Raw genomic sequence first — 60,948 nt, 5'->3', positions numbered from 1 at the left:
CTTTCAAAAATTCTGGGTACGCCACTATGTAGGGAATACAAAAGTTAAGGAATTTAAATGCTTTGAATAAAGAATGGAAAATGTGTAGCATCTAGTAACATCCAAATGTTGGTGCACAGTGCAAAATTCATGGCTGCAACTGAATGCAGCTGAGAATTGAGCATCCTGCAATGCATATATATGCTGGTGTGCTTCCAAATTGCATTGACTTGTGTCTACAAATAGATTACATTGGCTTGTTGTAAACAGCCTGTATACAATGTAAACTGCACTGTTTGAAGGGGAAAGTTAATTTTTTTCAATAATGTTAATTCGTATCCAGCTGAAAACAATACTATTTACAAGAAAAAATTATCTTCCAAGCATTTCCTGTTGGAAAAAAGGGCAAATGTAAGCAATAAACATGTGGTAATCATGAGACAATAGTAGTATGTTTTTCAGTCATCACTATAATTCTATATATTGTATTTGACCTGAAGTTCAGGACAATTCTATTTTATTTCTACAATACCCACCGTTGAGCTCTCTCAGCCATCTTGTTTACCTGTAGATGCACATTATTACCTGGAAAACATACGTGTGAATCGAATTTAGCAGAAGTATATGCTTATACTGAATGTAATGCCAAATGCTACTTCTCAAGTGCTGAATGCTCTGTGCATCCTTTACAAGCATAAGCCTCCAGTAATCGCCCATTTTCCTCAGCAGATCTCAAGACCTCTACAAATTGTCTGCAATTTTTATCACTGTGATAAGATGTGTAAATAAATATATCACTGGCATACATAGTACGAGCCATGCAAGTTAGAAAAAAGGAGGGGTTCACAATCGATAAATTATCTGACCTGTTGTATGTAAATAGTTTGAATGATAAAGATGATGCTGGAAATAAGCACATCAGCTTCCTTCCACAACCTCTCTATTTTGCACATATCCATCTTATGTTTTTACAAACATCAGTTTGTGACATATCGGTTAACTGCAAAACATTCCAGATAGTGAAAAGTGATTTATTTATGTGCTCAGAAGCCTGGATCTTAAAATGTAAAGTACACAACAAATTGTGCTTTTTTAATTTGGCTGTTAGTATGGGACTATCCTTTTTTCCAAACATTTACCTTAAAGGTATCACAGAAATATACTTTCCACATGTTATATGTAATACAGTTGTGTTAACATAATACTTTATTGAGCATTAGTAATAAATATTTGAACCTAGGATGTCAAACTTACATTCACCACTGTTCTTTCATTTTGGGTTTTCTTCTCTTAAACCTTTAAATAGAAGCACAAAATTTAACTTAAAACACTGTAATTATTTGTTCATGTACCACAAATATTCTATTCCATTCTTTATCCTATATTCCCTCAAAAGTTATCCTGTGTCACATTCACTGTCAGATCATAATCCACAGATTAGCAGGTGTAAAATATTTTTATATTCTGTTATATATTTAAAGTGAATTGTGCATCTCAAAAAGCATGGCCAAATTAAAATAAGATGGTATCCATTTATGCAAACACATAGTGAAGGTCATTTTCAATGAAAAACTTAACATGAATAGTCTGGCAAGTGGAGAAAACAAGATATAATTTCCCCCTCCCAACCAAGTGAAGATGGGAATCCAACAGCCGACCCATGCATCAGAAACTGACAAAATTATCATGCCAAAGGGCCCATGTTGGGGCGATTTGTGATGTAGTACTTGTGTAGCAGAGGCACTTAAATTGATGCCAGGTAAAACATACACATGACAAATTTTGATATGGATGTGGGGTCAAAGGTATTTGAATGTGCAACTTGCCTTACTCCAAGCAAAGAAAAAAAAAAAGCTGCCTAGCAAATGGACAGTGCAAGGACATTTTGCAAAGTACTGGCAAATGATGGACATGTTTTTTTTGTTTTTATTAAATATAACAATAGAGTATATTAGAAAGCAATTTTCCTCTTCATATTTTACACCCCCTGTGATTTACAGGCCAATTGAAGCAAACCTCGAATACAAATAATGGCAAATAACCAAAAACTTTTCATCCCATAACATTACATTAAACTTGAATAAAATCAGTCCTATACCCAACCGAGTATTTTGATATTCATGATAATACACTTCTCAGTATGAAATTTTTGGTTTGATATGTAGCAATTGTGTGAATGTGCACTGAATCATCTCAATCGATTGATCGAGTTGGTAATTTAAGTCCACTTTATGCACAATAAGACTAATTGGGACAACCTAGTTTAAAGTGGGATTTGAAACACTATGTGCCTCCTCCGGGTATCGAACCCGTGAATCGTCTCAAGAACCATACAACCTGGACATGTGAAGAATTGAGAGTTAAATTTACTGATTTACATGCTATATAACTCGGTTACCATTTCAATTCAGTGTTAAAATTCTTGGAAAACCAAAATGTCCATGTGTTCCAAATACTTTTAAGACTAATTTGTTTATCCTTGACAAATTACTACACAAGTTGTATCTGCGTTACTCAGATAATTTTGTGTGAACGTACCATTAAAGTGTCAAAATGCCTTCACAGAAAAGTAACATTCTTGTCAGAAGATAATGGTGAGCAGCAAGACAGATTCTGAAGTGCATGCTTTGTCATCATACTCATACATTTACACAGTGTGATTGAAGAGTTGCACAACATGACATGTTCGGTAGAAGGTAATGGTAACAAATCACATGGTTGGTTAAGCATATACATTGTCAAAAAATTAAGTCACAATATTCAAGATGATGGTTACAGCATGTGTTATAAATGACATGCTGATCTACTGCAAAGTTTCACATTGGGATATGTTTGTCCACATTCTCACATAACAGTAAGTAGCAAAGTATGTTCAACAACAAATACATGCTTGCTACAGCCTACTAAAAACTGTGTTATTGATGATCATATACTGTATAATGAATGAATCAATCAAGCAGTGCTACCACCTGTTGAGGACAATATAAGATTGCTATACTGTATAAGATAGACATTTGTAAATTGGGTTGCATGACTTTTCAGTCAGAATGTATTTATAAAGAAAATGCAGCCAGTTCTGAATATGTTTGATCCTCCTCCTGCTATCTTTTGACATGTATCAAAATGGAGAAAGCAAAAACAAAAATGTTCTGAAAAAGAGTGTACATTTCATTTCTTTGCACTAGTATTCAGATCCAGGTAAGTAGCATATGGCTCAAGCATGATACTTTTTTGTTTGTTTTACTTCTTCATTTTTGCAGTTGTCTTTTTAAAGCAGCAACATATGAATTTAGTCATTCAATACAATAAAAGCAACAACGTTATTCACTTGTGTGTACCAAACAGCATCCCCCTCCCCCCTTCTCTCTAACCAACTGCATTTATCTTTTAAGCTACCACACAGCTCTGGCTGATAAGAATTCTAAACATTCTATACTCTATTCAACTTTGAGGCTAATATTTGTACTTCAATTTTGTAAAATGATGTTATATCATGCAGCTTAAACATGAACATGTGGAAAAAGAAACAAATTCATTTCTTTAATATGTAATATAAAAATTGCAACTAGAAATGGTGTAAATAGCTACTACAAACTTAAATTATACGTACTAGAAAACATTAAAGCTTTGGAAAATTTAAGAAGCAACACAACATAGAATGAAACCACAGGTTGCCATGTATGATTTTTTGCCTTCATTCTTTCCATGGAAAAATATTGGCTCATTAATTATAAACTTAAATATGTTATGCTGTCTCGTGTTTTTGTAAATTTTATTTCAATCTACAATACCAAGTCAGGTACATTGATGTCATTAATAACTAAACAATGTGGGGAAAAACTTGGCCCAGCATTCATTTTGTAAATGTGGCAAAAGAGTTTCAAAAGATAGATTTATAATATATGAATGTTTCAATTATTATCTGTGTCCTCAATTTCAAATTAAGCATACTTTAGCTTTAGTTTTATTTTGTATTTGTATGATATTTTCTGAATACCAATAATAAATTTTACGTCAAATCTTTTACTTCTAAGAGAGGAATTCTCAAAATAAGACATCGCGTGCAAAAATGTATTCCCCTACCACTGCAACAACCAGTGGTTAAATTTGCTTTTAATAATAAAAAAAAAAAAAAACTTTTGAGCAGAACATATTTTGAACAAATTTATACTGGAACTATATCAAAAGAGTTCTCCTAGTATTAAAAAAAATTCCAATAATGTGCAAGTAACTTTGTAAAATAAAAACAAATGAACTGAAAAATCGTTTGTCAATATTTCTTTAGTTACTTCATACTTATTTTATTGGCTCTTGCATCATTTGGCAAGAAACTGATTAATAATTGTTGCTAACGGGCGATACAATGTTGTATTTTCATGCAACTGCAAAAATATGAACATGAAAACTAAATATTGTAACAATATAAGGCGCAAAATGGTTACATTACCCTTTGTTGACATTACAAACATCAACAATTAAAGCATTATGAACCTCTGGGTTTGCACAATTGTAAAGCATGATTCACTATCTGTGGCAACTAAGTACTTAAATAAACAAACAAGATAAAATTAAAATATACATAATTTCTCTGCACTTGACAAATAGTTAACATGTACATCATCTTGTAACAGTGCATTTAAAAGAAAAGAAATAGAAATATCTTGATACAATAGTCCAGACACTAAGTTATTACAATTGTCAACAATACTTAAAAAAAGTTACAAAATTAGAGTGGCCAACTTAAATTTATTGCTGGTTGCTACGGATTTAGTAATCTGCTACTTCATAATAATAATAATATTACATTTCCCTTATAAAACATACTCTTGTCCAATCATTCGTCAAACTACAATACAAAGCACTGGAAAGAAAAAAAATTATACTTATAATGAAAGCACAATATGTTTACTCAAAATGTCAGACTACACAAATTCTTATACAAAGCAGAAAATACTCCCGACTATTGTTTTTTCTTCTTTTAAGACCCCCTGACATCCTTTTACATGTTTTCCACAGGAGTCATCACAAAATACAAGTCTCTTTAAGGCCACTAGGATCTGCAACCACAATACATTATACTTCACACATCACCGCTCATGCAAACACTTTATTACAAAAAGGAAAAAAAAAAGTTTATCCTTGTTGCACAACAATGCTTCTGAAGGGAAGACCAATAGGAAACGGAACTCAATGCATGGCTTAAAAATATCTATGGCACACTGTATGTGGAAAACCCCAAGAGCCCATAAGAATAGAGGGAACTTCTAACCTCCAGAGTATATTAAACCTTTCATTTCATATTAGGTGTATATATGTACATATATTTTGAAGGGATTTTCAGCAGCACTTGCATTGCACTTAGTTGCTACCAATAATTGCCCTTTTGTACTTTCACAACAGTTTAATCCTTTAAGTTGTGCTAATGAACTAGTACCCTCCTGAACGGGAAATTTTAAAACACTTTTTCAGCTAGTGTCACTCTTTTTTTAATATATATATATATATAATTTTTTTTCGAATTATCAAAAATTGCTGATACAGGTGTCAATATTTTTCATACCAAATACTAACACTTGATTCTTGTCTCCTCACACATGAACATTGGATCTTCAAAATTTCACAGTCAACTATACATTTTCGATTTAAAAAGAAACTGTTCTCTAAAATTTGCACAAGGTTAAATAGGAGATTGGCATGCTTTCAGACTGAAGCAACAAGGGAGTTTACACTCAAGCAACAAATCTATAAGCAAGCATTCACCAATCATGCACGGCCAACAAAGATAACACATGCAACTTGTTGTGTCACTTCCGTTTGAAAGTTGCATTAATCAATGTGAGTTTGCTTGCGATTAATTGATTGATTTGCTTTATTTTATTTTGCTTTTTTCCAACTTTTGGCTAATTTGCGAAGATGGGGATGAGTGATGACATGATGAAATTGATGAAAAGACACTCACAAACATCTATGCCCAGGATGGGATTCGAACCCAAGACCCCTGGCATTGTAGCACAATGTGCTAACCACTCTGCCACGGGGGCTGGCGGTTTGCTTTCGAGTAATGAGTGTCGCTTGTTGCTACATTCTGAAAGCTCCCTAAAACTCATCGAAGGAGGTACAAGTGTTTGTGGTGTATGATAATGTGCACTCCAACTGACAACTTTTAAGAGACAAGGAGCTCTTCGTAAAATCCAAGAGCAATCAGGAATAAACAGAATCCCAATCACAGGGCACCTTTGTTATACATCCCAAGTTCACATCCCCATCATTCATTCAAAGATAACTTCAAAATCCATACCACTGGTAACTTTAAAGCTCTGTGCAATGTTAGCCTCCTGAGTTTTAATCCTAATTATGTTTGCTTTATTGTAAAGTTATAATGTTAAATTTTGCAAAATTCTGAAGAACCTGCTTCAACACTGCAGAGACAAGTGTGCTCTGTTAGTTGATATTTGCAATGCAAAGGATGTAACAATGTGAACAACATAATGCTTCATGTAGTTTCAAATTCTCAATGTGTGAAAAAAAAGAACAGCTGCCATATAGGATATATTAGTAAATGGTTACTTATAAATGTACGGAAACCATCACTTCTTTATTTTGGCACCATTCTTACACATGTTAACAGTGTAAAGCAGTTACATCTCAAAGAGTTCATGCTCAGATTAGCCTACATTCAAAATTTTTACACATGCATTCCGAGTGCAGCACATAATGTATATACCAAATCTAGAGGTAATTTCCATAGATTATGCCTGAAAATATTATTTTTTTAAATTCTATGAAATGTGGAAGGGAAATTACATGTACAAGTATTTATTGAGAGGCTTCTCATAAAACATGAATTATTTTCAAGCCTCTTCATCAAGTTTTAAAGTTTTATATACAAATATTATTATTTTATTTTCCTGATTTTTTGGCTGTGGGTGAATGCAATATAAAGTTATATAGCATGTGTGATACTGTAAAATTAAGTAATTTTGTTTGATGGAAGAAGGTAAGAGAAAGGTGAAAATATTACATGTATTTTGGCGAGACTTCTACGAACTCAGACATGTGGTGCAGGGATTTATATTTTATACCCTGCTGCTTTCACAACATAGTGATGAAGGATACGTAATTGAAGTCATTTACAGTCAGAAATTCGAGAATAAACTATTTCTTGGCCATTTTCAAAATATATCTAAAGTATAATATTCACACATACATTCCCATTAATGTGGAACAGAAAAAACCACTGACATTATTCAACACATGAAATAACTTTTAACAGATGAGTTGAAACAGGCCTCATGCAGGCTCAAGTTTTGTATACACTAATATTCATTTAATAAAAATACACAACAATCGTTCCTCAAAACCAGGAAAAAAAATATTGACATGTAAATACCATTTCTTTTATGAATATGAAAAGGAACAACAAACAGAAAATAGATTTTGATGTGATGCCATATACCTACTTGCAACTAGTACAATTTCTCATTCAATAAATGTGCAGGAGAATGGCCACTTTAACCCAATCAGTAATGTGACAATTATTTTGGAGAAGCAATCAAGCAAGTATCTGTTCCACAATATACAAATAAAAAGGAAATATATGAGCACGAACTACTTAAACACAAAATGGCAAGCTAACTTATAGAAATAGTAATATTCTTACACAACACAAAACAAGAGAGAACAATAGCTGAAAAAGTATTTTCCAATGACACACCATAATTTATGCAAATTTGTTATGCATTACATGGACCTCAACTGAGGAATGTGGGATGGAAAATCAGATTCATTGGAAAGGACATACAGAGGAACACAGATACACAAAAATGTCCATACACACAAAGGGTGCTTCAATACGTAATGCATTCTAATCCCCCCCCCCCACACCCTCAGGTAATCATACTGTTGAAATCACATTGCAGGAATGCTTTCTTTAATGTACATCTTCGCTATAGTGTATGCAGACATTTAAAATTTACGACTTCGATACCCCTATGTTGTCAGTTTTTGCCACTCTGTGCACAGCCCTTCTTTTTATAAATAATTTCAGATTTTACTTGTCATAAGCACTCATGGAGGTCAGAGCTCAGATAGAAAGCATTTAATTTTGTATGGATAACTTGTCACCTTTTAATTTGAGAGATTATAAACCTTCAGAAGATCAAGGATTTCTACTGTCATTTTCTATCTATATCCAAACATCACCCGTTTCTGTTATTAATTCTTGAGTTAGTTCCATTAAATGCGTATATGCTATTATAGGTAATATACATAATTGAATGAAGGTTATCAAATGATGGAAGTTTATATAATAATCAACTGTAGTGGTTTAGTGATATGATGAGCTATATGTAAATTATGTCACTCCACAATATAAAAATCTCTTTAATAATCGGACTTCATTTTCATTTTATAATGATAAAAAAATCTTCTGTAACAAGATTTAGGAGTGAAGGCTCATAAAAAAACTGTATAAACAAAAATAATGACAGCATTTTTGCTTCGTTGCAATATTGGATTGAGATATATTACTCCGTAATGTCTGTCAAATCTATGTTCCATGAAAAAGGCATTATTGGCACTTTTGACTCGGGTAGCCAAACTCTCTGGAGTCGATTACTGCAGAGTTTTGAAGTGGAGAAAATAATATAATTTTTGCAGCCTCGTGGAGCCAAGAACAGCTTTTGTTAACAATGCCTCATAAGTAGTTCATGATTTGGTTAACTTGCCTAGCCGCTTAGCCATGCTAGGTAAATAATCTGTGAGCTATTTCAAGACTACTTACTTCACATTCACAACTTGCACTTGGTTGCACATTTTGATCACAGATCACAAGTTATTCAGCGACACTCCACCCACTAGATACATATCTGTATAGCTTGAAATAGGCACGCTGTTAACTTTCCCATCAAGGGTCCTTAACATTTTATAGCAATCTTCTCAGGAAGTCCATGCTATGAACCTGTGTTAACAGTTGTGTGATTGTTGACTTGTTGATTGTTGTGCTGACTACTGGGTGTGTTATATGGATGGTTAGAATTACAAAGCACTGTAAATACACTGTCCACTTTGCTTAACTTTTCAAAAAAAGGTATTAAATCCAAAAGTTCTGTGTCACTCATATCATCGAACCATGATGCAACAGGCACCTGTAACAACAATAAAAATTACGAATAACAATGGGCAATATAAATATCTCACATGCTGGTACACTGTACACCACACGGGGTAGTGTGGTTGCTGAAAGAGCATAGTATATAAAGTGGAAATGGAAAAGACTACTAAGTTCTTAATTGTTATCATTGGTGAATTCATCTTACTGATCCAACATATCACTAAAGTTCAAATCACAAACCCTGAGACCTTCTGTAAACAAAACCACCTGCATGCAGAAAGCATTGCAAACTCATAGAAGTAAAATAATCCACACGAAAATCCAGCTTTGTTACAGGATTCATTACGTAAGGTAAAACAATGGCCAATTTGTAGTATGGGATACGCTGCCGCAAATGACGTCTCACTTTAAACCCAATGCTCTTTCTTTTTTTACTTATTGCTTCACCTTTATGTTTAACTCCAGTAATCATTTCCTATAAATTTGGCTTCTTTCTTGCATGTGAATTGAATATATTTTACTTGCATTTTTTTAGACAAAATGATATAACATGGTAATGTATATTTCTAAGGATGATATAGATAGGAGTGTATTTGAAATTTGTTTGTAGATTTTATGTAAATTGTATCTTATGTAAATAAAATATATAATGGGCATAAACAGCCATATGCAATGCTGTAAGTCCAATAAATATATTGATGATGATGATCAAAACAAGACAAAGAAAGTTCGTAAATTTATTGCGGTTGGAAACTTTGACAAGCATCCTAATAACGATTTTTGTTCCGCTAAATATAGTGCACTTCGTAAAATAACTTGATGACATGGCAAGGCAAGATAAGTGTGAACATTTTGTAGTAATATGCATTGTAACTTTCAATGGGCTTAGAGATTTGTGTACATAATGATATTTTATAACATTGGTTATTTTCTAAAATAATCATGTGAACAGCAAGGAAGTAGTGCAACTTAGTAATATATGCCTGACTTGTCCTTAGAAAAATAACATGCAGAGTTCTACGCGTGCGGGAAGGTCTCCGTGTTCTCCAAGCTTGTTTTCAAAACACCAGCAAGGACAGCCTTTGAAAAGGGGTGAGAAACAGATTCTACTCAATATTTATGTAACGTTCTGTAAATGAAGTGGATAAGTTGGTAACCCAGTGCAGTGGTGTGTCAATGTCTGCAGTTTTAAGGGTTATGAAAGAGAGAATGACCGGGAGAGTAACAATGTGTGCGGCTGCATATTTGTCTGATGTTTTGAGAGCGGGTTCTCACATTCAGAGGCTCTTATATAAAATGAATAGGTGTGGCGAACTATGAGTGTAACAGCAGATGATTGCGGTCATGAATCAGCTGACGCGGAGTGATACATCGAATCGGTGAGACCGTTTGTTTACAGAAGGTCTCAGGGTTGGTGATTTACACTTTACATAGCCTGGAATTTAGAGAACAATTCTGTGTATATTAATAGTGAGTCAAGTGGATAGCAACTGTAACTTTGCCTTTTTTATCAAAGTTAAACTGAAGAAAATCTACAGGGTGTCCAAGAAGTCCACGTACCTCTAAATATGTATGAATATTTACAGGAATGGACAAAATAATATGAATACCTTGGTTTGCAAAGGCCTATATACGCCGTCGTGGAAAAGGAACAACACTCAGCAGAGATTTCAACCATCTAGTGGCGATGAAAGCAAACATATCAGTCTATCAGAAGCTAGTGTGAGAGTTGCATGCGAGCAGTCAGCTATCCGTCAAATGCAGGTATGTCTGACCTTTCAGACTTCAAAAGAGGCATGATCATAGGAGCCCGCCTGGCTGGAGCATCTGTGACAAAAGCAGCTACACTTGTTGGTGTAGCACGGAGCACAGTGTCAACTGTTCTGACAGCCTACAGACAACATGGAAAGACAACGTCTGCAAAGGAGAATAGTGGGCGAAAAACAAAGTTATCCAACAGGGATCGACGTGTGTTAAAGCGAATAGTGACTCGAAAGCACAAGACAACACTCTCCCAGATAACCGCAGAGATGAACAATCACCTCCAGGACCCTGTATCAACGAAAACCATTCAAAGGGAGCTGCATTCTGTGAACATTCATGGCAGAGTTGCCATCCCCAAACCGTTGGTGACTCCACGTAATGCAGTGACACGAAGGTGGTGCCAAGAGCACAAGAATTGGACACAGCAGCAATGGGAACATGTGATATGGTCAGACGAATCGTCTTTCACATTATTTCAGACCACAGGACGTGTTTATGTGTGGAAAACTCCTGCTGAATAATTTGATATTGACTGCTTAGTGCCTACCGTGAAACATGGTGGGGGGTCTGTGATGGTTTGGGGGGCTATATCTTGGAATGGTGTTGGCCCACTTGTCGTTCTGCGTGGGAGAATCAACGCAGAGAAGTACTGCACCATCCAGGGTGACCACCTCCATCCCATGGTTCAGACTTTGTTTCCCGATGCATGCCCCATCTTCCAAGATGATGACGCCCCTATTCACACTGCTAGGTGCGTTGATGCATGGTTTGATGAGCACAGTGATGAGGTAGAACATCTCATCTGGTGTCCACAGTCCCCCGATCTTAACATCATTGAGCCTTTGTGGGGTATTTTGGAGGCCAAAGTGCGTAATCGGTTTCCACCTCCAATGACACTTTCGGAACTTGAGACTGTTTTGTGCGAGGAGTGGCTACGTATTCCAGTTCACACTGTACAGGACCTTTATTTGTCTATCCCACGTAGGATACAAGCTGTCATTCAGGCAAGGGGGGGCCCAACCCCCTACTAATACACGTTTTCTGCAATTGCATTGGTGTTCATATTATTTTGTCCATTACCTGTATTATTTACATTATAACATACTTGCAAACTTTACAGGCGCAGTTGGCCCTATAGTGCATAGGAGCAGTGAACCCTTAGTAATGTACGGTATTCACTTCAAGAATGGACAATAAACAATAACTTTACCTTTTCACAAAAATTCCTACATAATAAGTAATGTTTTTGAGGGAGCAACACGACAAATTATTTTGCTGGGAAAGAAAAACCGCGAGCCAGCCGCACTGGTGTAGTTCCTCAGTTGACACCCCACAGGTGTGAAAGCACCAGGCAGCAGGCAGAAGCTCGAGGTAGGAATTGGAAAAAATACATGGAAACGGATACTGCCCACCTTTGTCTCAGGAAAATGGACATGTACAGTTCGTGCTCTCGCAGAACGTACCATCCTTGCGGCCAAAGAACTGCCTTCTTCCTTGCAGTGTTGCCCTGTGGCCTTCAAGTTTGAAGCCGATACATGACATATTCAATCTTATCTTTGCATCACTTTTGTGCCAAATATCTTACACTAACTGCAAGCTTGTGACAGAGATGGATGAGTAGCAATGAATGAAAGCTGGAATTACAGAAGATGAATTAAAATAAAGCAAAATAATTCGTGCATGCATTCAGATGTTTTCCCTTGAAGGTGGAAACACTTCAGGTACGCGAAAGTAACAGAATGGTGCAATTGGAAGCCAGGACCCTGTAAGTGACTCGATTTATTTTAGTTTTTAAGTGCTTGGATAGTCGTTAAAAAATATTAAATGATGCTTTGAGTGAAGCGAGGGGTGGACTGTTCTTAGGTAACATAATTTGATGGAGTGTTGGTGTTGCTGTCTGTGCAGGCAAGAAATGACTAGAAATGGATATATTAACTTAAGCGAACTTCCCCGTGCGTTGAAACGAAATTAGAGCTAAGGTGTGTTATTGTTTACCCACCCCAAATTTGAAAAAGGTAGTCGTGTTTAAATCAAGGTGTTTCAGGTTCAATTTCTAGTGTGCACATGTTACGTGCAATTCCTCTTTACGAACAGTAAGATGGATGGTCAATTTTTAAATTGTAGTTAGAGCTTACAACTGATATTTTATTCATTATAATTTGGGCTGTATTAAATATTTTTGGCCAGCGATTCATAACTACATCACCAACACCTTAGTAACTGTTTCTCATTCTTTTCTCATAAAACCCCAAAATTCTTTATAAACGCACAGTTATTGGCCTTTGAGCACTTACTTTATTTGTATATCCCTACTATAAAACCTTATACGTCCCACTTATTTGGTGAAGAAAATCTTATTTACAGAATGGAATATGTTTCATACAGTGGCGTGCCCAAGCGAGGGTGGGAACGGGTTGGTGATGGATAAACCTCCCCTTTGGCCTAGCTTTGCTTAAAAAGAATGTCAGAGGCAGGAAAATATGGCAAAATGAGGGCTGGCTAGTAAAAAATGTATACGTAACCCCCTCCCCTTCAAAAATCCTGGACTGTTATCATATTACTTCGGTGAACCCCCAGGATAACACTCCACGAGCCATGCCTGGAACTTTACATTACTTTACAGTTCATTGTCTGGCCTGTGAGTAGTCGTTCGTGAGCTCACTCACACGTCACTAGCAATTCACATCAGCCATGACACAACAACTGACATACAAATTCGAGCAAGTGTTCCATGTGACCTTCAGAGCAGGGATGCCAACCACGAAAACAAAATCATTACCAAACAACTAAATACCAGCCAATTTTCAACAGGATACATGTAAGTAGGAGTATGGGGACTTCTTTTACATACTGTACAAGACTGGATTAACCAAATTGAGCACTTGGAAAAAATTTTAGGGGACGGATTCAATCCCTAAACCCTGATTTAATTTCAATTTCTTCACATGCTTTATGATAATTCTAGGCAACAAGAAACAGTAGCAGTTACATATCTCCTCCTTTCCACAAATAATGATGGAAGACCTGTCTGATGTCAAACTTTGTTTAAAAGTGGTGTACTTTTGTGTTTCTTTTTGAGTCCCTTTTCCTCTTCGTTTGGATACTGGTTATGACAAGGATTAATGACAACTAGATGCAATTTATGAAAGTACATTCATAGCCACTTGCATTTTTTAGCCTTGACAATGACTATAGGTAAGAATATTTTCAGTTAAGCACATTCATTTCAAGCTATTTTCATGATTCTTTCTAGTAATATAGGTAGTTTAATCAGAAGTGCATACTTACAATTACACCTCAGTTGCTGTCATTGATCCATTACAAGATAGAAGCAGATAAAATTTACTGGTCAAATATGAAATGTAAAATAGCATTCATAAAATACTTACAGCATTGTCTGGATGGAAGATATAGGAAGCAGGAGAATTGTCAACTATTACTACTTGATGAAGGTCTCGACCCAACTTGTTTAAGTCCTTTACATAATTTCCTCGGTGGAAAACACATGACTCTCGGAACAGACGTGCTCGGAAAACATCCCACCTGTCAAGAAGATCTGCAACAGGATCTGCATACTAAAAGAAATGAAATATCCAAAATAAGCACGATTTTCTATCAACTTCTAGCATAATAAACACACTGAAACCTTTGATTCAGACAATTTACATCCAGTTTTAGAACTAATAATGGAGGAATCATTTATTTGAAGAAAATCACAGTTGGCTAATACAATGGTACCTCAATTATATAGTTTTCAGGGGCTTGATGCATTTAAAAATAATAAATTAAAAGGACGAAATGCATAAAATATCATGGGAAAATAGAATTTTGTTGTCTTGGAACCAGTACAAGTAAGTATTAGGTGAGAAAATGTAAATGGTTATATGTTGTGATGTTCCTTTTGGGTGATCGCCACTGGATTACTAAGTCACCGTAATTGCCCCATCCCCTTGTGTGGTCGAGTTATGGGACTCTCCTATACTTAATTGCTGCACTGAGCATTCTCAAGACGTGCAATTACAAAAATTACTAACTTATTACTGTTTTATAACATTTATAAAACTATATCACTTTCAACGGTCACCGCAAACTAATACCACTATCTTATGAAATCACAACACAATAAGCAGCTGCTTTTTGTTTATAACAGTGTATTTTAAAATATTACACATCACTTCTCATGACTGTTCAATCTTCAGACTTTCTGTTGTCTTGGCAACAGATTCAACAAAGGATCAGGCAGTTCTAGTTTTTCTCATCCTACCGGAAGTGGCTTCGTTTCCGATAATGCATGTTATCAACATACAGCCAAAAATTATAAATTTAACATCGACACAAACAAGGATATTAAAACAAACAAACAAACAGATTTCTGTGAAATTAACGAACAAATAAAACATATTTGTGTTACAAATAATCAAGGCGTATCACTGAAGAGAGCTAAACTCTATGGTACAACAGCACTTGGAGGTCCATGGCCTGCCAAGTTGCTTTTCCATTGGGTGACACATGGTCAGTGCATTGAGACCCATCTCCACTGTTTCCTGGCTTTCAAGATCGGAGTCTGCTACTTCCTTTAAGTACCTTCCCAATTGTCCTCATGATGCTAGGTCAAAACACAAATTTCGGGAATAAAAACCCAGAACCTCTTGCATGAAAGGTAAAAGAGCTAACCATTTGGCTACGTGGGAGCCCTTATATATAGAGCGTACTGAATGTGATATCCCAATGCAAAATGTGGATTTTAAATATAGCAAACCTCTTTGAAAGTCACATCCTTCAACAACCAATCACAAAATTTCCAACCTGACTGAAACCTAATTACCAGTATAATTATGTATGAGCAACACATATCAAATTTTGAAACAAAACTATCTGCAACATGAAAATTTTCAGTTCAGTTTGAAACCATTCTGTACTATTCCAGAAAGTATGAAATACCTGATTTTTCCATGGCTGCCACATTCTCCAGACCTCAAACCATGCTATTTTTTTTTCAGATTATTTTCTATACAGACTTTGGGAGCTCCAAATGAGTGTTGAGAATGAACTCCTCACCATGTCAGGATATCTTGTTAGTGTGGTTTCATATTTTGTGCTGAGGTTACGAATTACTACTGCAGTGTCATGTACATTGATTGCAGTACAATATTCCAACACACACTAATGGGATAGAAATACTACTTATATTCCCCTTCGTTACTCACAAGTAAAGGGTCACTTACGGTGAAACAAGTTGCCCGGTAATGCATGTATTTTTGGAGAGCACTCATCTTAACTAAGGTACAGGCGAAGTATGGGGGGCAATGGGTTGGAGGTTAAGGAGATAATGGGTCTTAAAGTTAACATGGGAGTCTATGGGAAGACCTTAAAATCCATCGTCAACTGACGCTAAAACACTAGTGTTTCACTCCAAACATAGAGTGATGAGATTTTTAGAGGAAATGAATGTCCAACTACAGAACACAACCCCATCACCCATTCATTAGCCATAGGAACTCTGACTTGTTTATCTAACAGTTTGACTTTATGTGGTAGAACAGGTCAGTGCCTCGACTCGATCGGAACCGACAAGTGCTTCAAGTGTGACAAAATCACATTTGTAAAGTGTGCTCAATGTGAGATGAGCATTTGTAGGAGCCACACACTGTTTTCTGAACTTCACATTGTTTGTATCACTCTTTGAATCTAATTACCATGTTTTCTGCTTCCAAATAACAAATTACTTTCAGATTTCATAACAAAATGTGTTATTATTTGGTTGTGTTCAGTAGTTGGACATTCATTTCCTCTAAAAATCTCATCACTCTACGTTTGGAGTGAAACACTAGTGTTTTAGCGTCAGTTGGCGATGGATTTTAGGGTCTTCCCATAGACTTCCCATGTTAACTTTGACACCCCTTATCTCCATAACCTCCCACCATTGCCCCTAATACTTCACCTGTACCTTAGATCAGATTTTGAGTGCTCTCCAAAAATATATGAATTACCAGACAACTTGTTTCACCGTAAGTGACCCTTTACTTGTCAGTCATATAGCATTATTTTAAGTACATACATTTTGAGACACCCTATGTATCCTGCTTTAAAGAAAGAATAGATACATACAAAATATTTACGTACACAAACATAGACACTGCAATGTAAGTGACTCAAAATATGTCTCAAAAGTGCTGTATTTACCAATAATCGATTTTCAATTTTGAACTATACAAAGATAAAATTTGATTATAAAAGTAAATATTCTTGCATATGTATTGGTAAAGGCAACCTTATTTAACAATTACAATTCTTCACCACAGTATGAAATGCGTACCTTTGCAAGGCTTGCAGTAAACAGGACACACTCATACAGCTCTCCCATTTTCTGAAGAAACTCATCAACATACGGCCTCTTCAAAACATACACTTGATGTAGCGTTCCATCGATTTCCACCGGGACAATGAAATCTGCATTGTTAATAGGCTGAAAATAGATAATTTAAAAGTTTCTAGAAAACAAACAAGAACTGATCGAGCTTCATGCACCAACAGAGCAACTGTTAGGTATAATACTCTACCACCAGGAACACCCCCACCCAAAAAAAAATTCAAGACGTAATTGTTTAGGAAAATATGAATGCTCCAATAAGAAAAAGTAATTTACAGTCTTGACTCTACATTTTTCTTATGAATATTGTTCCCTCTAGAAAGAGTCACAAATTATCCTCCAAGAAGTTTCGCTCATTCACTGTTTTTGGATTGACATTACGGAGTAAGAAAATGAAAATCGTTAGAAAATATGTTGATGAATAATACCTGTCAAATTTATCTCTTATTTAAAACTTGAAACATGATCTAGTTAATACTTCTATGGCTAGAAGTAGTGCAATATCTGGCTACAGCCAAATTGCATGTTTTCCGAGGTGAAGAGTACAAAATCATACAGAATGGAAGAAATATCTTCAAACACCAAACGTGTAAATAAAAACATGTTACTTCCACATGGTATGAAAAAGAACTTTTGACTACTTCGATATTATGATGATAGTCAGTGGGTGGCAACTTCATATAAACATTTGGGGGAGGGGGGGGCAAGATTGAGAACATTTTTTTAATATATAACATGTAAATAGCCTACTTCTTCAGGAATTTGGAGGGCAGAAAGTAGACGCCTATGATGATGTGATAATTGTAAATAAATGAAACTTTTTCCAATAGTTTCAAAATGCTATGAACAAGATAAGAATTGCTACGTAACTATCATGATCAAATGTGATGATTTTTTTGGTCTAAATTAATTTCCACAATACAGTATGTAAGAGTATCTGTTTTCCCAAGTGCTAAGCAAATTTCTATTGAACCATATCAAACATCTCTTTTGGCCACATGAAAATTTACTTCAGGAAGTGGTTGGTTCTGTAATGGCATCCATTTTTCAATATTCATTTTGAGCAAATTCCTTTATTTTTGCCATTTTTCAGTGATATCTTGTGTGAAAATTATCATTTTTATGCTGGGAATGTTTAATACAGAATGAAAAAAAATGTGCATTCCACGTGTGTTTTAGAACTTTCACATTGAGGCATTAATTAAATGCAAAGATTCATACGCACTTAACAATTTGGAAAACTCCTGTGAGCTAAGTAAAAAGATCATTCAGGAACCAACACTCTTTCCAGTTAAAACCTACCAATATTATAACTAGATATTCATGATCATTCATTTGAATTATGGAGAAAACAAATCTTCACTGTTGTTGGTGTTTACATACCTTCTTCAGCTATCTGTACACACAGCATCGAAAGAAGAAACAACATATTTCGTTTTGTAAAGGACATTAATAGTGGTGGCAAATAAAAGAGGGTAGTTGGCACTTGCGCAACTGTAAAAGTCAAATTTAGTATAACTTTCTTTCTGAACCTAAAATGCTAAAATTACATTTGAGTTTCTCGAGTTTTTGTTTTGAGTAATGGGGACTGGACATGCAGTTTAAAGTGGAATCCGAACCACTATGTGCCTCCACCGGTTATGCTAAAATTAAGTTTCAAATATTTTTGCTACTAGGCAGCTTTCCTCCGTGTAGCGTGAAGCCGTGACCCTCTCCTAGGGACGGTGCTGGAATTCACATTTATAAACGTCTTGTAACCTAATAACTTTCGCTGCCTTTTGCATTTGTAAATAATTTATTTCACAAGTTTCATAACTTTCGCATGAATTAAACAGTACAACCCTGCTGTTATTTGTACGTTCACCAAATGCAGTAGTAGGCTATGTGGAAAATGTCTTTTTAACTTGAAGGGATAAGATAATATATCCACTACACAAATCGAAGTACACAGTGAGCAGTTAAAAGCATGGTCAGTCAGATACAATGAAAGAAAAGGGGACCTAGATGAGAGAAAAATAGGGAGATTATGTCAAGCAAGATTGACACAGGATAGACAGAAGAAATAATACAGGAGAAAACCCTTAGCAGCAACAGATCTTTGAGGAGTCGAGACAGGCTCATTGCGAGATGAAGGGCTAAGGGGGATGAAGCCCCTTCCTGAAATCCTAGAAATGTCTAATTTAAATAGTGTATAGTGGAAATTAATTTTACTTCCTTAGCAGGATTAAACATCTTCTGCAATAAGTTGCAATATAGTGAGAAATTCATCTTCAGAGCTTCTAACCTCCCAACTTCTTTGTTTTTAAATGGCGGATTCTGATTAATGATGAGCCCCCTTCCCTTGGAAATAAAATCCTGGCTACAGCCCTGGATCAAGACCTGCCAAGTGTTTTTTTCAATAGGTGACTACATCGAGTCCCTTCGCCACCTTTTTCTAGTGTGGAGTGATTAGATAGAATTCAGATGAGAAATTTGATTAGAAGAATTTATGAAAATATTATACACGCGCGCATGTGTGTGTGAGAAAGAGATAGATAAGAGGGGAACACAAGCAGAGGATAAATAGGAAAATGTACACCCACAAAGAAATGGGAAAAGAAATTCAAAGGAAGTTAGGGAAGAAGGGGGGTAGAGGGAGAGAGAGAATGGATGTTAGTGAAATTCATCTATGCTTTGTATCTGCCCACCCTAATTTATCAATATACGGATCCTGCCCATCTGGTCAAAATTTTCTGGCACCGCCCCTGACTACCACCAAAGATATTGTGTATGATAGCCAGAAAGAGAGTTAGCAGAAACCTTCTGAAATTCTAATCTCATGTCATCCTCACTGAGTGCCTCCAATTGACAAAATGGTAAATGCTGCACTTTGTAACCGAGCTCAAAGTTCAATTTCTATTTGAGTCACAATCGCTCAGTTCATACGATACACTGTATGCTTTACTCCAATTAGTGTGTGAAGTGAACTTCCAACTCTACCATAATTTTTCATGCTCATTGTTATCATAAATAAAATAAATAGAGAAAACAAACTCTACATGTTCCCAACAAGTCAATTCAGTTACAATACTTTTGAACTTTACAACTTGGATACAGCACACTCCTCCAATCATATGGTCAAGGTCAATACTTTGTGAACTACACTCTTGGCTGCTACTATACTGCAAAGGTTTGGTCTGGCATGGCTCCTGCCAAAACCTTCTCAGTCATCTGCAGGACGTTGTTGCCACTGATTTCGGAACAAGCGAGCAAACATGGCGACAGGCCGGGCTGTGAGCGGTCATTTTCAGGTGCAAGCACAGATGTCTCCGCCACCAGAATATTCACGTCCTTGACAACGTGGCAACAAAGGACACGCGAAGGCAGCGGCGACCCCTGGTAGGCAGAGGACAAAACTCGTGCTGTCTCTAAGGCTTAGGCCAATGGTTGAAAACAATCACTTAATGCCCGGGAAAGTCAGCTAGCAGAAGGAAATCTACGGTTTGGCGTGAACTGTGCCAGGTTAAACCTTCTGCAGCAAAATATTTTAAAATAATGCAAAGGAAGCAATGCTTGAAGTGGAAAATGTTAGTTGGAAATTTAGAATGTGCTAGGTGGGAGCCCATCCATCCTCACTTCAAGCACTGAATGTTAAAAAAATTAACATTTTTTATTATTATTTTTGGTTGCTTTTCTGTATCTAGGTTAATTGTGACAATGAGGATGAATTATATGAAACTGAACAAGAGACACACACAAAGCCAGCCACACCCAGGCCAGACTGGAACCTGGAAATTTTGGTGGCAAAAAATGTGAAGTGTTGATAAACAGAGTTATACTATTATGGAAATTTATGTGACCTTTCCTACTGTCGTAATCAATTTAAGAAATACATAAATATAGAAGATACATTTGTAAAACCTTACAAAAAATCCTTATATTTCTTTCCCATCCAGCATGCTAGTTAAGAGCACTCACAACAAACCTGTGCCAAACCATAAGATCGCACTTACCTTGAATGAGCTATGCACCAAGGTTTCATCAAGATCTATAACCATGCACTTCTTGTGCATATCTTGGTGCCTCACCGAAGGAAGTAAGTATCTCGGGGCTCCTGGAGGGACTGCAGGTGAGCATCGTCCATCATTTCCGGGACAGGCTTTAGGATCCTTTGAGGCAGTTTCGCCTCGGAAACAACAGAGTAAAGATCGCAGTAGGCTGCGGCGAGGTTTCTTCCCCTGCTGACCTGTAATGTCATGCCATTTCTAATAAATATTCAAATCTCAACAATAACTAAAAATATACGTCGATAACGAACTGTTCTAATATACAACAGATTCTCAATTTTGTGCAAAATCTGAATCACCTTTTTAATAAATTATATGGTGATTATGCTCAGATAGGATTAGTCCTTGGAAAAAGACTGCACACTTAAAATTTCTAAAGATCATAGAATTGTGGAAGAAAAATACAGATTATTTATAGAATTCCTGAATATTGAAAATTATTGGCAATGTTACTGCACACCATTATTAGCTGAAAATCACAATCCACCAGTTAACCAGTTCCTGTATTTCAGGAACCACAACAAATGCAAACATGCAGAGTATGTTTTTGTCTAAAAGAACCACTTTTTTGGTTCATGTTGCACATTATCTACATTGAAAGGCACATTTCTTTGCTTAAAAAGGTGATGCGGTACATTTAGTGATTTTAAATGCATAGCACCAAATAATATCAGAAGTCCTAGATTTAAAAAAATCCTGAAAATACAATAATCCATCTTATTTATATCAATGAATGTAAATACATATCTTCATATGATGACAAGAATGTTACTTTGTATCATCGTTGCAAATCATGGCATGTAAGCTCAAAAAGTGCTATTTTTATTTTCCATGTTTTTACATATTTTAGCATTTAGCATGCTTTTTACATATTTTAATGATTTCCATATTTTCAAACATTTCCGATATATATTCCATCATGCTATTACTACATTTCCCTATTTTGAGTTAAATACCAAAGGTTCTCTGTTCGTCTTGTACACTTTATTTTAAATCTTGAGTTGTTGTTGTTTCAAATCCACTTTATGCACAGTAAGGCTAATCGGGACTGGACCTACAGTTTAAAGTGGGATCCGAACCACTTGTGCCTCCACCTGGTATCGAACCCGGGACCCCGCGATTACAAGGCAATGACGCTACCACTACGCCATGGGGGAGGTCCTTTAAATCTTGACAACAGACAATGCATCTGTTTTTGTAATGTTCTTGTCAACAATAGAAAATGCAACCTCAAGCTTTCAGGGTGAAATTCATTGCATATTTAAATATACTCTCATTACTTCATGCAATACTGTACACAGTTTCAGTCAATATAAAACTGTATTTAGGGACAACAGAAGATTCATGTTTCAGGACCTAAATTGGTGTACCATAGCACTGTGAGATATCCCGGCCTTCCACTCATTTTGACAAAACAAATTCTATAGACTTTTCTAGGTTTTCCAGGAAATAAATTTCTGACTAAATAAATAACAAAATATTAAAGTGTTAAAACTGCACTTGTTATTGAAGAGAATCAAACTTAATCAACACAGTTCAAAATAAGTGAACAAAAATAAACTATAAACACATTTTTATTTTGAATAACTCCCATGAAGATAGAACAAGAAAAAGGTGGAATCTATTTTCATAAAAAAAATTTAAAAAAAAAGATTTTCCAGAATTTTCAAGGGTTTCTTTTAGACGTATTTTTAAAATTCCCTGAATTTTCCAGGTCATTGGGAACCCTACATCCATACACACTGCAATAGCACCTTTAAAGCAATAAGCAATGTCCTTTTGAAACATATCATTAACAGAGAACACTCAAAAACAAAGCTACAAGACAGAAAATAATGCAAGGAAGCTTTACATCATGCAGAAAATCAAACACCAAGGCACGTAGCAGATAAAAACATTTAAAAAAAAGCATATAACACACTTTCTCCATGTGTCTATCACAATGAATCTAATATGAATAAGGAAAAGTGAAAAACAAATTAGGTTATTAAAAATGTAAGTTCTCTTTCATCGTTATCTGGCTAAATAAATGAAATGGTGCCACAGCCATCTAAGGGCCACAGCCTGCCAAGTGGCTTCTCATTGGGTGGGTGATGCCTGGTCAGTGGATCGAGTGCCATATCTGCTGTTACTTCTTCTTTTCAAGTAGCTCCCCAACTGTCCTCATGATGCTGGGTCAACAGCGAAATTTTGGGGGCTCCCACCGGGAATCGAACGTAGGACTGCGCAACCCAATGTCAAGATGTTAACCATTTGGCAACATGGGGCCTGTATTGTTATCATGTAACTTTAAAAAAGTATATATGGATTACTGAACTTCAATAAATAATTTTTGCAGTTCAAGAGTTTACTCAAAGTCATTACAAACTTCATTTGTCTTTCACAAACAGAGGCCTAACTTCAAGGCATTTTCAGTTCCCGCCACTTCTTCCCAGCAAATCAAATTCTACCTTTATAGTGCGGGAGGCCTTAGAAAGATCGCTTCGCGGGCTTACAGCAGACAACAATATGGGGTGTGTCTGCAAGAACCAATCAGGTCCGCGAATGAGCGAGCCCGGTTGCCACAGCTAGCTCGTGTACCCTTCTGGAAGGGTGAGTGACCTCTGCCTCTTGCTACCTCGGCCTGTTTGTTCGGCTGAGGAGCAGACGACACGAGAGTATCGGCAATACTGTGCGAGCGACGTCTGCTGTTAGCCCGCGAAGCGCTCTTTCTAAGGCCTTCTGCACTATAGTATACCTGACATTGTATCAACTAAGCTTTACACTCTTCTGCTGTAAAATAGAAAATGAATGATTATATTAATTCTTAGTGTATTGTGTGTTCCTACAGAAGAAACAATGGAAAAATTTTACATGTAGAAGGTTTCTATCAAAACTACCAGCATACTGAGGAATCGCTGTGGCCTACTGCAGCTCCACTGAACCACCATCGAGACTGGGATTTCTTGCACTAAAGGTGAAAACACTAACCATTTGCCTACATGAGAGCTCAATATCAAAACCTCATATCTACAAAACTGAATCAGTTAACCTTATGCCCAGAGTGCTTTCGAAGAAAATCAGACCCACTTCAAAATCTACACTATTAGGAACATTCTGCAAAATGAAACAGAATGAGGGTCAATGCTTGGTTGGGCCCCATGTACCCTGTGTACATAAAAGTCTAGAGATAGTGCTTGTAGAAGGCATTCCATATTTTTACTTAAATGGTCAAATATAAGAGAACTTTTTAAAAAATGGACACTCAATGCATAATTCCAACTTACCTGTTTGGGGAATTTCATTTTCAACCGGCGGTAACTGGACTAGAAAAATAAAAAATCATATTAAAATTTGCAAAAAACATGTAAACAAGTATAGGTTTTGATTCAATACACATCAGGTCTTCCTCACAGCATGATTAAAACACCATAAAAACAAGGACTGGAGGACGTAAGATGAGGATAAACAGGCAAATAATGGTACTTGTCCCTGTCTGTCCAATGTTATACTGCATGACACAGTTCCTTAGCAGATTGAAAGGAACTCCATCCAGTACAGGTATCTCCGAAACTTTAGCCAACTCAGCCATATTCATAAGGTGGATAAACATGCATCATTAACATCATCAACATTGGGGATGATCGTATTTCCCTTGAAATGTCAACTTTTTTATATACAACTACAGGTGCATTTATATCCGGATCAGGCTAACTCACAGCCTCCATCCACAACGCAGAATGATTATTTTCACAAAATCCTGTTTCCCTGCTGGTCAGTTTGGGGAGGGGAGATTCTAAAGTGGCCACTTGTTGCACAAACAAGGGGCAGCGGTAGTCAGCTGTTTGACTAAGTAAATGCAACAACAGCAGGTCACTGCTATAAAGGCACAGCCATGAGTTAGCTTGGTTTGACTCTAGTAATTTTAAAATTATTAAAGCAATGTTAACATGGAAAACAGTTTTAAAACATTACAAATAAATAAGAGTTTCAAAAAAGCCAGCTTTTTTGAATGGATGGTTTTTTCTGACAAAAAGCCGGCTTTTGGGGAAAAAAAACTGGAAATTTTAGCTCTTTTGGCTTTTTACCAATTGCAGCTAACCTATTTCACTTGAAGTTACTGTCATGAGTTTACAGGTTTGTAATGACATATTTTACAACTAGCTACAAAAAATTGGCAAGAATTTAGAATACTGGACCCTTCTGTAATTTCTATGCTACTGGTTATACTCACGAAATAATTAGTCGCGATGATTTATCTGAGGTTAACATGTTGGGGTGAGGTGTAGAAATTGTTCATTAACATGTAGAAGTTGTAAAATAAGCTTTTCTATTCTCGCAATGATTCTCCATATACAAGTATGGAAACCATATTTGTTGATATGAATAATTGACGTTCGCAATTAGTTATGCTGTCTACAGCATTACCACACTGTTGATTTCATACTTGGAGAGCATGGATCGTGTAAGAATGGCCGAAGAGAACAGTAAAAAAAGTTGTTAATGTTGTACAGATTGATTGGACCTTACGTTAGAATTATTTCGCCTAGATGGTAAGCTCTACAATCACACACAAAAATGTGTCGAGGATGACAAAGACGACGACAGTGACAATCACGATGTAGAAGAGCATGTGGAGTGTGGACTGATTTCATTACAGTAAGTTTGGAAACAATGCATCGATCGTAAAATTGCAGGATACGAAAATGGCATCTTCAATGAAGAACGTTTGCCCTTAAAGTGCTACAAAAATAAGATTTTTTATCGGTTCGTTATCACAATTAGCGTAAAACCATTCATGGATAGCCCCACTGATCATTCTTGGTAAGGTTAGCTTAGGTTAAGCAAACATAGTTAAAATTTAAGGTCGTAAAACCATGCATGGGTAGCCCCACGAACCATTCAACGTTAAGGTTAGGCAAGCATAGTTAAAATTTGAGGTCGTAGTAATGTCAGGAATATATATTTCGTTCCTTAAGTATTCGACACTCAAAATCTTGCGATAAATAATGAGCAATTGTGCATTGTCGGTTGCGATCACATAACCCTTATTTTGCAATTTCTACGCGTGACCCCCAAATTTTAACTTCAAATTCGTGATTAGGAGGCCTCAATTAGTGAGTATGCGAAATATTCCGAAAATCGGGAAGGGGTCCGGTATTGTAAATTCGCTCCAAAACTTTACATGATGTAGCAGCCAAGAGACAGATATTGGCCTATCCCAGTGGACACATATTGCATAATGGTTCAGATACAATTTTAACCTTATTTACCAAGGGGTTGAGAGGAGGGCTTGCAAACCCATCACCTCTATTTTTTAGATTTTTCAACTGTTTGAAAATAAATTACATTGTTCCCTAGGATGTTCCCAATATTTGTCTATTACCTTTGTTCATAAAAACAAAAAACGTAATGTAATTAGGAGGCAAAATGCACTTGGTGGGCATATCAGGCACGATCTTTGAATGTGTCTCATTCAAGACACTCATGCCATTGACAGTGTATAATTGGTTGGTAATGATGGTAATTATTGTAATTAATATATTTAGTAAACAACTGCACTTTTACAAACAAAAAAGGATTAAAAAAATTATAATAGATTTTGTGAGTTTTAGTGAATGATAAAATATATGACACACTCATGCAATAATTGCTCATTATTTTTTATTAATGATAGTAATTTCTGTAATTATTATAATTAATAAATAACTGCACACATAGGCATATAATTAGCAAATGAAGCAGTGATTCAATAATAAAATGGTTTCTTGAATTTTATTGATTAAAAAAAAAGTGTGGGCCTGTGAGCCGCCCCCCAGTATGTAAGTTTCTTGTAAGGCACGGGTAAACTAGGGTTAAAACTAAACGTGTAGTCCTGATGAGCACATCTGGCCATGAAATGGACTAAAACCATGCTTTTACATGTTTGTGTCCCAATTTAAATGTTGATGACATAAAATATGAAGCAAATGTTAATAACAAAATATTCAATGTTTGGGGAAAATTATAAATCTTTACTCTTCACAACATGTATGCAGAAGTATACATATTACATGAATGTGTGTATATACGTATCCTGTTTAGCGTATCTTTTAGATGGAAGTAACACATGTGCCATGTGTTGCTTCCTCAGAAGTAAATGCAACATTTCAAACTGAAGCAACATAAGCTGCAAGTGTCGCTTGTCCCTTGGAATGACATGTCACTTGCATGTTGCTCGGACTATACTGTTTTCTGTATGGCGTGCATCATGCTACTTCTGTCTGTTGTTGTTGCATGCATGGTGAATATCTTAATTATGCTGAAGGAGACTGTGTTGCATGACAACTGTGACTTCAGTCTGAAAGCTCCTTCAATGGAGCACATCATGTTGCCTCGATCTTGTTTGTGCATGCATGGTGTGGACGCTTGCTTGCAGACTGAAGGGGTCCATGTCACTTATGTGACAACCCCAACTGCCATTTGTTGCTTCGGTCTGAATGTTCTCTATAGTTTACAAGATTGTTAGCCACTTCAGTAGAGATTAAGATTTAATTTAGCCTGCAAATCACAGAGAACAAATTGCAAGTACTAATGTTGGAAAAAGGCCGGCTTTTTGAGAGAAGGTTCCTTATATAATCATGAATGAGCCTCTGGAGTGGAATAAAGTAATGCTGTTGCCTTGTAATAATAAGTGGTCTGAGGTTCTACCCTCAGTGGAGGCAGAGTGCTTAGAATCTCATTTTAAACTGTAAGTCCGGTCCAGATTTCATAAATAGATTTTTTTCCCCGCCATTTGTGGCCAGTCCAATTTACCTCTGCTTCAGTTTTAGTGCCAGTATTTTTCAACTGCTGGGATGCAAAAGGTCCATTGCACCCAGTGGTTGACGACTAATTTAAATCTAATTTTATATTTGACAGCACATCTATGCATAATTGAACTATGATTATGTCATAGTTGATATATTAATATTAATTGAGGGTGCATATTAATTTCCATGTAAACTTTAAAGATAAGAAATGTATTTACGGGTGAAATTGTTGGGATCAGGGCATTGACTTGTAAGAAATAAATTTACTGGGCTGTGCTCTCACAAAAGTTGAGATCCACTTCAACAAGCAGCCAAAATACATCACTAGTTGCTCCGTGTCCAGGTTTAGCGGCCATTCAACCAAATTATACATGATGTATTGGAAAGCCAGAATACAAATATATTTTACTGAACACAAAATTTAATGTAAAGAGATTTGATACCGGATTTTCAAAAAGTAGAGCAGTATTTTCTTTTTTGCTTCATGTACGTGTTCATATAACAAATTCAAACATTAAAAATAAAATCATACTATTAGGTTCTATTAAAAAAACATATAAAACTACTCTAGTTAGTTAATATGTTTATTCTACATAGATGTATTTAATAAGCCTTCCGAAATATGAAGATAACACTCAAAAAAGCTAGTTTTCTTGAAAACAATGTTTATGTCTAGCTACGAATTTCATGTTGTAAATTGTATTTTATATTTAGAAATGTGTGTCCATTTTACAGTAGGGAGATAAATGAAAACCATGGAACAGGAGAAATACTACCAACTACTGTATTTTAATTGATTTGACACACTTTCGTGAAAAAAGCTGAAAAAAGCCCAACTGAAAAAGCCGCGGAAAAAAACTCCATTTTTTACCTTCAAAAAGCCATTTTTTTCCGACCCCTTCCAACTCTACAAATAAACTTAAGAAAAAAATATCAGCTCGTCAAATAGGGGGTCCAGAATTTGAATTCTGAACAAATTTTCATCAGTTGATCATTCTCATTGTAACAATTTGCAAGTTAAAAAATTTTGGGATGCTGATTTTAATGTAGAAGGCATTCAAGGTCCTTGACTGGATGTACCCCCTTGAGAATTACACCCATTTTCTTAATCAACAGATTTTAATGTTTTATGCCATAAACGTGTTTCTGGGTGCAGAAACCACAAATAACAGATATATTTCATTCCAAAATATGACCCATGTACATAAAAAAACTTTCTACCTCAGAGTACTTTCTCCTTCTTTTATAGGCAAAAACTGGTTGTATACACACTCTAAAAGGAAAAATCACTCCTAACCTTACAAAAACGTTAAAAATTACTATCAGTGCCAAGCCTAACACTCATAACTTCTATTTTAGTTTCGTCAATTTTCAGTCCTTCATCTTTGATTTACTTTATTTTACAATAAATTTTAAGATAAAATAATTAATATTTATTGTATTATTTATCGATCTTCTGTATTTTGTCATTTACGTTGCTTTTCTGCCACTTTTGGCTAGATGCAATGACGTGGATGAGTGATGATTCAGTGAAATTCATGAAGGGACACACAAAAATCACCCACGCTTAGGCTGGGAATTGAACCTGGAAACTTTGGTGGCGAGCTCACAAGTAGATCATGTAATGCACTCAAGACACTGAGCAAGGATTTATTGCCTTTCGATAAGTAACAAAGGTACTCTTCTGTTCACATGAAGTGCCACATTTTATAAGGCTGAACAGCTTATGTGCCATTTTATCTGAACAGGAGTGTACATCACTTCACCATACCATGTGTCTGTGAGCTAAAAATAATCGTTCGTAAACAAAATTATCTTCCTAAACCATGCAATTTTTTTCAATTCAGGTACAGGTATTCTTCAAATTTACTTGTTCCCAGCCTGATTTATATATTTATCAGTCTCAGGTAATTTTTATGCATCCATTACAAGAAAACAAATTCATGTGTTTATTTACTATCAACCATTTTACGTCTTCTAATGTAAGTTTTCAATTGTTTACCTGTCTCATTTAAAAACGTAACCGAAGGAAATTACATGTTTTCATATTTTAGAAGTAATAAAAAAAATGTAATTTATTCTAAGTGGCCGCACAATCTAATAGCAATCTTGTGAACCTTATTTACTGTTCAAACAGTAATCCAAATCTGATGCTAGTTCCGAAGTTCCTCTATCCTTTCTTGTTCTTTTATATCATTACTTTTCATTTCCATCTTATATAAATCTCCTTTCCTTGTAAAATAATCGCCCCAATCCCTTGTTTGTCTATTTTCATCAGCCTTTAATTTTCATGAATGCAAATAAAAGCAAACCTATAGAATTGAAAGAAAAATGGTATCGACACTCAGTATTGCAGTTTTCATCACGTCATTTTTAGAATGTATAATTATGCAAGACAAAATGACAACTAAAATTACACATTCCCCTAACATACACACTTTCCAGAAGGGTTCTCCTCTCCCAAATAGACATGCAAGTAGATAGTATGTTTGGATTTTTTTGACATAATAGACAATATCATAGCTATAAAATTTCACAAGTATTACACACAGGTGTGTTTTGTGTTCACAAAACCAATATACCTATATTGTGAGCATCTGATGTTATACCAAAAACAAATACCTACATGCAATAAAAATTAAGTCAACGTCATATACCATTTGGTAAAAATAGAAAACATTGGGTTAATCCATCTCCTTATTCATCCTTATTTAGGGCAGGGTTATCAGAGAATATGCTGTGCCTGCATTCCAATATAAAATATTGGATTGTACATAATGTAGTTCTTTAATTGCCAAGCAGCTCTTTAAATATCCCCACTGTGTTTTTTCTGACTTCGCTATTTTTTGAGACATTTCTTTGGCCCTTATGTTCTCCATCTTTTAACCGCCGTTCTCGCATCCTTTAGTGCGTAGATTTAAAACCATAGAGAGCGAAGAAGGCAGGATAAAATCCTTGAAGGAAGTGATTTAAATTCAACAGTATAATATTTACTATAGACAAATTATTTTATTTATGCCTGGAATTAATAATTACATCACAGTTTGTTCTCTTCTACGTAACTAGACTCGGTTTATCGCCTACGGCTATATAGAGATCAGGCGATGTGTCGTGTTGGATGTAAACATTATTTCCATTTCGTTCTTCCGCACCAAAAAGGTTTGCAATAAAATGACATGACTAATCAATAACCTCGTCATTCACTAATACCTATCATTGAGGTGGTTCTGCTTGCATTAAACAGAATTATATTTAATACTCCAAGACATGAGAATAACTCATTCAGTTCAGTAAACCCAAAACAGGTGAAATTGTTTCAAACTTACCCTTTTCCGGTGAAAAGTTATTTAGTTGCTCGTCATCGCGTGACACTTGAGTGATGATGGACGATGCGTCCATTTAGACATTTGTTAGTAATCGCGTTGTACTCAATTTTGAAAATAATTATGTAAAACACCATAAAACCATAAAGAGTTATCAAAATGGCAGACAGCCATTTGCTTGCACTCGAACGACTTGTTGTTATACGAGTACTACGTAAGTCAAGACAAGTTGAAAAAAATAACTGCATTTTTAAATCCAAATAAAATAATGTTCTATCGTTGACAATAAACACGTATAATTAACGTACAAATTTAATATTTCTATTATTAAAATTTTAAGCTTATTGAAGGATCAATACATTCTTAAATTACAATGTCACGCATTTCTCATGCTGCTGCCAAATCTTTGGCTCGAGAAGGCGTATGGTATGCGCAATATGAGTTTTTAGACAAGTGCGTAATCTGCGTATCCCATAAATTAATACCACAGATTAATTAATACTGTCACGTAAAATACTCACCCGACAGTAGCGGAAAAAATAACAACATTTATCGAATGGCACTCCTAGAAATTATTCCTAATAATTATCAAATAAATTAACTTTCTCTCATGGTTGGAGGTGGGGCCTTCACCCTTATGTCTAAAACTAGAAATAAGTCGTGAATTTACATAATAGTAAATAGTGATCGGCCCACTTTTCTCGTCTAAAAAGGACCTCTCCATGATATTCAAATTTACACAACCCCGCCCCACCCTTCGGGCAAGTTGTAGTAAATCGAATGAAGCAGTGACTTATCCGTACTCCACTCCCCCCCCCCTCATTTTTTCATGAAAGTCCACTTTATACTCAATTAGCGCAAAATTAAACCGTGTACTCACTCTAAAAAGGTCATTAGACCACCAGATGGAAAATTCTGGAGAAACCTTTGATGGCGGCTAGAAAATATAGCAAGGAGTTGTTGTTGTAAGTTCACTTTATGTACAGATAGGCTATCGGGACTGGACCTACAGTTTAAAGTGGGATCCGAACCACTGTGCAATGTGCCTCCTCCGGGTATCGAACCCGGGACCTCTTCATTACACAGGTAACGACGGAAAAAAGCAACGAGCGATGGCTATTATTCCGCCACTGCTCCCTTTTTAAAATGCAACTGGCAAACATATGATTCAAACAGGATGCGAAATCCCTGGGGGAGGGGGGCAGGGGGAATTGCCCCAAACTTTTCCGAGGAGGAGAGTTTTTGTTCTAACAACAAACATAAACAATTAGTTTGGGAGTCGAATATATTTTACTGGAATAATATCGAAAACATTCACAAAGAACGGATAACAAATTTTTACCCCTCCCCCTTAGACAGGCAAATAAATCATTGTTCAAAGCATTAGTTGTATACAAGGTGGATTGATTTAAATCAGGCTGATTTAAATAACTTGGTACTAGTTTACTATCCTTCGGACACATTTATTTATTTTTACAGAAGAAACTGCTTACCGTAATAAGTTCCTGTAGCATTGTCGAACATCGGGAAGATGTTTTGTGTGATGTGGGAATGTTTCATAGCTGAAATTCATGTTGTTCGTTGAAAATTAATTCTCCGACGGAGAATAGCGTTTGGCGCGTACACCTTCGTACACCATCACGCGTCGTGACTGTAACATGACGCGTCGAGATTAGCGCCACGAACCATTGGCGCGTGGTTAGGTTAGTTCGGTTAGGTTAGGCAAACATAGTTAAAATTTGGTGTCGTGTTAGTATCAGGATCTAGAAATTGGAAATAATTGCGAACCATTGGCGCTAGCCCCACGAACCATTGGCGCTAGCCCCACGAACCATTGACGCTAGCCCCACGAACCATTGGCGCTAGCCCCACGAACCATTGGCGCTAGCCCCACGAACCATTGACGCTAGGCCCACGAACCATTGGCGCTAGCCCCACGAACCATTGGCGCTAGCCCCACGAACCATTGGCGCGTGGTTAGGTTAGTTCGGTTAGGTTAGGCAAACATAGTTAAAATTTGGTGTCGTGGTAGTATCAGGAATATATATATTTGGTTGTGAAACAAAAAAAATCGCGAAAATCGACAGTTTCCATTCCGAAAACTAACGCCTTATTTTCGCTTATTTTGCAATTTCTAGATGTTCTACACCTTCAGGAATGTTCCGCGAAGCAGATACGTAAGTACGAATGTCAAAACTTGACGAAACGAAAAAATTAGAGATGTCCGAAGGATAGTAAATTTTTACCAATACATTAATCTCATGATCATTTAATGGTGTTTAATAGGCTCTAAAAAAAGGGAAAAAAGAAATAAAATACATTTACTGATGGTGTGAAACTCATACAGAGTGAAATATAAATACACATTTCTCTTGATTTAAAATACAATAATTTTTATAGGCAAAAATAGCAAACATATTGTGTAGAAAAAAAATTACAAAATACTAAGCCCCGCGACAAGTTAAGTTTGCAGCAACTTTTCGCCCATGTAGACCCAAACGTGCGCGCAGAATATAGTTCCGCTGCAATACTGCTGATTTTCTCAATGTCTGTGATATGAACAGCTCCGCGGTCGAGGCAAAACTCGCACGGGAATTGCTGAGCGCCGTTCTCGCGCGGTTTAATACATAAAACCTGCTGCCAACTTAACCTGTCGCGGGGTATAATCATGTTAAACCATAAATAGTATCATTATCATTAAACTGTAAATAAACATGGTAGCTTGTATTTTTCAAACTACCATTAAAAAATCTCCAAAATTCAGCTACAAAGATTATTAAAAATTTTAAAGTTAATATTTTAAGTTACAATTTTAGAGTATATTCATAATGTTTTATTTTCACTTGAAGGAAAGTTACTAAAATTATTATAGTTTCATTAACACACTCAACAAACATTTCCACAGTAAGTACTGTATCAGAAACAGAAAATGTATATTTACATATAATTTTTTATTTGTTTTAATGAAACTGTGCAAATATGTTACAGGGCCGTTCACAAGAGAAAGTCTTTCCATAAAATAACATTTATCTTTATGTATGGTGCGAAAAACAATGTGAGCAATTTTAAGCATTTTGTCTAAAAAAAATCGATTTAAATAAAAAAAATCATCAAAAATAATTTTTTAAATAAAAATCATGATTTTCATCCACCCTGGTTGTATATTAAAATCTTCAATTTGTAATGAAATTTTGAATGAAGGACAGTCGATGTAATAATATGTTGTATATTTTAAAATATAATTTGTTTATTTAGTAAGTGACATATATTTAATGACATTATTAAATAAACAAATATTTTAAAATATACAACACATTACATCGACTGTCCTTCATTCAAAATAAACTCTACCGTGTATGTAGAAGAAAATAAAGACGGTAGAGTTTATACCTGATGTAATACATCATATGTCAAGGACATAGGCAGAAAATTTTGCCGGGGGAAGGGTTCAAAAATCCATTATATCTCAAACATACGCACCGAATTATTTAAATTTCTCGATGTTTAAAGTATACATACTAAAAAATTAAGGTTTTCCATTAAAGTGCACCATTATTATGGAAACGTAATAAACAAGTTTACCTTATTTTCAACATTTTCAATAGCTATTTACGTGGAAATCAAACTTTGAATCATAATTATGCCATACACAGAGCTGTTGCTAAATATGTATAAACCTGGAGCGAGAATACATATCAGTGTCTACTGAACCCATCTCAGCGAACCCGGGACCCCTTTATTACAAAGCGAGAACTTTACCACTACTCCACCGGGGAGGCAAGTATTATACCATTGTTAAGAAACTAATATGTTACTGGTAGGTATTGAAGACACTGGTTTGGTTTCATTGGCATGCGACTTCTTTTATTCCATGCTACTTGAAGTGAAAAGACGAAACAGGTAATAATATTTCCTATAAATAAAAATTACATAATTTGTAAGTTATATTGTTATTCTTCCGTGCCCAGCGTGGAAGTACTAATCTATTTCGACTTTTGCAACCATCTCATACTTGGAGGAGGGAAGGGGAGGGGGTTGTGGTATTTAACCCACAAGTGTAATCGATAATTCGTGCGTGACTGGCATAGTGCTCCAGTTTTCTCTTTCACTGACATACAAACTTTTAAAGCTAAAAATGGCTCCAAATGTCGATGTTCTAATTCCATGATTTGTTCAATACTATTACAGAGATTTTTTTTGTTGTTCTTTTTTCTATATACTAAATATGCACTTTACTCCCCATACTTGTGGTGTATCCGGGCACTCACAGGAAACCCGACGGAAGAGCAATTCCGGTTACAGAAATATCTCTCTGCAGCAGAAAACCAAGTAAAAGATACCCAACCGAAGTCCTGTAACACCGTAGCGACACCATAAACAACCTGGAACCCTGAAAGTGGTTTGAGAGCGAATGGCAGATAAAATGGCAGACACAAAAATTATCAGAACTACGAACATTAACACATAATATTTTGTGCGGTAAAAATGTCACCATTATATAGAATTTATTTTCTTCTAAAAATTGAGACCATGCTGAACAGTCGCTTTCATGGGAGCTTGATTTACCCTCGTCCCCCTTCTTAGCACCGCCACTGAGGCCTTTTCAATCAGAGAGCTGTCGGTTTAATAAGATCTGAATGTACGTGATCGAAAGGAAAAGCTTGTGGTTTTTGGACAATGTCCCCCCCCCCCTCCTTTCCGGAAGATAGAAATAGTGCAATATATTTATGATACTTGATAAAATAAATTACATTCAGTTATCCCTAATTTAGTATTTCATCACAAAAAAATGAAGGAAAAATAGCTCAAAAAACAGTAGAAAGTGTAAAAATCAGATCAGTACTTTGTTTCATATTCTCATTTTTAATCAAAAGAATAACTGGTTCCATGATATAGTTTTCCAAATTACAAAAAATATATTTTTATATGCGGGGTTACACAACTAAACTCAGGGACGAAGATTTCCGGTTAATTAAAAAGATTTTCTTGATTGATGCGGGTAGAAATTATAACAAAATACAAAAATGACTATGCAATGATTTCAGCATAGGGTTTGAAAATTAAAAATTGATGGAGAAAATTGCCGTGTCACTTATTCGCTTATCTGGTGTTTCAAGCTGATCTCCCCAGAGATGTGGTAATAACAATATCAATAGGTCTGATTAGTTTAAATGATAATTGTTATTATTGATTATTTTGCTACCATTGCTGCGGTATTTTGACCGTGCGAAGGTAGCATAATCATTAGTCTTTTAATTTGCTACTGCTTAGGGCCTCCCAGATTGCGTAGTGGTAGCGTCCTCGCCTTGAAATCAAGGGGTCTCGGGTTCGATACCTGGTGGAGGCACATAGTTGTTCGGATTCCACTTTAAACTGTAGGGCCAGTCCCGATTAGTCTTACTGTGCATAAAGTGGACTTAAAACACCAACTCAATCACTCAATCACAGTGCTACTTAATCGCCGGCTCGGTGGTTGAGCGCTTTAAGTGGTCGGCTTTAGACTTCTCCACCGAAGTTCCTGGGTTCGAGTCCCGGCCTGGGCTGGGCATGAGTGTTCTTTGTGAGTGCCTTCATCAATTCCATCTAGTCGTCACTCATCCTCATCGTCGCATTTAGACAAAAGTGGTAGAAGAATGACGTTAAAATAACAAAAAATTGTTAAATCATTTATTAAAGAAAGACCCAACACCATCGACAAGAATTCCTGGAGATCAGTATTCAGTGGAAACGAAGCATGCCCCTTCAGGGTCCCTTATGAAATTTTTGGACACGCCACTGCTCCCGAAGGATTGTCGGACGGTCCAGTGGCGTACGCAAGGGGGGGTTCGGGGTTTAACCCCCCCCTTGAGCTTGTGAAATATTATGAAAAATGCTGTGGAAAAAAAATTAAATGGCCAATTTATCACAGTCAAAGATCTGGGACAAAACTATTACCATTACTACTTCTACTACTACTACTACTACTACTACTACTAATAATAATAATAATAATAATAATAATAATAATAATAATAATAATTTGAATTATTATTTCCGTGCAGCATGAGAAAAGCACAGCATTCCAAACAGACGCGTCTTTCAGAGTGAATGCCTTGAAAATAAACACGAATTCTTGAAAATAAAATATGAGGGCAACTATGAATTAAAAGAGAAGAAAATTGATTTGTATCTCAGTTGCAACAATGTTCAATACACTGGCGTACGCAGGATTTTTTTCTTTCGGGAGGGGCTGGGATAGTAAATGTGGACACATGGCTTCGTTTTGGAGGGCAGGATGCATAACAAAATATTTCGTATTTTTTGAAGTTTTCAGTATATTAAAATTGTATTCAAAGTCAAAAATGGTAATCGGGACTCACTTGAAAAGAGGTTTCGCATTTACACATTTTGATCTTTTAAAGTTCTTAACGGATTTTTATTTGAAAATTTTGATTTTCTCAAAATTTCGGTAGGGGCTGGAACACCATCGGCCACCCCTGTACGTACGCTAGTGTTCAACGAACATGTATTTTTTTTGTGTGTGAACAATGAGAATTAACAAAATAAAGTTCTTGGTTCGTTGTAAGAGGCTAATGTATATAATCGAATCCGGATCTCCCGCGTGAGTCAGACGCTCTACCGACCAGACCACCGCAGCTCCTTGGATGAGTTCCATACTTTGATTATTTCAATTTATTTTAATATATTTTCTTGTTTTTATGGATTTCCTTCATCCTCAAAATGTCTCACCTCGTTGACCAGACAATTATTTCGTAACAAAGAAACAAAAAAATTGCTCCCAGAATTTGATAGAAATCGAATGACTAGAAAGTAATTTCGTTCTATTGTTTTCATAAATACTATATTTATGTAGATCTCTACTACTTAATATTGGTAGTGGAATTAATAGTATTATTAGTAGTAATTCAGCTAATTAATTAATTATAAGTATTATTAATTAATTATGATTATAATTATTTTTATTATTATTATTTAATTAAAGTATAATAAAACAACGGTAATGTGAATTTGGAGAAAGTTTCAGAAATAACCCCCCCCCTTGATGAAATCCTGCGTACGCTACTGGGACGGTCAACGAGTCAAGTATCGGAGCCTTGGCTGCGTAGCTGTATTAGTTCTTTCCGTCCAGAACGCATTGAAATTCCTCTCAGAGGCAACCAATTGATTAAGGATGTCGCCTTGCCGTCATGGGTCCCTGGGTTCAACAGTTTGCGTGGGACATTGAAGGAATGGTTCGAAACCTCTTTCAACTAAATCAGTGCAGTGGTTCCTAAAGTTGAGAAACACCAACTCCAGGGGCCGGTCTGGTTATCGTAAGGGTATTAAGATTTTCCACTAACAAAATACATAATGCTCAAATACTCGTTCAAGAAATTTAAATTTAAATAATGGTTCCATATACTTACCAGGAGAGCTTAAATATACGTTGAAGGTACAATTTCTGTGATATTATAAAAACTTGAATTTTGACACCGAAAAATATAGATTCCGACCTATGAGAAATTGACCTTAATACCAGGAATATTTTGTTTGGCTGTAGATGGGTGAGACAACACACTGTTTTTTTTAAGCTGATTTAAAGCTGATTAAATGTGAATGATGTATTATATCATGCTCTACCTCATGAAGTTCACAAATCCGTTTCAAACCTCCACCATCTGCATCAATATCAGAAATGAAGGAAGTCTTATCACGGGAACAGCATTCCATGGCGCCTATTGATATTTGTGATAAACAATTCAGAATATTAACAAAATTAAAAGAAAAAGTGTATCACGTAAAGTGCAGAGAAAACTAAGCTTTCTTTTAGGAGCCGTTTTAGGAGCAATTTTAAAATAGTGATTATAATAAGATTAGAAGGTAAACGATATTTAGTTCCCATAATGATGATTATGTTGATAATTAGAGCTTTCGAAATATATTTGAATTTATATAATTGACTGAAATGATATGCTAAAATGCTAGTAAAGATATGTTTCATATGCTCCATTTAACAATTGTTACCTTATGGGAGAATTCACACCTGAGCAATAAGGGACACGCTACATATGCCCCTCGAGAACGAGCCAATCAGCAGCAACGTATCATACATTTTGTGAGCGTCTATTAAAGAGGGGTTAACAATATTTATAGCTGGAATTGGAGCTAATTTTGAATATCATTTAAGGAAAATTATTCCTCTCAATTTTATCGCAGTTAAAACATTAAAGAAGTTTCTGAAACAACGCAAATTGGCAGCAAAATCCAAAGCTTTAGCTGAGCCGGCCTGAATTCGATTTAAAAAATCCTCAAGCGACACGTGTCGCCTGTTGCTTGTAGCTCTGGTATGAACTCTATCCATTTATTTTAACATCAATGTAAAATACATTTGCCAACATGATCCTGGCTTTGTAGCGTATTAAGCTAACCACTCCGCCAGTGACCGAATCTCGTATTTCATGCATGTATTCGAACCTCAACTTCTCCAGTAAATGCGTTAATTAAAACTATCGTGGCAAAGTTCTTGTCAACTGTCGTGTCTCAAGAGTTTGAAATTATCATAAATTTTACAACATAAAGAACATTTGATAAGCATGTTCACATTTCACAGTTATCTTCTTACGACTGATAATGGTAAAGGAAAACGTAAACAGCCGTATGCAGGTAATAAAATAAAAATGAAAGGTATCAGTAAGCACCATGGCACCATAGAAGTCGTATAAAGATAAGTTTATTCGTTCATGCATGTGTATTTTTCCAGGCCTCATTGCAGAACATAAAGAATTTTTACTTACTTTACAATTTTCCAAAATATATCTATATATTTAATCCTGCCAACGCGTTCTAAGGAAAACATATAGTATTGATTGTGTGCTGTTGCAGAAATGGGATTCAGTAAGCATAATTGTGGTGAGTATGCACTGACATACGCAGAGGGGCTGACTGAAGGGCCTACAGCCTACCTAAACATTTTGAGAAAAAAATTAAATCAGTAAAGAAGTCGGAATAACCCTGCAAACTCATTAAAATGACCACCAATAACCATTTTTGTCTGAATAACTTTTAAAACGAAGGTATAAAATGGTAATTGGAGCTCATATCTCATGAAAAACACAACGGGGTCGAAATCGATTTACGGCAATATATTTCATTTATCCAAGCAAAGATCTAATCTCACTAGAAGTTATCAAAAGAGCCATTAACTTGAGAATTTGGAGGTCCAGTGAATTCTAAAATTGTTTCAACTTCTAAATAGCTAAATAGGCTAATAAAATTTCTATGACCAGATTCATATCACTGAACCCGCGTTCACATTCAACTGTAGATATTGGTACAATTTCGATTTATTTCACATAATCTTTGAGTGATTTGGATTTGATTTTCTTTGTAATTGTAGATGCGAAAATTTTTAACTGGTGACGTACACATGCTTTCGCTTACATTAAAGTTCACCTGACATGTCACCACTGGCTGCTCGTGGTTTGGAACGTTGATGGTTGCAGTGAAAATTTAAAATTTTACACACACACACACACACGCACGCACGCACGTACACTCTAACTTTCCAAAGACTGCTGGGGACAGGGTTGGCAACATTTGTGTTTTTTAGATAAACAAAACATATCTAACACAGAAAACAGAAGGGTAATTTCCTCTTATCTCCCTTCAAATATTATCACCCTGGTAATAATGATTCATTATACAAGTTTTTGGTGTTTTAAGTCCAATTTATGCACAGTAGGATAATCGGGATTGGATCTACAGTTTAAAGTGGCATCCGAATCACTATTTGTCTCCACCGGGTATCAAACCCGAGACTCCTTGCCTTGATTACACTGCGCCATCGGGGAGGCTCTCATTAAACAAGTGTATTGGCATTAATTTTTTTCTAAAACCTGGAGGCCAGTTGTTGTTCTGTGGGCGCGACGCACTTTGGTCCCCCTTTGATGTCACTACTGTCTTCCCAGTTCAGCCGCAATATTCTGAGAACTTATCTATATCTTGGAGTTGGGATGCTCTAGTCGGGAGGACGTCTGCCAGACGGGAGACTCGGGTTCGATTTCTAGGATGGGTGAATTTTGTCCGGCCTTGTCCCTGCATAAAACGGCTTTTGGGTTCACCCAGCCTCAAATAAGTAGATATCTGGGGCTTAAAGTAAAAAAAAACGACGATATAAAAGTTTTGAGTATCAGAAATTCCCTCCACCAGGATAGGAACCCAGGACCTTCGATTATGAAGTGATAGCATTTGCAGATTTTTGTGAAACAGAAGTAATTAATTCTACGTTATTTGTATTAGAATTATAAGAACTATTACAGAAAGGGTTATGTTTGAGAATTCATTCCCTCAGGTGAAAATATTTTATCTAGAATGATCCCGCTATGTGTCTATCAGTTAATGTTAATGCGTTATATCTAACAAGCCCCAGATTCGCTTTCTGGTGTTGATTCATTTAAGTGTGTTATTGACTCTACTAACTAGTCCCGTGTTAAACTTCATTTCATTCTTTTACTATCTGGAAAAGCATTGATCGAACATATTTTGTTTGTTGTAATATATATAATGTTATCAATACCTTTTTCGTTAAATTAGCCAATGAATGGCACCCTAAGTTAATGCGTCACAAACCGAACCGAATATCTTTAATACATTTAGGCCTTATGGTTTCCATCAGATATAGGAAAACAAGGTTCCACATGGTACAGACTCGATGCAAGCCCAAGGTCCATCGCACTGAGAAATTGCACCACTTATTCAATCAAGCAGCAAATGAGCCACAGTGTTGATAACTATAGCTACTACTAGGCACGTATGTAAGACAAAGACAACGATAACAAAAGATTATAAACAAACAGATAACAACATTGTTTATCAATGCAATGGTAATGACACGTAACCCAGGTTTTTTTAAGTCATTGCTCATAATAAAATGCAAGGTATTTGCTGTTTGCTGAACTCTTACAGGAGGAATTAGCATTTTTCTCTCTCTCTCAATAACTTACAGGAAGAATAAAAATAAAAGAATGTGTACTTATGAAAGTAATATAGAGTTATTCTTAACACACACAGGCAAACAGGTAGAGAGAGAGAGAGAGAGACAACTGTTTTGAGAGACAACTGTTTTGAGCCACAGGCTGAACTTCGCCCATGAATAAAGAAATTCTAATTCTAATTCTAATTCTAATTAATGGAATTCTATTTGGACACCTGTACAAATTTCTCTGTCTACTCGTGTACACAAATTTGTTTCTCTCTTACGTTGATTTTAATGGCGTGCCCAGGACTTTCGGATGATGGTGGTAGTAATTATAATTTTTTTAGAAGTCAGTCCTCATTTTCCCATCTTTTCCTGCCTTTGACGTTATTTTTCTTTAAAAATGCTGGTCCAAAGGGGTGGGGGTGACCCCCACCAAACCCCTCCTTGGACACGCCAACTGCCTTTAGGCCTTGAGCCAGGCAAGTTGTCGGTACCACTCGGGGGGGGGGGGTTCTAATATGATTTTTTGGTAAAGTTGGGATGCCTAGAGATGGAAAATATGTGATAGCATGTCATAACTCTTTGCCTTCTGTGTATTATCACTCCACTCCCCAGATACCCTTGATGCAAATGGAAAGTTTTGATAATTTTTAATACGCGTATTTTAAGTTTTACTATTAGGAATGACAATTACAGGAATTCTTATCTAACTTAATAATGATGATAATAATTAAGATTATAATAATAACACTAATTAAAATATGTGAGGAACATGGGCAAGTGGTACAATACCTCTAAAGTGCGATTTACCTGAATCAATGGCGCGGAGAGCGATAGGAAGGATGGGAGCTGGGCAGACAGAGAGAGGTATCTGTAGCTCTTGGAGTGTCTGAAAATGCCATTTCTCGCCTGTATATTCGGTTCCAAACAACGGGAAATGTGCGACAACCAATATTCTAATTAATATTTGTTTTCTTAAGCGAGGAAATTTAAAATTTTCAAATATAAAAGGCCTTTTCTTAAAAAAAAAAAATTCCGGTGGAAGGCCTAAGTCCTCTAATTGCATTTCTTGTTAACGAATGTAGGAAATCAGAGCATTTTCTAAATCTTTTGAATAAAACACTTCGCGAACTATAGAGATAAATGATGCAACATCACATCTGAAGGGAGTAAACATGAAGAAGAGATGATAATTTGTTGGTGAATACTGTCGCTGCTAATGAGGGTTATGAAGCGGTAATGAGAGGCTCAGCTGACAAGATGTGTGTATTGTGTGTTTGAGATTCCATGAAAGAATCATGGTTAAATTCTTTCTGAAATATAGTACTAAAATAGCCATGTGGGTTCTTGACATTAAAAAAGTAGCTTCAATTCTTATTAAAAATGTTTGTCGAGATATGATAAGTCTCCATATGCATTTGCAGGAAAAGGAAAAGTATCATTCCTGCCAACAGACAAACACAGGAAATATTTTCGCACCCTCGGAGATCAATGGGATCTCAATGAAATAGCAATGGGCAAACTGTAGTTCTCGTGCTTACTGTATGCTCCAAAATCTTCCGTACATTGTGTGAATGACATGACATGTCGTCTATTCTGTGCAAAGAAGGGTGAGATAGACATTTATCAACCTGCAAGAAACATGCTTAACGTGCGATTATCAATTCGCTATAAGCAAGATATGTCTTCTGAATGATCCACGTACACCTAGAGCAAGTGGAAGAAGGTGGACATTGAAAAAAAAACGATGGAGCAGAGGAGCTGGTAATGGATTGGATGGAATGGCAGCCAGAATCTTAAACTCTGTTAGATCCACTAGCTTGAAACTCCATTACAAACTGTCTCCCCGATGGTGCAGTGGTCGCGTCACCGCCTTGTAATCAAGGGGTCCAAGGTTCGATACCCGGTGGAGGCACATAGTGGTTCGGATCCCACTTTAAACTGTAGGTCCAGTCTCAATTAGGCTTACTGTGCATAAAGTGGGCTTGAAACACCAAATCAATCAACCAACCAATTCATTAGAAACTACAAACTGCGTCTTCTGTCTAAATAACATCAGGTGCACTGACAAGTGCCGACTACCCACATGTGAAAATCAATAAGTGATGACACCTATTCAGAAGATGATGATGATGAATATAAATAATAAAATTTTGTTTATATTAAATTGTAACATACATGCATATTTAAAATTTAGCCACTATTATTATTGAAAATTGTAAGTAAATATTATGCATTAGTCAGTATATAAGCAATAAAATAAAGTTTTATTATTATTATAAGGATTATTTTAATATTATTACACTTAAAAGTTATAATTATTATAAAATAATATTGAATGTAATAAGTCTGATGAAATTAAATTTATTTATTCAAATATTGTGATCAATTTATATGCTTTTTATAAAAAAATATGAAAAAACATTATTTTCGGCTATGGTTACTAATTCAATAATACAGAGTGATCAAAAAGTCACGCAACCCATGGAGGGACTATAAAAGATGTTGGAAATGGCCACCATTCAGTGCACCCTTTTGATCATGTTCCTGAAGACCCTCTGGAGTGTATCACGAGAAATGTTGTCCACAGTACGTTGAATATTCGTCTTCAGTTCATCCAAAGTGTGTGGATGCGTTACGTAGGCCGTAGACTTCAGAAATCCACAGAGGAAAAAGTCCGCCGGAGTGAGATCGGGAGACCTGGGCGGCCATAGTGGCTTCGTAATGATGCGCCCAGGTAACACAGATTCAAGATAGTCCATGCTCACACGAGAGGTATGGGCTGTTGCACTGTCCTGCTGAAACCATGTTCTGTCCTTTTCCTCGTCAGTCAGAGAGTCAAAGAATTGTGACCAGCCGAAGATAACGTTCACTGTTTATTGTTGTTTCGAAAAAGAGAATTAAAATTATCTTTCGAGACATAGCACACAACACGCCGAGCTTTTGGGCGTGAAGGGGAGACTCGTGCAGTAAATGTGGATTGTCAGTCGACCAATAACGGGAATTTTGTAAATTCACGTACGCGTCGAGGTGAAACCATGCCAAACGTCAGACCAATACCAGTCATCCAATTCCTCCCCATCAGGCGTCACGTGATCCATAAACCAACGACAGTACGTTACACGCTTCACAAAATCACCATCCCTTAACTCCTGCACAACTCTTATTTTGTACGGAAACATTTGCAACGCTCTTCGTAAAGCGGTATGAGCTGTGCCATAAGACGCACCACTCTGGCCAGATAACCTGCGCAGGGACTTATGCGGACTTATGGCAATTGCTGCACTGATATCAGTTACTTTGTCTTCTGTGAGAACTTTCGGTCTACCACTTCGGGGTGCATCAACCACACTCCCTGTAATCTTGAACTTATCATACAGACGTTTAATTGTTGATTTCTTCGGAGGTGTCTTCTCAGGATACGCCTCGGCGAAGCATGCCGCAGTGGTTCCGTAACTCAAACTCCGTATGTACTGTTCCAGAATGAAGATCGTTCCTCAAGTGAGTACACCATCCTGCTGTGGACCTCTACACTGCTTCCTGCCTCAACTAGAGTGGTACTTTTTGCCACACCTTAGTCCTGCTAGGGTTAAAACTGAAATGAACCTATATTTGTGCAATATATAATTTAGGCTGACGTTCATTTTCCAACGGGAACACGTCCTGTTGTCCACTGTTCAGTATTCTCACGCGCCAAGTAGTCCAATGAGCCAGGACCTCAAATTTAGGCGATCGGTACCACTCGGGGAGATGGGTTCTCATACGATTTTTTTTCAAGGTGTGGATGGAACACAATAAAAAACAAATGTTACATGGGTTGCGTGACTTTTTGATCACTCTATATTATATAAAAAGCAAAGAGTTATAAGACGCTATCACACATTTTCCATTTCCAGCCATCCACACCTTGAAAAAAAATCGTATGAGAACCCATCTCCCCGAGTGGTACCGATCGCCTAAATTTGAGGTCCTGGCTCATTGGACTACTTGGCGCGTGAGAATACTGAACAGTGGACAACAGGACGTGTTCCCGTTGGAAAATGAACGTCAGCCTAAATTATATATTGCACAAATATAGGTTCATTTCAGTTTTAACCCTAGCAGGACTAAGGTGTGGCAAAAAGTACCACTTTTGAAGTTTTTTGTGTTGGTAATCGAAACTGCCTTGAGCAATTGAATTAAAAATCCTGTTTATTGTCAATTCAGATGTGTATTTTCATATTTGCTAAAATTCAAGAGAAAATTTTATCCATTTTAATTTTTAAACTGAAGTTGATTGAGCCACATGTAGCAGATAGAGCAAAGAACATTGAGGGATTGAATGCAAATACAGGTACGGCAATGGAAAACGTTCTTCAAAGGAAAATTAGGTCAATGGTTGACAATCCCATAGATATATCTACTTATGCAACTGCTTCGAGAAAAGGAAATAGGTGTTACATTTGCATTTCCAATGGAGAAAGAAGAAACAAACTCTCACGAACTACAATTTCATGCAATGACTTTGGTAAATCTGTCTGTGGAAGACACTGCACGAAAGTTCAGATCTGTGACAACTGTGTAATTTCTAATAATAGTGAGTAATGCTGAGGAACTGTAATTTACTGACAATGTAGAACTGAAATGTGTTATAATGTTATAATGTTTTATTCTATTATTAACAAACATTACAAACTATGACTTATATTAAACAAAACATACTAGTAGTGCAAAATAACTAACAAATGTAGCGAAATAGTAAAGTGGCACAAAATGCCACCCTTAGTCCAGCATGTAACAGATCAAACCTTGGTCCTGCTAGGGTTAATTTGTGTTAATTATTATAATGGACTGATAATTATAAAGCAAAACTGATATTGATCATGGCAGAAATGGGATAACTTCAAACTGAAGCAGTGTTTTGGTTAATTTCTAGAGGTTCATATATTCCAGTAATCAGGAGAAAAAGAAAATACAAAAAAAAAAAACTACTTTTTTTCACGAAAACTGAATTTTGCCCTCGCCCCTAGCTTACAAGTCGACGGTGAAGGCACATTCATCTTTTTTAATCCATTCCTAAAAATGATATTGTACTAAGTAGTGATTTTATTTTTAATTCAAACTCGACATTGCTATTGTCATAAATTATTCCACACACATTCTTCCCTGAAGGAATCTGGAAAATGCTTATTTCTTACTAATTCTATTGTTGTCTCATCCAGAAGTCGAACTTAGGACCGTTGTCTTTGTAGAGTCTAACTTAATGAAATCGTTGTGAAAGGTTACTTTTTATACTCATTATATCGATATAAAAAAGCAAACAAGTTTATATTCTACCACTGGCCACAACTGGGCATCTGCAACAATGAAACGTACAAATCGGACAAACATTTATCTATGCTGAAGATTGGTCCCTTCACGCACAGAATCTCTGCCTAAGCGTATAATGGATGTAGGAGGAAGTTCGGTGATTTAGCTTTTGCTGCTGAGGTCGTATCATTTCCTGTTGGTAATGAGTTTTTCCAACGTGCATGTGAATTTTTTTGACGAAATTCTTGTATCTGACATTGAGGGCGTTGAAACGCTTGTTGCAAGTGTTAGAAAACCATCTCCTTTCTCGTTCGATGCAAAACACTCAACCAGGGGTCCCTGGTTCGAATCCCGCCCTGGGCATGGATGTTTCTGAGTGTCCATTCATCAATTTCATCATGTCATCACTCATCCCCATCTTCTCAAATTAGCCAAAAGTGGCACAAAAGCGAAGTAAAATATAGCAAACCAATCAATCAAGCAAACAAGACACTCAATGACTAGTGATTCAGTTCCCGAAAGTGGGAATGACAGTCAAGTCGGCAGTTGTTATCGGTCATAGGAGCATTTCGTTTTGTGACGAGCTCACTTGAACATGTAACATTATGTAACATGAAATGCATGTATAAAAATCATATTGATCAGAATATGACAATATGGATAAGCATATTTTGTTTCTCTTCCTGTTGATTAAGATACTCTTGTGGAAGAGACATAACACAGATTTTATGTTTCATGAAGGCCTAGAGCTTGTAATAATCTATCCTCCTAGACAGTATCGTGCCCAGATATTGCGCAAAGGGATGGTTATGGTGTATTTTCTTGTTGTCGGTGCTATATTTTTACCACCGTTTCATGGGCCTAACGTTCCTTTTCTTTTTATAAGAAATTGTTGGTCAAAAGGGGAATACCATCTCCAACATCCTGTCCCTGGACACATCATTTAACCTAAGAAAAAAATTAAGAAGTCTAAAGGAACGCAGTCTCTTCTTATGAGTGCGAATCACTCAGGGTGCGAAATCCTTGGGGAACAGGAGGGATCCCCCCCTAACCATCTTGTTCTAAAAAATCGCCCCACCGAAAAGTTCCGGGGAAAGAGTTTTTTGCTATAACAACAAAGGTAAGCAATTAGTATTGACTTTAAATACTTTACTAAGCATAATATCGAAACATACACAAAGAATGAAAGGTAATGTCTGTCTCTGTGTGTGCGTGTGAGTGTTACATGCTTTCACATCACAAGAATGCAAGACAAATATGAGTATGAAATCTAATTGATTTGTATTAATAGCAAGTAAAAACTAAACAAAAACTTATCTATAAAAACTATTTAAACTACTTTGTAATTCATTGAGATTTTTAACCAGTTGCAAAGGAATTAGTTTGGTACTTTATAAATATCTGATATGTATATTTTGAAACATTTATTAATCTATTCTTATATGTAGATCGAACAACCTAATATATGTGTAAATGATATAATAATTCATATATACGGGTATGTGGGGTGTATGTGTGTGTTAATTAATATCTTCCTCCCCCACCAGTCTTAAATGATTTCGCACCCTGAAATCACTGCTATCTTCGGATTACATTTCGCGATGCGCGATGCTACTATATGTCTGTGGCAAATTTCATCTTGGTGTTTGTTTTCTAAATAGTCTATAACCTGTGATTGTGTCCTTGTACTACTTGGGTCGTGCATCATGGGCCTTGTTGATAGCCTTCTACGTTCTTTGACGGGCGGAAAAGAAATATTAAACGTATTGTCTTAAAGTTATCACAAGATGTAAAGTTAATATGGCAAACATGAAGAAGAAAATTGTATAAAGTGCTGATTAACTCAGGTATTTAAGTGTCACCAATAATATATTAAGTATTGTAGCTAAAACATGAAAACACATGAACGTGCGAATTAATGCTTTTCGTACAATATAAAATACTACAAGAAGCCAATAAATGTATGTCAGTCATATGGAGATTCTAACTCAAGTCTTTCTTCGTTATCATTTTCTATCATCTTCATTTCTAATGACCAACCTAACGTTCTTTTCTTTTGGCTCAACTTCTGATTGCTGGATGCTTTAAGGAGAACATTGTTAATTTTAATGTTTTAGTATTTGTTATGTCTTCAGTAAGCTACACTTTCTTTCCTCTCCTGCACACGTATGATAGTTTTTTTTCCTAACATGAAAGAAGACTTCAAACAGCTCAACCTATGAGGCCCAAAACTTCTTCATAATTTTCAGGATCAAATATCTTCCAAATAAATAATTTCTACGACTTACAAACACCTGCCCAAAGTTTTCAAAGCCGCAAAGATTAAAGTCACCTAACTTAACTAACCAACCTAATCAACAAACATTTTACTCGTCCTCACGGACACCTTGCGAAAGATCAACCAGCATACGGAAGGCAGAATGTTATTTTTTAAAGATTATCATAAAAATATATGTGCATCATTTAGTTTGCACAATACACTCATCCATCTTGATTTATACTGAATCGTTCGTGCAGTGCATTTGGTGATGTGTGTTCTTTTTCTTTTCTTTTCTTCATTTTTCAAAACTATCAGTATTCCATTGTGTATGCTTGGGATTATCACACATAAGAAAATAATCTCTGATGCACCGTCATGTTGATTGCACTTACGCTGCCGTTTGGCAAATTAGTTCACAGGTTCTGGAAGATTTTCATTGAAAATAGAAGTATGATGGCTTTAAATTTAAAGCTTCTGCACAAAGGTAGTCCCAGCCCACATTTACTTGTTGCATACAGTGCCAACAAGAACGGAACTAATTACCTATGAAATTTCCAGAATATTTGGAGTTTTGAGTTTGAGTTTTGTCTCAAGTCTACTTTTATGCACAGATAGACTAATTAGGACTGAACAGTTTAAAAGTGGGATTTGAACCACTATGCGCCTCCACCAGATTTTTTTTTCGATAACGTATATGTTACATTGTTACATAATGTTACATGTTCAAGTGAGCTCATCACAAAAAAATAATGCTCCTATGACCGACTTGACTATCATTCCCCACTTTCAAAATAAAACAAACGCCTTGATTATGGTATGTGCAGTCACGGACACTTCAGGGTTGTAACGATTCCATTGTAAAAAGTAAATGAGATTAAGTGTCCATGACTATACAAGTACTATGAATTAATGTGTCATGTTGTTGAAATATTAACCGGGCAAGCAGTTTTTCTTGCAGTTGAGTTACTTCAGGGTTCTATTCAGATAACAATGGTGCTAACAATAAACAGAAAGTTGTGAAGATTTGGATGAAACACGGTGAGACATCCATGCCCCACTGACGGATTCGAATCCACTACCCTTGACTTTGTAGCATGCTGTAACCACTATGTCCCTGAGGCGTACAAGATAAAACTTGATTATAAAGGTCATAATAGTACATCAGATAAGTAAGAATTGGCAAAAGGATGAATTGACAAAGACATTTATTTTTGAGAGAAAAGATGAGTGTTCTATGCTTATATCTCATGTCCATTTGTTATCTTTAGTTTCACCTCTCGAGATTTTATATTGTTTTTATTCGAATGTATTCGGGTTGATCTGGGAACCTTTTTCCTGTTAGCAGTATTTCTCCAGGTTTCAACACACACCAGGAAATATTTATTTTCAATTTTACCTGCTTAATCATCACATCATCCACGTAGAAAGTCGAATGATTATATAAGAGCCAAAGAATCGAATCCTAACGGACTCGGGTAATGAAGATACAGATAACGACCAGTGGCGTCGCCATACAAGTGTGTTTGGGTGACACACAGATGGACAAAATATTCTATTGTGGACTTTTCTTGGTGGTCACTGGATTATCTTTCTTTCCTCCTCTTTTACTCTGTCTTTTCTGTCTCCCCTTTTCTTTAATTCTCTCCACTTATCTCACTTACAACTGCCCCTCACCCACATATTCGCCGCCACTGTATCACTGTATGGGTATATATATATGTGCGTGTGTGGGTGTGGGTGTGTGTGTGGGGTGTAAAGGCAATTTCATGGTAGGCTTGAACCCACTCTCTACCACCGTGGTTTATGCCCCTGGTAACGAAATTTGGATTCGCGAATCAGGCCAGGAATTCCGAGTTCGAATCCCATCAGATATGGCACTTGGAGTCGTATATTCCGGATACAGATTCGACGGCCCATCCGTAAGAAACAGCCGGCTTTACTTTTCGTGCTTCAAACTCATAACAAAACGGAAGATAAAGCAAGACATATTAACCTGATGAGGTGCAATAAATTGGTTATGTCTTCTCTTGAAAGAATTGCTCAAGGTGTTTTGTTTGTAGATGCTGTTACGGACGTCCGTCGTCTGCAGGATTTTTACCTGGGGGCGAGAAGGGAGCAAGCAAGGCATATTTTTTCCAGCCGAGGAGAGGGGAAAGCATGGTATCTCCCCGTCAAAAACACTGCTTCAGTTTGAAGATATCGGCTTTCTGCTAGGACCCGTCTTCTTTACCAGTTTTGCTAGTATTTATCATATTTTTCCTTATAATAATTAATGCCAACTGGAATGAAATTATAGGGTGACATTCAGTGGCGTGCCCAAGGGGAGGTTGGTGGGGGTTATAACCCCCTTTTTTGGTCCAGTATTTCTAAAAAAAAAAGTCAAAGGCAGAAAAATATGGCAAAATGAGAACTGACTACTTAAAAAATGTACACATAACCCTCCCTTTCGAAAATCCTGGGCACGCCACTGGTGACATTAATTTTCCAAGTTGAGTGCCCCCTTTCTTCTCCCGTTTCCGGACGCCAATGGAACTGTTTACATGTGGCCAAAAGTTTGTTTAAATTAATTATATGCATAAAATAAGCTAATTGAGAGTTTAAATTAAAATCTGACAGGGGGGTGTATAGAACTTTCCATCTGGGGGTCGTAACTTCGCATTCAGGAGGGTACAAGGGTAAATTTAGAGCCGAAATGACCATAACTTGCGCCATTGAAATATTTGGGAGCTGTTGGTGTGTGTGGATAAATCACTGGTGTCCGAACCTGTGAAAATAGCTTCCAACGTTTATACAAATTTAAATTAGAGCCGATTCTATCCCCGTTGACATGAAATTAAGTGTGAACATAACATTCCCACTTCAAATTCTTCAAGAGTCATATATTTTCTCATGCAATTGCAACTGCAACTGTCACTGTCCTTTCTGGTATTCATGTAAAAATAATGTGCCAGGATTTCCTGGGTGGTAAAAAAAAAAAAAAAATCACATATGGAAGTGAAAGAGCGAGAGAAAATAGAGATCACCAGTGATGAAATGATGGAGGTAAAGTACGTGATACATAAACACCACTGCAACAGGATAAGCTATATGTCAATGTGTGAATGACATATTTGTGTATTTGATTGGATATATATATATATATATATATATATATATATATATATGTTACAGCTTCACGATCCAAAGGTTGTGTGTTCAAGTCTGCACCTGAAAGTTTTTATTTTTTTATTTTTTTATTTTTTTATTTTTTTAAAGACGCCAATGAAAGTTTCAACAGCTGCAGTGGCGGCTCCTTAATACGTGCTACCGTGCTATAGAACGTTACTCAATTTGCTAAAATGAATAGAAAACAAAGGACAAATTTCATAGATTTAAAAAGTTCAATAAAACACTCACCGTGCGAAAAGGAATAGAAGAGACCAAAAAAAATAATAACAATTGCAACCGAGAAATGGAGGTAGGGCCACAACACGAACTAGAAGGCAGTGCAACAAAGTTGTCGAAACTTCAAAATAACTTAAACCCGCCAAGATAAGTCTTGATCTTGATCTTGCTACCAACAATGTCTCGTTCCTGAGGGTTAGTTCCAGAATTAGAAATGGGCGTCCGGAAGGGGGAGCAAGGGGGGCCGTGGCCCCCCTGGAAAATGAAAGTCAACGAAAAATTATATATTTTTCACATGTAATTTCATTTCAGCTGCAATAATGTGTGTTAATTATTGCATGAATATGATACATTCAAATTTAAGCAATGTTTTTTGAGGGAACAACACTATTATTGGAGAAAATGTGCCTTGTTTGCCCCCCCTGAAGATAAAATACCTTCCTTGTCCCTCCCTGGAAAAATCCTGTGGACGTTCATGGAATTAGCTACAACCACCGAACATTAAGTTTCTGGACATAGTGGCCATTGTGTAAACTGTTCTTGGTAGAAGTAAGATTAATATTATTTTTCAATCCATTCCCACAGCAAAAGCAATTTTAGATCATATTTGTTCGTTTCATGTTATTCTTTATTAACCTAACATTCATCACTATTTTTTTTTTTTCATGCTGTTGCAGGGTAAGCATGACCGTGCCACTTTCCGTTTACACCAAAGAACAGCGAGCAGTGGCCCGTTTTTTGCGGTCTGAAGGTATTCCAGGGGTCGAAATCAGCGACTGGTGGCTAGCTGAAGGGCTAGTAGGTAAAAAAAAAAACAGGGTAATTAATGTAAAACATCCTTCATATCTTCATCTTTCCAACAAGAGAATGGGATTTCTAACAATAGACACACTAAACCATAAACAGGACTAATATTTCTCTTAATTCTGCAGGAAAGGGAACGACAAGGGTAAAAATACGCACTCAGCAGTCGGATAAGATCCACGAAGGAGGATCTGAATACCCACTCACATTCACTAATGACGACAACTTTGAGCAAGTCGGTATAGGACGTCCGCAGATTTTTTTCCAGGAAGAGGCAAGCAAGGTATTTCTTTCCGAGGAGGGGGCAAAGCAGGCACGTAGCCAGGGGGAAGGTTAAGCCCCCCGAAATCCTACAAATATGTACATTAAAATGTGATTAGTGGTAATTAATTTTACTTCCTTAGCAGGATTAAACATCGTGTATAACAATTTGTAATATACTGACAAAATCATCTTCAGGGCTCCTACCCATCCACTTTTTCGGCTTTAGATGGCAACTGCTGATAAAGGTTTTGAGCCCCTCCCGAAGTAAAATCCTGACTGCGGGCCTGGGGCAAAGGAGCGATATTTTTCCCCATAATAGTGATGCCCCCTCAAAAAACACTGCTTCAATCTGAAATTATCATGTTCCTTCAACTCATATATAATAATTAACATAAATTACTGTGACTGAAATGAAATTATGTGTGAAATATATACTTTTTAGGTGGACATTTATTTTCCGGACGTCCATGTTAGTCACCCATATTGTGATGCAAGTCTTCGGTGGATTTCGACCCCCGGTACATCTTCAGACCCCATAAAAAGGCCCACTGCTCTCTGTTCTTGTGTGGTGCAAACGGAGAGTGGGACAGCCATATTTATCCTGCAACAGCAAGAAAAGATCACGAGTGATGAAAATCAGGTATGCGCTAAAGCAACACAAATGAACACTACTGACATGTTGGCAATACGTGGTACTGTCAACCTAGAGAGGATTGCATCAAAAATGCTGATAATTATTGACTGGCACAATATTGTTGGTGTGATTGCAGATTCCTGATCCTTCGCAAGGGGTTGATTATGGCTTCTGGGAGGTTCGTATCGAATTGCGTCTTGCTGGTTGCTGCAACATTTGCAATAAACGTGCTGGTGTTTCTCAAGTGGAAATATCCCCTGTCGTCCTCCTGGTTTCTCACCGCTGGGTTCGCGGCTGCACTTGGTGTCATGCGCCATCGTAAGCATCCTATGTATACTCGTTGCGGCATAACTTTTCCTTTTCGCCATTGGGAATAAAAACAATGTTTGCTTATTATTATTATTTTTTCTTATAGGCGTGATCCTTTTCCCGCCTTGTAATCACGGGGTCCCGGGTTCGATACAGTGGTTCGGATTTCACTTTAAACTGTATGTCCAGTACCGATTAGCCTCTCTGTGCATGAAGCGGCCTCCATCTTTTTTTCTTTGGATTTTCGCATTCCTTCCTATATTCTAGCACTGTTTCTTCTTGCTCACTCTCCCCCTCTCTTGATATGTGGTTGTCCAGTCTGTACGGCGTGTGACTGCCATCCTAGAGATGCGATTCTATTCCCGGGATTGGTGATTACAGGTGGGGATTTTTTTCCGACAATGCATATAGGCGGACCTAATTAATGGGTACCAGGCAATAACTCTGGAAGGAAAAAGAGATCGGAGCACGGTGCTGATCACCTCACTTCCACTATGGCCGAGAGCGAGTTAGTGTGGGGCTCTATCTCTGTGTATCAATTTTCTCTTTGGTTGTAGGGTCTCCTTTTTCTCTAGTGTTTTCCCCTCTCCTTCCCGAGCTTCTTTGCTCTTTCTCTCTCTTCTCTCACTTTCTCAGCGTGTGTGTGTGTGGGTGTGTGGTTCTTCTTTACTTTATTTTTTCTCACTCTTTCTCTCTCTGTCTCATTTGTTTTATTTCTCTCTTATATTGCTGCTCCTTTTTCTATTTCTCTGTTTCTGACGTTCTCTTATCTCTCTCCCTCCCTCCCCCTCTTTCTTTCTCTCTCTGCTTCTCTTAAAACATACTTTAACATGAGTTACACGACTTTCGAGTATAACAATTCAGAACACAACTTGTTTATTTGACCCTCCTTAGAAATTTTTTGCTAGCCCACACCTTCCACGTTGCACTCTTTCTGGGTGTGAAAATAAGCCACCCCAGTTGTCTAAGCTTGTGTGTCAATCGCTTGCTGAAAACAGTATTACTGTGGCGGTGGATGTCATTTGTTCTTTCGTTTAAAAACATTTAAACACAATTCTTGAAGTGAGGTTGCACTCAATGCCGTGAGGAGGAAAGAGTTATACCGCACGCAGTATGGTAATAGTAGTAAGCATAAAAAATATCAAACTTCTGGTATGCATTAGATTAGTGTAAAGAGTATTGCTAGAGTAATAATAATAACAGAAGTAAAATAATATTGATTCATCATAGAACATAAACGTGTGACAGTCCTTTGAGGGTCAAAGTGATTCTAGTCTTTACTGTTTCCTGGCTCTCGAGACCAGAGCCCTCTATGGTTACTGTCAAGTAACTCCTCAGTTGTCCACACGATGCTGAGTCAATACATTATAATTTAACAGAAGCCAGAACGTAAGATCTTCTAAACAATATTGCCCTAAAATAAGCTTCACACTTTTCAGGGTGAGGTATATTTTGTTATAAAAAGGACGATAAGCAAGTAGTTTTCACCTCAAGCATACGTTAGTCATGTGTCTATCATGATGTTGACCTCTCACTTTCTTATATAAATACAAAGGAACCCTTCTTATATAAAGATATAGCCTATTGGGTTAACTGTAATTTAATGAAAATTAATGTTAATATTTTGATAGTCATAATTGAAGTTTGTTTAAGTCCACTTTATGCTGAGATAGACTAATCAAGACTGGAGTTACAGTTTGAAATGTGCAAAGTGCCTTCACAGAGTATCGAACCTGACACCCCTTGATTAAAAGGCGACGACAAGGCGGTCATAATTGAAATAGAAGAACAGTAACTGAGTTACTTTAAAAAATAACAGTAAGTGTAACTGGGTTACTTTTGGGCAAAGTAACCGCAGCTCAGTTACTTGAGAAAATCTTTCCAAGTACTAGTTGTTAATGCTTAGAAATAAGGGCCTAGTTGTAACTTTTTAATTCCAAAGAATGATTTAAAATGTAATGAGTTTTGTGTTTTTCTTTAGTTTCAGGTAGCGATGCGATCGTAGAAACAGAAGATTTCTTCTTCTATTATAATCGCATAACTGCAACACCTCTTTACGTGGCGGAATTTTGTTTGACGCAGAAGGAAGAACAACTTGCAACGGGCTGCATAGCATGTGCGGCCATTCCTACCATCATGAAGATGTTTGGCAACAAGAAAGAGAGCATGAACACTCTTATCTTAGGGGTCAGTGCTTTGATTCTAGGGGTTGTCTCCACGATTAAAAATCGGCCTTGGGGTGTGGCTGCCGCTTCAACTATTTTCTTCAATTATTTCCTAGGGCCTCAGATTAATTACGATACAGGCATCCAAGCTGATGATCTTATGATTCTTGGATTAAGCCTCTCGTGTTACACATTCATTAGGAGTCTTGTTGGATAAAAGTTCTATGCGCAACTTCCCTTAACAACAATGCAACTGCCGCGAAATAGCGTTTTGTAGAGATAACCTCTGTTTTACATACAAGCCAAAAATAAAATATTACACCATGTGAAAAACGTATTTCTTTTTTGTAAATATACAGTGGCGCAGGAAGAGTGCGAAATCCTGGGGTAACAAGGGGGATTTCCCCACCAGCAACAATGTTGTCCTTAGAAATCCTCCAAAAAAAAAGTCCGGAGGGGAGAGTTTTTGTTATAACAACTAAGTTATGAAACTAGTTTTGACTTCAAGTATACTTTACTAAGGATAATATCTCTCCCTCCCTATCTCTCTCGCTCTCTAGTTCTTTCAAGAGACCAATAACACTAGGCTATATAACACCCAATCACCAATAACAATACAAAAGTAAAACAAGAATGCAACACAAATATAACTATCAAATCTAATGTGGGTAAAGAGAAATTAGTTTGCTACTTTATAAATATTTCATACACAAAAGTAACCAACTAATTCATTTATAATATTTAATCATATATATTTAGAAATGTACCTTTATATATAATATATAGCCTATAATATGTATATCGTGTTTAATAATTCACACACACACACACACACACATAAGTTCTTCCTCCCACCTTAAGATATCACACTCTGGAGTACGGGGTTATAATGTATTGCCCCGGTTCTTGAGACGGGGAACAGTACCCCCTAAATCCTTTGATCCGTATTGACCCTTGTGCCCCTCTCAAATAATTCGACAGACACAAGATGCTTTCTTGATATTTAATTAATATCGTTCAAAGTAGCTATCTCTCTGTACAAATGAATTGAAACCACCGTCAACCTTTTAAACTAGTACATTGTGGTACTAGCTGTCTTACTAGATCTGTGTTCTCTCTGAAAACTTTATGCCGAAGTACAAACAGTTTAAAACGAGTACAAAACGATGGTCGAGGCCACTGGCATACTCGGGAGCAGTGGGGGGGGGGGGAGGCTGATGGGGATACATACATTCCTCCCGAAATTTTAAGAGAATTACATTTTTCAAATGAAAGCAGTAAGGAACTCGAAAAAAACTAGTGGAAAGTGCAAAGCTCCCTCAAAATAATCTCTCATTACCATTTTTGTTTTTGAATAACATTTAAAACTAATGTTAAAAATGGTCATTGCGAAATATTGTATTGTGTATTCCCCCCTACCCCCCCCCCCAAAGAAAACCCCACATTTTCAATTCCATCCGCCGTCCGAAAAGAATCCTGCGTACGCTAGTGGTTGGGAGCTCAAACGTTATCTGTTCCAAAATGGTACGTTTTAAAAACCTATTAAAAATATCTTGACGATATCCATATTTTTTAAAAATAAAAACATCCTAAATAATTGTGTGAATATTGTTTCTTTCATTGGCAGTACAAGGTTATGCAAATTTTACTTTTGAATGCTGTTTGTAAGGACTGTTCTAAAATTAAATACAGCGTATGTTTGTGTGTGTGTGTGTGGAGATTGAACTCAGTACCCCCAAATTGAAAGCGTTCCTGTAATGACAACATGAGTTTGAGTTGGTGTTTTAAGTCCACTTTATGCACAGTAAGGCTAATCGGGACTGGACCTACAGTTTAAAGTGGGATCCGAACCACTTGTGCCTCCACCGGGTATCGAACCCGGGACCCCTTGATTACAAGGCAATGACGCTACCACTGCGCCATGGGGGAGGCCCGGAAGTAATGACAACAGATCGTCATGATTATGTAACTTAATCATGCAATTGATACACGAAAGCAGCAACTCGTAAAATTGTTTTCAACTGAAAATAAGTTCGTGACGTGACTTCTACAATATACAGGTGATTCAAAAGTCCCAGGACGCCCTTTTTTCTCTGAAACGGATGCGGTAATGGCATATCCAACTTCACGTGGGTACATCGGTGTAAGAGGGCCATGTATGAGGGTGCTTCCGGGATATGGCCGCCATATTGAAGTCCGCCATATTGAATCGAGATCAATTTTTCCAAATGGCAAGGGGATCATGTGGGGTATCAAAACACATTAGAATTTTCCAAGAAATGCAATGCTGTAATTAGTTTTGTGATAGCTGTAACGTAACGTATATTGACAGATTTTTCTTTAGGAAATGAAGTCGAAGAGGGGGTCCAACCCTCATAATCGCCTTTGGCTGTGCCCACGAATCTACTGATCTACTAGCTAAAATATTAACATTTTTCCACAAAAGTTTCAATATAAAATTTTGCTTCATCACCTCCCGAAGTGCTAGTAATCTTGTATTTTAGCGGACTCACATCCGAAGATTTTATCATGGGTAATTCTTAAGCCTTGTTATTCCTTAGATAACAAAGTTATGGTTATATTGTCCTACAGTGTAATAACCTAATAAGTCAAGGTACCTTTATTAGGTATGCCATTCCCGAGGTTTCTAGATTTTTTCCCATGATTCTGTGCGCGCTATGACGTCATTAAGAGGACAGAATGGAACTTACTTCGTTAGCGTATACGGAAGCTTGGGGTCGATTATTTACTTATACACACCTTTTCATGAATGCCGGTAGAATGAGAACAAATCACCCTGTTTGTGCTCTTGCCACGTGCAATAATAATAATAGAAGAAAATCGCCTGGAATAAAGTAATCATCGCTTCGCAAAAATGAAGTTGCTGCAGCAGGATTGATTCAATTTGTTCCTCCAAATTTCGGACTTACTCAGTGGTGCAACCACAGGGTGGGCAGGGGCATTGCCCCCCAACCTTCGACGGAAGTGAATTCTAGGAGGGGCAAACATTGATGGCCAAAGGCACCTGCATGGGGCACAGAGGAGCAATTGCCCCCTTCTAGTTCAAATTTTATTCAAATAAAAATACATTTCGTAAAATTTTCTTGCTCGCTTCGCTTGCAGTGCCTGCTTTTCTCAGTCTCGTCAAGTTCAGAGCCGTAGCTAGGGGGCGGCGGGAGTCGGCCATGGGCGCCAAATAATCTAAATTTTAAAACAAAAAGTTGTGAAAAAGAGAATGCCTTGGCGCCATGTGATATTATTTGTTCCCTATTAAATCAATATTGTTTCAAATTGCAAAAATTGGATCTAAAAATTTTCTTTCTCGCTTCGCACGCAATATAATTGTTTTCTGTAATGTGATGTATTTAAATAATATGTTTTGTATATATGTAATGAAATAACTTTGAATACGTACATAATTTAGTGTTAGCATCTTGCATATGTATTTTCTTATTTTATGTCGCTCCATGTTGCATATGTGTAAAACATATGAAAGTTATACATGTTATATGTACAAA

At 36.7% G+C, this 60,948-nt stretch overlaps 2 protein-coding genes across 2 annotated transcripts; one reads left to right on the top strand and one right to left on the bottom strand.

Annotated features, from left to right (window-relative positions):
- Positions 1–4,547: 4,547 nt before the first annotated feature.
- hzg (CTD small phosphatase herzog) lies at positions 4,548–31,557 on the bottom strand. Its single transcript, XM_083139099.1, has 6 exons — positions 31,368–31,557; positions 24,538–24,576; positions 21,218–21,450; positions 17,172–17,321; positions 14,245–14,430; positions 4,548–9,125 (listed from the first exon to the last, which is right to left on the bottom strand). Exons 1-6 carry the CDS (start codon positions 31,438–31,440, stop codon positions 8,931–8,933), a joined length of 876 nt encoding a protein of 291 aa, XP_082995225.1. The 5' UTR covers positions 31,441–31,557; the 3' UTR covers positions 4,548–8,930.
- A 17,750-nt stretch (positions 31,558–49,307) lies between these two features.
- On the top strand, positions 49,308–57,746 carry LOC146001225 (uncharacterized). Its single transcript, XM_083138525.1, has 3 exons — positions 49,308–49,457; positions 55,093–55,274; positions 57,247–57,746. Exons 2-3 carry the CDS (start codon positions 55,121–55,123, stop codon positions 57,645–57,647), a joined length of 555 nt encoding a protein of 184 aa, XP_082994651.1. The 5' UTR covers positions 49,308–49,457; positions 55,093–55,120; the 3' UTR covers positions 57,648–57,746.
- The last annotated feature ends 3,202 nt before the right edge of the window (positions 57,747–60,948 follow it).

Source organism: Lepisma saccharinum, chromosome 17, assembly GCF_977018435.1.
Source record: "Lepisma saccharinum chromosome 17, izLepSacc3.1, whole genome shotgun sequence".
In the NCBI taxonomy this organism is placed as follows: Eukaryota; Metazoa; Arthropoda; class Insecta; order Zygentoma; family Lepismatidae; genus Lepisma; species Lepisma saccharinum.
The sequence above is the reverse complement of the archived record's forward strand: the minus strand, read 5'-3'. Positions and strand labels throughout refer to the sequence as shown.

Excerpts from the sequence above, each read along its gene's own strand:
- hzg (XM_083139099.1), bottom strand. The coding sequence starts at position 31,440 with ATGGACGCATCGTCCATCATCACTCAAGTGTCACGCGATGACGAGCAA. Across the intron at positions 21,451-24,537 it reads AAATGAAATTCCCCAAACAG|GTCAGCAGGGGAAGAAACCT; the intron begins GTAAGTTGGAAT and ends ATGACATTACAG. Across the intron at positions 9,126-14,244 it reads TCTTCCATCCAGACAATGCT|GTGCCTGTTGCATCATGGTT; the intron begins GTAAGTATTTTA and ends TTGTTGTTACAG.
- LOC146001225 (XM_083138525.1), top strand. The coding sequence starts at position 55,121 with ATGGCTTCTGGGAGGTTCGTATCGAATTGCGTCTTGCTGGTTGCTGCA. Across the intron at positions 55,275-57,246 it reads ACTTGGTGTCATGCGCCATC|TTTCAGGTAGCGATGCGATC; the intron begins GTAAGCATCCTA and ends GTTTTTCTTTAG.